At 45.6% G+C, this 65,964-nt stretch overlaps 3 protein-coding genes across 3 annotated transcripts in view; all 3 read left to right on the top strand.

Moving 5' to 3' along the window:
* Window positions 1–5,441: 5,441 nt before the first annotated feature.
* On the top strand, window positions 5,442–11,655 carry dusp5 (dual specificity phosphatase 5). Its single transcript, XM_056586801.1, has 4 exons — window positions 5,442–5,963; window positions 6,774–6,913; window positions 7,425–7,644; window positions 10,556–11,655. Exons 1-4 carry the CDS (start codon window positions 5,600–5,602, stop codon window positions 10,978–10,980), a joined length of 1,149 nt encoding a protein of 382 aa, XP_056442776.1. The 5' UTR covers window positions 5,442–5,599; the 3' UTR covers window positions 10,981–11,655.
* A 615-nt stretch (window positions 11,656–12,270) lies between these two features.
* Window positions 12,271–44,008, top strand: smc3 (structural maintenance of chromosomes 3). Its single transcript, XM_056586790.1, has 29 exons — window positions 12,271–12,468; window positions 13,233–13,308; window positions 13,559–13,597; window positions 13,700–13,767; window positions 14,131–14,202; window positions 14,896–14,975; window positions 15,082–15,160; window positions 17,606–17,723; window positions 17,927–18,102; window positions 18,661–18,741; window positions 19,161–19,325; window positions 21,097–21,218; window positions 21,761–21,974; window positions 22,443–22,546; window positions 23,263–23,362; window positions 24,616–24,776; window positions 27,538–27,679; window positions 28,231–28,381; window positions 30,302–30,454; window positions 33,425–33,576; window positions 34,022–34,180; window positions 35,589–35,696; window positions 36,022–36,130; window positions 38,270–38,517; window positions 40,013–40,225; window positions 41,143–41,334; window positions 41,795–41,972; window positions 43,103–43,209; window positions 43,886–44,008. Exons 1-29 carry the CDS (start codon window positions 12,454–12,456, stop codon window positions 43,955–43,957), a joined length of 3,654 nt encoding a protein of 1,217 aa, XP_056442765.1. The 5' UTR covers window positions 12,271–12,453; the 3' UTR covers window positions 43,958–44,008.
* Window positions 44,009–52,320: 8,312 nt separating this feature from the next.
* Window positions 52,321–65,964, top strand: part of rbm20 (RNA binding motif protein 20) — a 42,768-nt gene continuing 29,124 nt past the window's right edge. The window contains exon 1 of the mRNA XM_056587292.1: window positions 52,321–52,462. Coding sequence (XP_056443267.1) covers window positions 52,383–52,462 — 80 coding nt within the window. The 5' untranslated portion in view covers window positions 52,321–52,382. The remainder of the gene's footprint in view (window positions 52,463–65,964) is intronic.

Here is a 65,964-nt window from a genome sequence, read left to right as displayed (position 1 = left end):
TGCAACGTCACTTTGGAAACATAGCTGTCTGTCTTAACTTTTAGCTCTTGACAATAGTTACTAAGCCTTTACTTCTATTCCTTCTTGATCTGAACTTGCTTCACTCACTAAATCCCCACAGAAGATAATCCAGAGGTTTACTCACCACGAGGCTCAGAATGATATTTATTACCTCCTCAGAGCAAAGAACTTAAAGAGGCAAAAGTCTGTTTATACTCGGGGAAGTGCTTGATTCTTCCACCGAATTTGTAGTCAACACTAACTTTCCTTTCCCCGTAACAAGCTGTGAACCATCCGTCTGAACGGAAGGAGGTATGAGTCCCAGGGAAAGCACGGCACATACACAATCACTGGAGGGGAGCAGCACAGAACACTACGGGGGCGCATCTCCGTTTTATTTGCAGGACATGGTGTTATTATAAGAGAATAAGGTTTCGCCTGTGCCTGACCGGTCAACACCTCAAGCTTTCCACATTTCTGGACGTTTATATTTGCTTGCAGTGGACGGGGATGTGTGGTGTGCCTAACATCCGATCGAATGTTGTTTGAATAAAGGCATCACCTGTTTCACAGAAAGGCAGTGGAAGTGAAAATGCGGAGACACACGAAGGGAATTACCAAGTCCGCCTCACAAAGGCGGTGTTTAATTCCTCTTTGCTTGTTGAATATGAGGCCCTTGACTCATTCGTCTTTCATAGCTTCCTTTTAAAAGGAAAGTAATCTCCCTTCACATTGTAATCCTGGACGGAAGCCTATTGTGTGCTTTAATTATTCATAATGTTTTGTCGCAAATGGGGGAAACCAAAATGGGAGTAAGTGAGAGTAAATAAAAGAGGCTCTCTCCTTTACACTGATGTACCGCTCGTGTGCTGTGGAGCTAAGCCCATTATTTGAGTTTGGTCTCAGTGGAGCTATACAGTGGCTGAAAAGAAAAGCACCATATGTTCTCAACCAACCTTCGCTAATGTCCTCCAAGGGTTTAATTAGCTTAACAATGTCTTCAATGTCACGATAGAGATGTTTTATTCCTTTAACTAGACCGCCATAGTGTTTGTCCAACTGAGCAAAATGTATTGCTGTCTAGGAGAGGCTTGAGTGGGTCTGCTGTCTGGTACCTCAAGGTATGAATAGTACTCAAGGTTCTTTATGTCCTCGATGCTGTGCTGTTGCAAATATTGGAGGAGAAAACACATTCTGCATTTGAAATCGAAGGGAAGGGATTCTGGTATTTGTACAGATTAAGCACACTCAAATCTCGGACCCAGCAGTCCTTCTATGTTATGGCAGAACAGGGGCGAGGGGGGTGAACAGAGCCAGAGATAAACACCTTCGAGGGGTGGTAATACGCCTTGTTTCCTCTTTCTTTAAAAAATGAATCCATGTGGCCAGTCTATATGGTGTATAACTCCCAGTTCACCGAGATCTGAGCTTGTCTGCCACACTTTCGATATTATTTTTGATTTGTTAGACTCAGGCCAGCCAGGCACTACCCTGCCACTCCACAAACGTGCGCACGCGCACACGCAAACACACACATACACAAGCAAGCGTACACACACACATACAGCTGCATCCACACCTTAACCAAATATTGAGAAGCTCCTCACTCGTGATCAGTAGCTATTTATCTTACGTAATCGGTATTCTGTGCAACTTTTTTCCAAAATTGTAAGAAATACAGTTCTCTGAGTGTACAAAGCTACATGCAGATTAAAGGTATATGTGCTGCCTGTAGCTTTTTTTTTTTTTTTACGATGAATTCGATTGGAAGCTTTATTTGTTCTTCATAGTGTTAGGGTCTGTCCAGGTCTCTCTCTCTCTCTCTCTCTCTCTCTCTCTCTCGCTCTCTCTCTCTCTCTCTCTCTCTCTCTCTCTCTCTCTCTCTCTCTCTCTCTCTCTCTCTCTCTCTCTCTCTCTCTCATTGGGTAATCTTAATGTCTCTCTATCTTGCTCTTTCTCTCTAAGTGTTGTTTTGCCTGGAAGCATTGGGACTCTTGGGCCTTGGGTGGAGGTGAGTCAGACCCCTGGAGCAGTGTGTGTGTGTGTGTGTGTGTGTGTGTGTGTGTGTGTGTGTGTGTGTGTGTGTGTGTGTGTGTGTGTGTGTGTGTGTGTGTGTGTGTGTGTGTGTGTGTGTGTGTGTGTGTTCATATGCGTTTGTGTGTGTGTGTGTGTGTTCATATGCGTGTGTGTGTGTGTGTGTTCATATGCGCGCGTGTGTGTGTGTGTGTGTGTTTGTGTGTGTCTCATCCTTGTTTGAACCCAGTGACACTAAAAGTTTCTGTTTCATAATGGTCTGCCTGTTCGAATAAATGTCATCATTTTCCAACACTTGGGCTATACGACAGGCAGTTACAGTGCCTCAGATAATATCATAACTGCAATAAGTGTCGGTTAGAATTATAACCTTTTTGGGAGGCTAAGCTAAGTCCCAGATTCAAATAGATGTTGGATAGTTCGTAAAAACAGTATTATTATAACTAAGAGACATGCAGAAAAAGGCTTTTTGGTTTATGAAAGGAGTAATGAAATGGGTTATAGGTTATAGATTATACCTATTCTAGCTAATTATTACACAAGATATAATAGGGTTACATATTAAAATGTAATGTCACAAACTCAAAAACAGATCTGTATAACCGTGTCCTTAGCGACTTATACATTTTCGTTCAAATTCCTTTTTCGCCTGTTTTCTGTGTTAACCATTAGCCAGCTTGTTCTCTGCCAGGGCAGCGAGCGTGACTCCGTATTGTCTTAATCTAGTGAGTCTTTACCTGGAAACAAATCACTCTTCCAAACAGTTTACAAAACAGAAAGGTGAACTCCAACAAATCGCCCTCAGCGGTCAAACCGAGTCGAGTGGTGAAGAAGAAGTGACGCAGTTTTGTTTTTCACACACTATTCTAAGGAACCAGCGTAATGCTGTGGGCATCTTGTCTCTCTGTCAGCACACCAGGAAGCACCTGTTTGGCGGTGCTACAGTGAGGGGGAGGGGGGGAGTGAGGGGTGAGAGAGAGGGGGGACGGAGGGGGAGAGAGAGGGGGGACGGAGGGGAGTGAGGGAGGGGGAGTGAGGGGTGAGAGAGAGGGGGGACGGAGGGGAGCGAGGGAGGGGGAGTGAGGGGGAGAGAGAGGGGGGACGGAGGGGAGCGAGGGAGGGGGAGTGAGGGGGAGAGAGAGAGGGGGGACGGAGGGGGAGAGAGAGGGGGGACGGAGGGGAGCGAGGGAGGGGGAGTGAGGGGGAGAGATGGAGAGGGAGTGGGAGATAGAGGGAGATAAGACGAGAGACGGAGTGGGAGTGAGGAAAAGAGACAGGGAGGGACGGAGGGGGAGAGATGCAAGGGGGAGAGAGGGGGGAAGTGACGGGGAGAGACGGAGGGGGAGTGAGGGGAAGAGACAGGGAGGGAGAAGGAGAGATGGGGAGAGACGGAGGGGAGTGAGGGGGAGGGAGATGTTTAGGCGAGGACGACGCATTGTTTCTGTTCTTTTTATAAATTCGGGTGAAAGGGGGACTTCTTCTGAGGATGGGCGGTTCCTGAATATTAGTTACGTGGCTTGTTTACCGAACTGATTTGAAAACCCGTTACGATGGTATAGCACTGCTGTGATTGCTACACCGAATATTATGCTCTTCATAAGATGTTTCACTGGAACGGCAGTGAATCTTGCAACCCATTAATAACATCCACCGCCTTGGTATGTGGACACCTGATAAGCAAATGACTTTAGGAGAGAGAGAGAGAGAGAGAGAGAGAGAGAGAGAGAGAGAGAGAGAGAGAGAGAGAGAGAGAGAGAGACCTGCTGACTGACTGACTGACTGACTGACTGACTGACTGACTGACTGACTGACTGACTGTGGTTGCTCCAGTGTTGTTGGGACTGGGAGGGGGGGGGGGGGGGTCTCCAATACAGCCAGAATGATGTCACAGCTCCAGATTAGACTAGCCCATATGGCATGCTGCCTTCTGCGTCTATAATCCCCAGCCCCTCCATTCATCTGCACTTCCTTGACCTGCTCAAAGAAAGCCCCCCCATGTTGTTTACCTTACCATTACCATCATATATCACATCAGCCATGTGGCTCACTCTAGCTATACATCCATGCCCTTACCGTAGCCATCCCTACAACGTATGTATGCAAGTAAATATGTTTGTATTTAATACGTACATATGTATGTATGTTTGTTTGCATGCACAGATGTATGCATGCCTTCGTTCAGAATTATGATTAAACAATGCAATCATATGATGAATGTAGCAGAGAAAAACCAATCCCCCATTCATAAGGTCCTCCTTTGTAGAGACACACACATTCATATGTGGAGACAGACAAATTCATACTGTCCTCTTCTAGAAATAGACACAGGAATAGAAACGTATTGTATCTTGTTTGTTGGTAAACCAACAGACACACCCTTCCCCTTTTTCCACACACTGGACCCCAAACATCACGCACAGCTGTACATGAGACCGCTCTCCTGTCTATCTACCTACCTACCTGCTGTCTTCCTAGCCATATATACAGAGATACCCACCCACACATGTACCTAAACACACACACACACACACACACACACACACACACACACACACACACACACACACACACACACACACACACACACACACACAAACGCGCACACACACACACACACACAGACACACGCTTGCAGGCAGTATCTGTGGAGATGGGAGTCTGTTGTTTATCCTTCCTGTCATCTGTGTGTCTCTATCTCTCCCTCTCGATCCCCTCCCTCCCCCCTCTCCCTCTCTCTCTAGACTAGTGCCCTCTCTTGCTCTATCTTATTCCTTTGAACAGAATGTCCTTATCACTGCTATTTACCATATTTTTCTTTCCTTCCTTAGTCCTCTTTTTTTTTGCATACCTGTTGAACTTGTTAGTCAAACGCTCGGCAGTGCAAAGATAGAGTGCAATATTGACACCTTCACACTCTTCAAACAACAAGTTATATTTACATAAACGACATGCCGAAAGCAGTTTATTATGGATAGATTCGTATTGATCTGTGTATTTGAATTGTGTCTGTGTGGGATTGCAGTGTGACCTTTACACCGATAGGGTCATTTGAGAGATTAGGTCCAACCGTCAACCGGTAGAATGTTGCTGCTCTGCATGGGACTGAGAGCTAATGTTGTTGTCATTTGCACACGTTTCCCCATTCGTGTTTTTGAAGAGATTGATGCCATTTGCTCCCCGATCACTATAATCTTCATTTTTATCGAAGAAGGAAACGTAAAACGAAAAAAGGTTATGAAGCGAAACGATAGCGGCATATGAGTAACAGTTGATTCAAACATGAACTATTTACCGAGACGAGGGAGGGAGGAGTCACACAGCGCAGCAACACCAGTGTGGGTCGGCGCGCTTGGCTGTCGTTTCACACCGGTGTCCGTATATGGTTCGTGACGTCACGCTCCGGAGGTCCCATTCACTTAAAACTCCTCGGACGGAATCCCCTCGGAGGAAATGTAGAAGCAGACAGGACGCAGGGCTCACACACAGCTCGGCCGCACCGCTCGGTTAGACTCTCAGTTAATTCTTCAGGCAATAATAACAAACCAACAACCACTCAGCGGTCAACATGAAAGTCTCAAGCATAGACTGCCGGCGTCTGAAAAAGATCCTAAGGAAGGAATCTGGAAGCTTTCTCGTCGTGGACTGCCGACCTTACTTTGAATTCACGAACTCTAACATCAAAGGTTCTTTGAACGTCAACTTGAATTCGGTAGTCGTCCGGAGGTGTAGAGGAGGGCATGCGCCCGTTCAGTTTGTCATCCCCGATGAGAGAGCTCTTCTACGGCTTCGGGAGGGGAGCATATCGGCGGTCATAGTACTGGATGAGCGGACACCTCATTGGCAAAAACTGAAGAAGGACAGCATTGCACAGATCGTCCTTAATACCCTTTCACATCTAGCCAGTGGAGCAAACATATGTTTCCTGAAAGGTAAGAACCTTTTAGGGTCAATTTTTTGTTATGTTCCGACTTTGTGAAGAACAAAAAACAAACGCTTCCAGGCTTCATATTTATTTTGGGTTTGGTACACACACTATAAGGCTGTAACCTAAAAATGTCAATCCAATGTCAATTATATCCGCCTAGAATTGTTTTGAATAGAATACAGTCCTATATGCTATATATTTAGAAGTAGCAAGTACCCAAAACAATCAAATTCATACCCATGTGAGAATGTTTTTTTTTTTTTATCCTTCATTGTTTTCCAATCAAATATCACAAACGTAGGCCTACACACACATACACAGTGTCTATTCCATGATAATATTTTAATTGACACATGGTTATTGTTATTTTTATCCATAAACGTCAGAGAAGGCATAGCCTGGGTCCCCGATGTGGACAGGGCGATATGGTGTCTGTAAGGGCTGAGTCAGAGGATTCAATGTGTGGTAGAATAATCTTATCTGAAAAAGCACCACCAATGGGTCGTTCACAACGACTCAGAAAGGAAAGGAGAACTGAATTATACATCCTTACCAAACCCCCTGCTCAAACCTCCACCAGACAATTATTTCCGTCTGTCACCTCCTCAGACATCAGGATATTGGCCTAAACGAATTAGTGGTCGACGCTAACCACGATTAATTACGCATTGATATGCGTAATTACAAACAATCCACCGTCTCTTTAATGGTTTCCCAATTTCATGTGTGAAAACGGAGGAATAGGCATACACACACGTATACAACTATAATCAGATTCACTGAAATTAATCACCGTTTTTTCCCCCTTTCACAGGTGGATACGAGAACTTCCAGTCTAATCATCCAGAACTTTGTAACGATGTGAAAACCGTCGTCCAGATCGACACTGAACCAGAGAAACGACCCCTCAGGCGCTGTGATCCGCTCTCCTTCCTCAAACCAGACTATGATCAGGTATGACACCAGATTGCACGAACGGATTGCTTTTTTTTTATTTGTTGGTTATTTTTTCTAATCATCACGACATTATTTAAATCTTTTAGCCTATAAATAATAACATGTATTCATTCCTTACATATGTTTGCGACCTCTCTTTTACAAATTTCCCACCCATACGTTATTGGCCAATTTGACTAGATTACGGAACTATCATCCATATTTTTTCTCTGTTTAGAAAATAAAGAGAGGTTCCTCTTATCTGGGCAGATAAGATCCAATGCTATGCAGATAAACCTCTGCTCTGACCTCTCTCCTGCCTTCACGGCCAAATAGTTTTGACTAGAATCGGCCGTAACGCAGTCAGGTGTATTGGCTGTTGGGATGGAGGGGAGGGGGGGTGCTTTGACTATCTGAAGGGAGGTCAGAGAATTAGCATTTGCGGCGTCTATTTCACCATGGAACCGTCAGACTCACCCGTCTCTCTCCCCCCCCCCCCCCCCCCTCCCTCCCTCTGTCTCATGCTCAGGGTAAACCCGCGGAGATCCTGCCTTTTCTCTACCTCGGCAGTGCCTACCACGCATCCAGGCAGGACTATCTCAGCGACCTTCGCATAACGGCCTTGCTCAACGTGTCCCGCCGGGAGCTACAGCCCACCAAGGAACACTTTGACTACAAGTGGATCCCCGTGGAAGACAATCACATGGCCGACATCAGCTCCCACTTCCAGGAGGCCATCGAATTCATTGGTGAGTCGAGGGCTCGAGCACACTCAACGCTCACACGTCGCTCCTCGATCGGGAAGGGGGTTCTGTCCTGAACCACTACTCTCAAGTCCTGGTTTCGGTCAAGCAACACCTTTTGGGGGAAGTAGGCCGCGCTCGGTGTGTGAGTCACACCACTGAGCCACGTAAGACGCCACATAAGAACCCTGCCAATTAAAAGTGCACAGAGGATCAACAGCTTTACACAGACTTACTGAGCAGGGTTATACAACGGTGCAAACAAACGGAGACACGCGTGTGTGTGTGTGTGTGTGTGTGTGTGTGTGTGTGTGTGTGTGTGTGTGTGTGTGTGTGTGTGTGTGTGTGTGTGTGTGTGTGTGTGTGTGTGTGTGTGTGTGTGTGTGTGTGTGTCTCCCCTTTGTAAACACCTACACCGTCTGAAAACGGCTTGTTCCAAAGTAGAGACAGAGGACGGACACACAGAGAGTCGGCATTAATCAGTCTACCTCTTCCCCCCCCCCGCCCTCAATCCTGCCGCCTCTCGACCCAGCAATCTGGTTCTTTTCAGAGGGAAGCCCCCCCCCTTCCCCCTGCCCTCACGCCCCCACCCCCCACCCCCCACATAACACATCTTCTTAGGTTTAAAAAATTAAGACGATGCTGTCATCGCCTCCCACGCCTAATCTCTGTGGCTTTACCCTGCTAGGGCGTGGCCTGCCAGCGTGACAAACACTAATGAGTAGTTAGTAATGGCTGGCTAATCCAACACACAAGCACACACACTCTTGTTGTTTACAAGAAAAAGGATAGGACAGGATGTCTTCAGAGGAAGCTGGGTGGCTGCTCCGGTGGCCCCAATGTGATTCGTACACGGATTTGAGGGAGAGAATCTGTCACACACATACAGAGAGACCACCAAAAAAGCGAGGGAGAGATAGCGAAAGAGAAAGAGAGAGAGAAGTGAGGTGTTGGGTAATGGTGGATTATTTTTTTCAATATATATATATACACACACAATGCTCTCGTGGCTATTTATAGACCGTTGCAGCGGTAGACGGCGCTCGCCCACGGGAGTGTTGGACTGACCTCCATTGGGTGGGCTGCTATTATTGGTTTGGTTTGTTTAGCCCACCTACATGCAGGGCACCTCGGTGTCAGCCAACATCATTACATAAGGCATTCAATAGGTTCTCGCAGCAGGTTTAGCCATCGCACAGGAAGGGCCTCTGAAAGCTGTTAATCGTGATTAGACCAAATCCATGCCAGCGCTGCTGGACGGATGGAAAATCAATCTATAATCAGGAAACTCTTACATCAGATATGTATGCGTGTGTGTGTGTGTGTAATGCGTGAGCTGGTATGAGTGCCTGTCAGTGTGAGTGCTGTGGGGTGGGGGGTCTGTTGTCGTTCGTCCACAAAGAGGAGTGACGACATTGACTTCATGACAATACGTCTCCAACCAATGAGGTTCCCTCGTTTCAAGGAAGGTCGTTAGGTCAGCCCACGTCCTTCATCATTCTCTCCTGGCCTCACTGCCCCCTCCCCTCCCCTCCCCTCCCCTCCCCTCCCCTCCTCTCCTCTCCAGATGCCACTGTCATGATTCATTCATGTGCTGTGTTTTCCTCCTCCGCTGTCAGAAGCCATTGCTGCCTATTATCATCACCCTCCAGCCCTGCAGGCCATTTAGAGGTTGTAGGTTCCCCTTGGTCAGCAGTCGCACATAATGAGCAGACCCGCGTGGGGTCGTTTAGAACCCCACAACGTTGAATAAATGGGTATATTCTTATTGCGTTAGTGCATCTCGAATGAACCTCTGCATTTAGACATCCCGGACACGTTTTCTTAATGTGTGTCTGGATGTCTTGTTGGATGCTCGATTTTGGTATTGGGTTTGAGAGCTGGCATGAAGGTGTAGTAGAACAGTTTGTACATTTTGGAGACTTAGGACAAACACATGTCGGCAAAGTGGGCGCATGAACAGGAGCCCGGCAGGAAAATAAAAGGACACAGACAGAGAGGAGTTGTGTAGGCACACGCGGTGACGGTGTAAGCAGGGCATCGTGATAGGTGTAGGAGGGCGGGTGGTGTTTGATATACAGACAGCATGCGTGAATCTTTTTCACACACACACACACACACACACACACACACACACACACACACACACACACACACACACACACACACACACACACACACACACACACACACACACACACACACACACACACACACACACACACACACACACACACACACACACACACACACACACACACACGCGCACACACACAGGGCTCTGTAACACAGTGTACCCAGCAGCACCCCCACTGAGGCGTGGCAGGAGAGTGGTCTCATGTACAGCTGTGGTGACTCATCCCAGCCCCCGAGGAGTGGAGCACAGTGTGTGTGTTTACCAACAAGCCAGATCCTATTACTTCATGTCCGTTCCTATATAGGATATGAGACATGAAGGGAATAATTGTACAACGATACGGAAGAACTGTTGCATTTGAAGCGTGTAAATGTATTTTCATATCTTGTGTGAGAGCCGTTTTGGTTGATAGCTCTCTGTCACCGGGTTTACCTTACACAACGGGTACAATTATAACCTCACAAATTCACACTCAGTCAGTACATACAGTCCGTGATATATTTTTACCACACTCTGTCCTCTGCTATAAATGCCAGTCACATGGACTGAAATATACTCAATTTTGTGATGAATCATCGTCATCCAACGCTGCAGTTTCCGTAACGTCATTGTTACGAGCGTTTTCGTTATCAGTTGATAGATTAGCTCTGCTGCTGATAGTGAAACCTCAGATCCTGTTACATCAGTGATGATGCATATGCTGAATCGTAACTCTGTGTCATCAACCAAAACCAATTTTTTATTGACGTGTCCCTTCTTTGTCCTCTTTTGTGGTTCCAGATCGTGTGAAGCAATCGGGCGGCAAGGTCCTGGTTCACTGTGAGGCAGGCATCTCTCGCTCGCCCACCATCTGCATGGCCTACATCATGAGGACCCAGCGGCTGCAGCTGGACGAAGCCTTCGACGTCATCAAACAGTGTCGGGCCCTCGTCTCGCCCAACTTCAGCTTCATGGGTCAGCTCCTGCAGTTCGAGTCGGAGGTCCTTTCCTCCGCCCCGGTCATCGTCGTGGCCACGCCGGAGCTGGCCACGCCCTGCGCGCTGGAGTCGGCGTCCTTCTTCACCAGCGAGTTCACCGTCCAGAACTTTGAGCCGTCCTCCGCGACGTTCAGCCTTCCTACCTCGTTCCTGGCCCCGCTGCCGCCGCCCCTTCAGACCCCGGGACACCGCCAGTTCAACCTGAGCCCGATAACAGCACTGCCTTAATAGTACACACAAACACGAGAACTGTGATTCTTGCTTATAGTCTTACTTGAAAAAACGACGGGACGAAAAACTAAAATACGCGTGTCGACGCTTTGTGTGTGTTTGTCTGCTGTTCGCACCAGCAAAGTCAGAGGACTGGATGATCACTGAAGGACACAGAAATGTCACGGTTATAGTATTTAAGTCTATGAAGTCTGTCGGCCACAGCCATGGATGCTGCTGGCTTGTCTTCTGTCGTTTTGAGTGAGAGAGCACAGCGTTGAACTGCAATATACATGCCTTAGGTTGATATTGTACTTGTTATTTGCTTATTGATACAGCCAGCCTGGTATTTGAACATAATTTATTTGATAATTATTGTCTGTCTGTCCTACTTTTCTCAACAAATGTGGTTGTCAATAAAAACAATGTACCACAGTTTAAAAGTTGTTTCTATCTGTTTTATAGCCTGCATTATATACAATTTGCAACATGCAACATGAAACGGATTTCCGTTATTCTTGGTTGTTTGGACCATGAGGCTACCCAACTGCCTACATTTCCTCTCTTCTAAAATACACTGTAGTGCCATAGTATGTTTTTCAGAAAACTTGGTTAAGACAGAGCCCGTCTACGGGCATATTAGACATTCTCTGGTTTAAATAAAAATGAAAAAGGTGAAGCAACAGTGACACCTGCAGTGACCTTGTAGCTTGACGGCTTAGTAACAAGTGGGTTTTGAGCATGGGAAAGTACAGGAAAGGGTCAGTAGTAGCAGTAGTAGTAGTATATAACATCAAATATTACGAATATGTCTGTTTGAAATGATCCTGATTGCAGATTTATACAACTATAGAGCAGGGTAGTTTTAGTTTTATTTTACCAAAGACTAACGTTAACAGAATACAATGGGGGTAGATCCTCACATTTTCGATTACACTTTCAAACTATTAGTTGTTGTTTTTTTAAACCTATATTAATCAAATGTATACATCCCAAATAAATGACCGAAAACTTTCATCAGAATTATTAAGTTCTCGAGGCCGGATGTCATTCTGAAGACCTGTTTTTTTTTTTTTCCTCGCCGGTCACTCTTGGCGCCCTGCGCTCTCCCTCACTGGGTCTGTACCAACTGGATTAAAAACCTAACCTAATATGCTTAAATGTATTACATCAAACAAATAGGTAAAAACATCCAAATGGAAATATAAAAACATGCATTAAGTTCTTTATGAATATGGTTCGCTAAGTCATCATATATTTTATAATATTATTTGATCCACGTACGATACAGAAAGTGGTATATTCCACCTCATCCCGCCCCCGACGCCATTTTCCATGTTATTCTGCCTGACCCAAATAATTCCGTATTTTTAGGACGGCTATTACTGTTAATTGCGATCAATTTTGGACAACTACGTTATCCCCCTTCTCCCTTTCGAGAAGAAGGGAGTTTATCTCCAAGTTGGAACAGGAGTTTCTACCTAGAGGACAATGTATATCAAACAGGTAAGCTAAAGCTAGCTGCAGACAGACTGTTAGCTCGGCTCATTGTATTGCTCTTTTTCTTGCAATGTTTATGTATGGTTAGACACACGTTTCTCCGTAACTGTTTATCGCTTTAGATCTACGATGTAAGTCCGCTCCCACATTGGTATACAAAAGTAGCATGCTTTTAGGGCTAAGCTAGGCTAACGGGCTAGCATCGCTTTGAACTGCCCGCCCCCTCTCGCGGGTTAGCTAGGTCCGATCGCGAGCGTTCAGAGTGGCCCTGGCAGTGCAAACAGGTGGATTGTTATGGTTATTTATCCACCGATACCATCACCACACCGATAATAAATGGAGATAAAGGGCACAATTGATGGCCTACATGATTGTGTACATGATAAAGAATGCATCAGACGTCTAGCTTTCAACATTGTCCAAGCGTTATCCTATGAACAAACCGACGTACTCAACGTGTGTGTGTGTGTGTGTGTGTGTGTGTGTGTGTGTGTGTGTGTGTGTGTGTGTGTGTGTGTGTGTGTGTGTGTGTGTGTGTTCTGTCCATTACAGTGACAGCACATTGCCTCCATAATCATCCCATAAATGACTTCTTAACCGTAGTAGATCCTTTGAGACACACCATGTCATGTCACGTTCAGACTCAAGTTAGACTTGAGTCTTACTCTGTCGTGTCTCAGGTGGAAACGGGGAGATATCTTGTCTGAGGGTCTCATTAAGCGTCCAGACTCCAAGCCTTGAACTTAATACCTCTGTGAATGGTTCTGCAGGTCATCATCCAGGGGTTCCGAAGTTACAGGGACCAAACGGTGGTAGATCCCTTCAGTCCCAAACATAATGTCATTGGTGAGTTGAACTGGTTGTAAACAATGTTGTAATCAAGCTTTAGGACTTCAATGACTCAAATCTCCATTGCAACGGTATTCGACACCGATGTATTGTTGCATTATTGTCTACCTCTTGGGGTTTTCCAATGTCTAAAACTGTATCATAGCCTCCAAAAAGTTGATTTCCAATATGGAAATGCAAAGCAATGTTCTAATCCTAATGTGAAATTATTCTGCTTTTCTGAATTGTCTCTTCTGTCTTTTAACAGTTGGGAGAAATGGATCCGGGAAAAGTAACTTCTTCTACGGTGTGTATTATGCCACACATCAATGCATGTATTTTTTGTGTAGTTGGCAATGTATCCATCATTAGCTAAATGTTGTCTCCAAATCCATTTTGTTTTCTATAGCAATTCAGTTTGTGCTCAGCGATGAATTCAGCCACCTTCGCCCAGAACAGCGATTGGCCCTACTCCACGTAAGTACACAGTATTAAGCGTTCAATAGATCTATTGTTCTGTTTATAGTACAATGTTACACATTTGTTGTGTTGGCCGATATTAAATAAGGCCTTTGTTGGCTTGCCTTCCATAATGTTTGTATAAACATGCCTAATGTTGTTTTGTTTTGGAGAGGAAGTAAGGGGATATTTGGCATTTTTAGCATTCAAAAACAATAAACAATACAATAAATAGAAAATATAAATTTTTAGACATTGTTGTTAACATTGTCTACAATGATCCATCTCTAGCTATATATCCATTTCATTACAGTTTCTAAGTTGTATTTGCAGCATTAATCACCATGTTAAAGAAAACAATGTATTTTCTCCAAACTCCAGGAGGGTACCGGTCCTCGCGTCATCTCTGCTTTTGTGGAGATCATTTTTGACAACTCGGACAATCGGCTACCGGTAAATATATCTTGCATTATTAAAACAATAGATATATCTGTAAATTAAAAAATGTCAAGCCCCTATACAGTTCTCAAAAGTGGTACATTGAAATGCATAGGGTTTCTTTTTATGTGGGGCTGTGTGGAGGTCAACAAAATGTCAAACTCGTGTTAGTGATTACATTTAATCTTGTTTTTTGCTGTGCTTATTATGTTATGTGGCGGGTCTTTATGTTTTGGGGGGGCTCTTATGTTGCGCAAGTGCCCTCTTTCCCTGCTGCCAGAAAATACGTCTGTCTGATCGGTAGCCGTATTCTGGTCCAAAATACTCAGCTGTAATTGAATGGATTGTTGATCATTTTTGTGTCCACAACATTGGTACAAAAGGTATGGTGTGTGGAATTGAGTGGCATCTAGTGAACAGACTTGGAAGAAATTGAATATAAAATATTTTTTGGGCAGTTACGTTTCACATCGATATGCTAGCACTTTACTATTTGCTGTAAAACGTTAAAAGCTCTATATTTTGTTTTTCAACAGGTGTTTGAGTCAGTAAACAGCTCTGTATTGTTCTTGCATAACGGTAGTGATGGCAGGATGTTTGTACCCTCCCTGGCTTACGTGACTGTAATCCCGCCGTCTACTGTGGGTCTGACGTAATCACCCCCCCCCCTCTCCTCCTGTTGATGATTGGTCCCTCTGCTCTGGACAGATTGACAAAGAAGAAGTATCCCTGCGCCGCGTCATCGGCGCCAAGAAGGACCAGTACTTTCTGGACAAAAAGATGGTCACGTAAGTTCTGCTCGCTGCCGGAAAAAACGCTGTATCTTTAATGACGGGCATTGAGCGGCCCTGGGAGTCCATGTGGTTAACCGTGTGACGTGTGTGGCCGTTGCAGTAAGAATGACGTCATGAACCTCCTGGAGAGTGCCGGCTTCTCCCGCAGTAACCCCTACTACATCGTCAAGCAAGGAAAGGTGAGAGCGGCAAAAAAGCACCCCTGCTGCTAAATCTCTTATAATAGGGCCCCTATTTTATCCCCAGGTGCATGTGTGATTAGCAATTACAAGCTTTTTTGAAAATCTGCCTTCGCTGGGCCTTGGTGACTGCACAAATGGGAGAGGGAGTGTCCTCCGTCTTAGATGTGTTCTAGAAAGATCGATCTACCATCCTACCCAGTGGACTGTAGCAAAAGTTGCTTATCTATCCAGCATACACCTAGCTTAGTGACATCACTATTGATGTCGGAACATTTTCAAATGACTTGTAATGGCTTATCACACTCACTTTTCTTATTGGCTAATAACTTTGGGACCCTACTTCCACCAATATTAACCTAGAGCAGGGGTTGACACTAACGGTTGCCCGCTTGCCCGGGGCAAGTAAAAAAAATGTTTGGGCAGGTTGAGATTTTTTCTGGTTGCCCGAACGGGCAAGTGGATTTTGGGTGGATGTTAACATAAAAGCTATTTATTCAAATGTTTTTAGAAACTGCAGAACAACCTTTTGTTCCGGTAAACCACACAAATATAAGTATTTGCAATTGATCAGCGCGCTGTCTTCTCTTCTCTCGGAAAGCGAGTTAACAGACACGCATCGCTTCAGTGCGAATATAGCCCCGCCTTCTGTCACTCACTCGCAGTGCGGTCTCTGGCAGTGATTCGCTAAAGGTTAGCCAACGCAGCTAGCATCTCAAGTGCAGCACCTCCGCGAACGGTTTAGGTAGAAGTTAAATGGAGTAGTGATGGAGGAGTGCAGTTTGGAAGTACTTTGGATTGAGGCAAATTATCAAGGAAAGTCAAGAACACGGTTTTGGGTTTCATAACTGTGCACATGCACACAGCAATAGCGATCTTTTTCACGAAATTGGACCCTCACAAACTACTGTATATATAACATGAAAGCTGAGCCTCCACTTATTCCAACAGTCCAAACCATATCATTCTGTGACTAAAACTCGCAAATAACAACTTAAGAAGAAACGTCCCCTTTTCTTTTAACAACCAAAAATGAAGTATTACCTTTGTGATCGTTGTCCACAAAGTTGATTCTGATCGAATAAAACCACCATAAACAGATTATCCAGTATCTGGGCCAAATTTTGCAACTTTACATGGTGTTTTCAATCAATGAATAAGAGAAGGTTTCTTAGGAAATAGGTAAATTGCCTTCAATCATAAAACATATTCTTCAGCGCAATCTAGTGGCCATATATTTATTTGCGAGTGTTTGGCTTGGTGCATTCGATTGCCCTGAACTTTAAATAGAGGTGTCAAGTGTCAAAATTGTAAGATATCTACCTTTATTTGTGTCTCATAGTAAGACAGCGCTCCCAACTGATAACGACCAACTGATACTGATAATTATTTCAGGTGGAAATGTTATCTTCCACTTATGCTGTGTTCCATGGCTTTATTCACTTTAACCAAGTATTATCCTCATTAAATATTTCACATGCACAACAATCTTTCTTTTGGCCCAAAGATGACATTATGGCCCTTGCAGTTGTGGAGATATAATCTATTTACTTTGGTCTTTCCTGAAAAAAACTTTTCCCCTGATATCGAAAATGGTATAGAATATCGATGATTTTCCAGGAATAGTGTTGAAGTTAGAAAATCCAGTATCGTGACTGACAACCCAACTAGAAACGCGATTGTGATAGTTGGAGCTACAAGAAACTTGAAAGTTAAAAAAGACATATCTTTGCTACTACCTCTGACATTTAGTTAAGTACATTTGCATCAAATCATGCAGGTCTACATATAACTTGGCGATAGCTTTAATAGGTTGCAACGGTGGACTGAAATCACTTCATGGCACGATGTGACGGCTCGATAAATAAGTAAACAAAGAGAAGTTTGTTATTTTTTAAACACAACATGTGTGGAAGCCAACATTCAGCTTCAGTCTCTGAGCTAGGATGATTTTTCTGAGCCCCCCCCAAAACCAGGCCGGGGTGCCTGGCAAAAAGAGGCCCGTTCACGATTCTGATTATAATTTGGGCAAGTGAACATTACATTCGGGCAAGTTGAACCTGACCTGTACTTGCCCGATGGGCAAGTGCTTTTGAAACCTTAGTGTCAACCCCTGCCTAGAGGCTTTTCAAATGTGTGAAATAGTTTAAACTTTAAGATCGCTTCAACCATTTCAAACTTTTATCTGCATGTTTACATTGTTTACTCCATCTAGACTTTTAAACACTGTTCAAATCTTTTCACTTGATTTAAGCCATTCAACATTTCTATACGTCTTAAGCTGTGGCTTCATTAAAACATATTTTCAACCTCGCTTTGTATTACAACACACACCATATATTACATATTCTTCAGGAAATGCATTTTCTAGTTCTCTCTGTCGATGGACAGAAATGACGGTGGCCATTATTATGGGTAAATCTATTATCTGTGTGCTGCACGTAGATCAACCAAATGGCCACAGCTCCTGACTCTCAGCGCCTGAAGCTGCTCCGAGAGGTAGCTGGGACCAGAGTTTACGATGAACGCAAAGAGGAGAGCATCTCGCTCATGAAAGAGACGGGTAGGACCAATTCACCACCACCGACCACACCCCCAGCCACATTTTTCCTTTTGACATGAATGCATTTTGCATGGAAATGTATGGAGCTCAAAGTTAATACAGGAAGGAAGGAAGTTAAACAAGCAATGATGGCTCCTTCTAATGTACAGCTGGTACTAGCCATGTAGATCTACTATAATGAGTCTGTGTGGGTGTGTGTTCAGAGGGAAAGCGAGAGAAGATTAATGAGTTGCTGAAGTACATCGAGGAGCGCCTGCACACCCTGGAGGACGAGAAGGAGGAGCTGGCTCAGTACCAGAAGTGGGACAAGATGAGGAGAGCCCTGGAGTACACCATCTACAACCAAGAGCTCAACGAGACTCGGGCCAAACTAGACGAGGTAAAGATGGGTGAATGTGCTCTCAGAAGTGGGCAGGGTGTTTTTAGTCAGTCGGGATGTAACGATGCCTTCTGACAAGGATCATCGCAATGTCACGATATTTCACAATGTCGCAACATTTTATGATTTTCATCATGAAAAGTCACTATACGCAACGTTAATTTTCCCTTTTTAAAATATTTTTTTATTTAGTTTTACAAGAAGGCACAATGAACTCAACCCACTCGGTTAGGTTTTTGCCATTGATTGGAAATAAATCGCATAAAATACATTGCATCTAAATCAAGACTGAAGGTCAACATGCACAGCTCTTTCAAATCATCCTACTTTCATAAAACTATTATTGCATGTTATGTATACAGGATTGTTGGAAGTTAACCTTATTCGTTTTTTTTGTGCTAGGCTGCAATATCGGCTGCAGTGACCAGTCTAGTGATAATCAAGTCATTTGATTGTATTATGATTCAGTCATCTTTTTGCCGCCTAGCTAGACATGACACAATGACACAGATAGTCAGTGTGATTTCTTTGTGTTCATCTCCTCTTGTGTTCCTTCAGTTGTCCAGCAAGAGGGAGACGTGTGGAGACAAATCTAGACAACTGCGGGACGCCCAGCAAGACGCACGGGACAAAGTGGAGGTAAGGAACGATTCACCCTCTCCCCACTTCCTTCAATAGGAATCATATTGGGTTTAGAAAAAAGTACGATTCGATAATGGGGCGAATCAAATGTATATTTATTCACTGCTACTCTTATTTCTGACATTTTCTTTGCAGAGTTCTTTTTTCTTTTTGCCCTTATTTGATGAAGTTTTTCTAAGTTTTTGCTGCCCTGTCCCAAGAATTTCCTTGTTCAGAATGACCCGTGGTTACACTGAGCACAATATAAACGGCCTTCTTCCCTTCAGGCACTTCAAGTGTTCCCTTTAGCTCTTCGGCCCAAACCTCCTTATGCCCAAGCATTCCACGTCTGCATCCACTGAGCACCAGAACCGGATGACCCGACCTCACCGCCCCGTCGCCTGACCATCGGCCTTCTGTTGCTCTTCTAACCCTAGGAGACGGAGCGCGTGGTGCGCGAGCTCAAGTCCAAGATCTCCGCCATGAGGGAGGAGCGGGAGCAGCTGGGGGCCGAGCGCCAGGAGCAGATCAAGCAGAGGACCAAGCTGGAGCTGAAGACCAAGGACCTGCAGGACGAGGCAGCAGGCAACAGCGAGCAGAGGGTACGGAGCCTCCGTCTGCGTCACTAGGGCCCACGTGACGTCGCACTGGCGACGCCCCAGCCACTCTTCTTTCACTGCCTCGTTACCTTCGCTTCGATCTCCCTTTTGGAGAGGGTTTTGTTCTTGTGCCCTCGGCCTTGTTGAGCTGAAGTTAGATAATGTTCCCTCAAATCTTGTATAATAACATAATTAATGAGACCGACCCTGAGACATATTTGCAACTCGTTTACACCAAATTACAGGTTGAACGCTCATGTGCAAATGTGCTCTCCTCCATGCATCATGCTGGCGGATTTCAGAGTTGGCATGGCGCTTCCTCCATATGGTGTGTGTGTGTGTGTGTGTGTGTGTGTGTGTGTGTGTGTGTGAGAGCATGGGTGTGTGTGTGTGTGAGTGTGTGTGTGTGTGTGTGAGCATTGGTGTGTGTGTGTGTGTGCATCGGTGTGAGCATGTTTGTGTGGGTGTGTGCGTGTGAACATGGGTGTGTTGGTGTGTTTGGAAGCAGGATGAATCGTACATCATTATGGTGTACTGGCTCTGCCTGCATGTGGACTGTGAGGAGCGGCCTGCCTGCTGCCTGTTGAGCTGGGGTCCACCTGGGCCGTGCTGACGTGGGCAGCTAGGGTCTCTAAGAGCAGGGCAACGGACGGTGAGGGTAGACGCGTGTCATAGTGTTTCCACCAAAGCTCATATCATGGTGGACGGTGAATGAGGTTGAACAGTGCTTATTAAGGGTAAACTTAAGGTTGCCGCCGCCTCCTTTTTATGACTCAGCTCTACCAGCATCTTAAAACTCAGCCTGCTGGGATAATGTGTGCAAATTCAGAAGGAGAACGGCTTACTGTGAAATGTACTTGTAGAGCAAAATGACAGGGCTGACTTTGACCTTGTGTTTGGAGATGTATCAAAATGCCGATATTAGTGAGTAAAGAATTACAGATTTAGATATTTCGGCCGATAATCAAAATATAGATATATCCGCCTTTATTCTTGATCTATATTTATGTATCATGTTATCCTGGGGTTGGTGCAGCTCCTTGGGGGTTACTGCGCACACTGCAGCAATGCTTCGGGCCACAGCAACTTCCTAATAAAACCCAGAGCTAAAGGAACCAATTATCTGAGTGGGGAGGAGCTACGAACCTTCACACAGACCATGATGAAAAACTGTTAGTGTTGGGAGTGTTTACCAATGTGTGCTCTGTTTAGAGGTTCAACCACCGCAGTAGAGGATTCATAAAGAGGTGATCATGTAAATAAATCGTCAGCATTTCCAAAGTTTTCATATCGGCAAACTCATACTGCGATATATCTGTGATCAAATCGGCCAACCGATATATAACTGTCGGGCTCTATTCCGTATTGTCGGTAGCTCGTTGAGTGATTATTTTTTGTGAATATTTGATTGGACCTGCGCCTTATTATTATGGAGAAACATGTTTTGGTATATTTTGCTAATTTACCAAAATTTCTCCTATTCCTTTTTTCCTCTCGAATTATCCCACACCCCAATTCTCCACCATTTGTTTATTGATATATCATAGTTTAGTGTTAAATCGTACAACAAAGCTCATTGGAACCAACAGTAACTATTTATGTGAGGTATTTAATGCATGCTACAATATTAACCTTTCAGTTCCATAAATCAATAGCTTCTTCAGAAAGCGAAATCATTTTCCATGCCTGGTGAAAACCTTGCATGAGTTTCCCTGAAACACTTCCAGAAAACCATCCTCTGACCAACCATCCTTGGCTCATCTCTCCCCTCCAGAAACGTCTGCTGAAGGAGCGCCAGAAGCTGCTGGAGAAGATCGAGGAGAAGCAGAAGGAGCTGCAGGAGACGGAGCCCAAGTTCAACATGGTGAAGGAGAAGGAAGAGCGGGGCATTGCCAGGTAGGGATGACTCACCCACGCCCCTGAGCGCCTAGTGCCAGATGACTCATTCGCAGCCCACTTGGAATGAATAACCTTGGGAGTGAGTGAGACTGGAGAGATGTCAACAGGACTGCAGTGTTGTGCTGCACAGCAGTCCTACTGCAGGGACATAAATGGTTGCAAAACAGTGTCCACGCCTCAAATACATTGCAATAAATCAAATACACCTAATGGCGGTCCGGATTTCTGTCAATACAACATTATGGGTAAACATTGTTACCGGACCTGATGTCCACAAGAGAAAAGGTCTCTTTAAACATTGGCAAATGGATCTGTAATTGGATCTGCAAAGATTGGCACAGCGGCACGCTATTAAACAGTAAATGGCCTTGGATTTATATAGTGCTTTTATCTAACCTCTCACTGCTTATTTCAGTAAATGACTGGACCACACACGCACAGGCCTAACACATGGACAATAGACACGTCGTCATTAAAAAGGTCTTTGCACCCAAGCTTCTCTCAGCCTCCATTGACATTGTCCCCTTCCCCCCCCCCAGACTGGCCCAGGCAACCCAAGAGAGGACAGACCTGTACGCCAAGCAGGGCCGCGGGAGCCAGTTCACCTCCAAGGAGGAGAGGGACAAGTGGATCAAGAAGGAGCTCAAATCCCTGGACCAGGCGATCAACGACAAGAAGAGGCAGATCACGGCCATCCACAAAGACCTGGAGGACACGGAGACCAACAAGGAGAAGAATCTGGAGCAGTACAACGTCAGTAGTGATTCATATCAACAACACAACTCTTCCTACTCAGTCTCCCCTCCTCTTCACTCTGAAATAGATCAAAGATTAAAAGGTTTTGAATATGACTGAAAAGCACTCCATGTTTTGGATGTGCGAGTCTCTCCAATTTGAAGAATAAACAACCCAAAGAAAACGCAGCCCATCCCATTTCTCCGCCAATTGAAAAGGGTTGCTCTCAAGCACCCGTGTTCGAGTGGCGTTCAAATTATAGCTATTACATCTTAAACATGGCCCATTCAAGGATAACACGACTATTTGTCGTCACATTTACCATGATATCCTAGTAAAAGCAAATGTTTTTACTAGGATATTTGAATTAAAACCGATTTTGAAAATGTACCGCAACAAATTTGTTTCACTGTTAAAATGGGTTCCCCCTTAGAAGCAGAAGAAGCAGCAGAATCAAATTGTGCATGTCTGATCTTGCGTCTGCAGAAACTTGATCAAGATCTCAACGAGGTGAAGACCCGTGTGGAGGAACTGGACAAGAAGTACTACGAAGTGAAGAACAAGAAGGATGAACTGCAGAGCGAAAGAAAGTAAGCCAAGCCTTTTCCTTCGTACCCATCCTCCTCCACACAGTCAGAATAACGTCGGTGCCATATATCAACCATCCCTTTCCCTCAATGTACGTCAGTCCATTCAGATGAGGCAGCCAGCCCCATAGGATTACGATGAAAGGTTCCTCTGTTCATTTTCTTAAAGTCATGTACTCTCCAGGCCTGGTAACCTTTTGTCCTATTGTGGAGCACAGACTTTAATGTGCATGTCCCCATTCCTTCCTTCAGAGGCTTGAGCACATTGCCTGAAGCTAGGATGCGTTTTAGAGTTTCTGTGTTCTGTAAGGTCCGTGTACAGTGGTATGGTTGAAGAGGATTTAGTTGTAAAGGATAAAGCATTGTTGGACACTTTTGAAGATGGCTACACAAATCATTCAAACTTGTTGTTTAGGGTGCTAATAAAGTACTGTAGCAGATAAGGTCAGATGCTTGCAAAACCTGCAAATATATATATATTTAAAAAATACAAGCGCGGCACTGGTGCACACAGTCATTTGTGTGCAGTAGCACGTAATTTAAATTCATACCAACAATATTAATTCAAAATAAAAATCCAATATTCAGCAATCTCGTTTCCTTTGCACGTGCATTTGCTGCGGTGATGCATGTTCCCGGGGCTCCCCAGTGGTAGTGCTACGGTGGCTTGTGCTGACATACGTTTAACAGTGTGTGACCGTGTGCTCTGTTCCCTCCAGCTACCTGTGGCGCGAGGAGAACGCGGAGCAGCAGGCCCTGGCGGCAAAGCGTGAGGATCTGGAGAAGAAGCAGCAGCTCCTCAGAGCCGCTACTGGCAAGGTCTGTCTGCGTCTGGGGGCTCCGTTACATAACGTCTGCTTTCATAGCCCGTCTACATGCATAGCCGCTGTTTCCAAAAAGCACGTCATTCTTCTGGGTAATCGTACCGTGGCTACAACGGCAGTGAGGGTGGAAAGATTCATAATATCAGAAGACTGAATTCCCCGATCGCATTTCATTGCTCAGGTTGACAGGAAAACTTGACAGGATTTTCACGTGCTCTCATTTCCCTGGGCGGTATTACTCGTTTTAGGCATTTGCATAAATAGAACTGTGGTCTATCTTGAGGACATGTTACTGAGATGAATTGAGCCCCGGGGAAAAGTGCGCCGGAGCGCTGGCTAGGTAGAATCACCTCGGTTTGTGACTCGATGAGTGTACACGGCCAACGGTCTGAAGAGGAATATCAAATGGAGTCACTCGTCTGTCTCCACCACTCCACCTCCTCTAGCTCGTCAGATTTACATATCCGTTGACGGATGAGTCACCCTTCTCTGCGCCGCGTCGTCCAGCCACCGTTCTTCCTGGGGAGACATCAATCAAATATCACTTCTGAATTACGCTGGGGAGAGATGAAAGGACGCAGTTTGGAGCTTACCGGACATTGATGTTCAGCATTTCGTTTCACTCTGTGACGGGTCCTATCTGAGTCATACTCTGTTCTAGCGAGAGTCCACTGGGGCCTATGCTGGCACGACACGATAAGAATAGGGTTGCTCGGAAATGTCTGCCCAGCCATGGTCATTTGTGTGCCCTGAATCATTGTATAAGAAAGGTTCTTCCAGGGGCTACTCTGTTCGGCCCCTCCATATAGAAAACGCATATTAGCAGGCGCCAAGATATGGCGCAACATGATCAGCAGTACATAACGCTGTGCAATTGATAAAATTTAGAACGTAATTTCGATTTTTGGGTCAAACGATCTCCAAACTAATATAATCCACTTGAACCAAAAAAATAAGTGTTTTTTTCATTAAAATGATTCATAGAAACATTTGTGTATTTTGTATAGTGTTATTTTGGAGAGAGGCTTGAATTAATGCATCATGTTTTTAAACTCAAAGCTAATCGTGATTTCAATATTGTCCAAAGTAATCGTGATTATGCTTTTTCTTTTCCATAATCGAGCAGCCCTAGTGGTACGTCCGGTTAATGCAATACAAAGTACACCTTAAAACCAGGTAGAGACTTTGTATTGATGAGCTCCATTCTCTGTGGTTCCCCCCCCCCCCCCCCCCCCCCATCCTCTCCAGGCCATCCTGAACGGCATCGACAGCATCAATAAGGTCCTTGAGCACTTCCGTCGCAAGGGCATCAACCAGCACGTCATCACCGGTTACCATGGCATCGTCATGAACAACTTTGAGTGTGAGCCGGCCTTCTACACCTGTGTTGAGGTCACCGCGGGTACCAGGCAAGTTTTTTTGTTATTGTCTGCACCTAAACTGGAACATTCACTCCCACTGGCCCTAGCTTCAACGCTGTCCTGTTGCTGGGGACTGATTTAAATAATATATATATTAGTGCTGTCAATTTAACACGTTATTAACGGCGTTAACGCAAACCAATTTTAACGGCGTTAACTTTTTTTAGCGCGCGATTAACGTTCTTTTGGCTTGGCAAACATTGTAGTTCTTTCACCTGCTGTCTAGCAACAACTAGGCAAGTTCGAAAAACCACAACACCATACCGGATCTAGCTACACCGGAAACCAAACAACAAGCACGCCGCACAAACTTGTCGGGGCAAGCAAGGATACGGAGCGGGTGAAAAACTCCTTTAAAAGTGTGTGTGTGTGTGTGTGTGTGTGTGTGTGTGTTTGTGGGTCACTCTGTTCGAGCCTGCACGAGAGTTCAATGTTGTCATTAGCTGTTACGTCTTTCTGACCAATCGCAGTTCAAGGCCCACCTGGGCTGTACCACTTCGGGAGGGGGCGCTCAGTTACTCCCCTCTAGACAAAATCGACTTGGTTGCGACGTTGACAGTTTGTGGGTGTTGCGTCTGCTGAATGAGTGAGGTTGGGGGCGCACAGCTCAGGCTGCCGGACGGCGCTGCAAGGAACTTTTCTAAACGCAATATTGTTATTCCGCAGTAATCAGCCCGACAGCCCCGAAACGTTAACGGCCCATCGGGAATTCTCCCGACTCTCGCGATTACCACTCCGCCACTGTGTGTGTGTCAGTGTTAATTTCGTTAACGGAAAATATGACGAAAAATGTTCGTCAACGACCTTTTTTTCGTGACTAAGACGAGACGTTGACGAGCTAAAAATAGATCTTTGATAATAAAAACTATGACGAAATGTACGTTTTGTTTTCGTTGACGAGACGAGACAGGACTAAAATGTTAGTGGTGTGCTATTTGGACATTCAAAATGCACGATATTTTCCAATCATTACCCTCCCGTAAGGTTGTTATGCAACTGTTTACTCTTCCAGTAAATAGGACGGACCTTAGCTACGACTTGGCAACGGGAGGTATAGTCCACTCAGCTATGAGCTAACGTTATGCATTGTACATATTTATAATTCGAAATTCTTCCATGATTTTATTCCGCAGATACTCTATGGTCTATAGCATATAACCGCGTTGTCTGATTACAGTTTAATTCATTTTTCACAATTTACCGGCTCTCGTTTTGAAGAAAATAACCGCGCCATTCGTTTCAATGGGAATCGCCACGGTCTGTACTTTCAAAATAAGGTGGACTTTGAAATTCGTCCCAGCCTTTATACCCAAGATACTATAGGGTCTATAGCATATAACCGCGTTTTCTGATTACAGTTTAATGCATTTTCCACAATTTACCAGCTATCGTTTTGAAGGCTGAACAGACGAGAGTACTAAAGTGTGACGTCACGTTTCCATAGCAACCAATTTTCGGTTCTACACAAACCAAATTAACAAGGGGAAATCCTATGCCACACAAACCTTTTATAGAAAAGGAACACTTTTTTTGCGAATTGATTTGTGAGTTTGCTTTACCAATGATGTAAGTAATATTGAGGATAGATTGTCTTCATATAAGAAGAAAACTAAACTAAACTAACGTTTACAAACTATCCTTTTAATACCCCAGGGGAATGCATGAACGCCTCGACATGTTTCGATTGGTAGTGATTTTCACCTCTTGAAATTGATTTACTTTAATTTATAAAGAAACGACACATGGAAGCAATGGAGAACGCCATCTCTCGTTCGGTTGTTTAGAACTGAAAATCCGGTTGCCAGGACAACGTAACGTTTTCACTTTAGTACTCTATTTGGGTGGAACAACTTAGCAGGTGACAGGTGTCCATATATATAGGGTTAGCCTAATTTAACTAGTTTAAAAAGAAAACATTTTGACTAAAAGTAATGACTTAAAGTTGACTAAAATGTAAGGACTTTTCGTCCACTAAAACTACAAAGGAAAACAATGACTAAAATGTGACTAAATCGAATAAGCATTTTCGTCAAAAGACTAAGACTAAATCTAAAATAGCTGACAAAATTAACACGTGTGTGTGTTGGCGTTGTTCGATAGCCTGGTAATGTGTATAGGCCTACGTACGGTAGGAATATTCATACTGATTTAAAAAATATATGTTATAGTATTTGCCATCTTTGCTGAGCAAGAGTTTTGTTCGAAAGTTCAGTGATTGAAACTAATAAAAGTTTTACGGTAGGCCTACCACTGTCATGCACCTACCCGATGTCAAGTGGACCGGGTTGAATTCACTGCGGGTCTCTCTTATATCCGTCTTACCAAATATATTTTATTATTGTCCTTCTCAACTCTCTGATCTCACTAAAAGGCTAGCAGCACGAAATAAAGGGATATTTAGAATAGAAAAAAAATTGCGATTAAATATTTGAATCGCTTGACAGCACTAATTAATATATATATATATATATATATATATATATATATATTTATTTATTTCGCTCTTCAATCTGTCTCTCAAATCATCTTTTATCTTTCATATATTATCCTCAGTATTCATTCATAATAAATCATCAAATTGGAACAACAGAAACACATCATTCAAAGCCGCCTGCGTACGTTCGCCTTTTCATTCTTTATCAATGGTGCGGTTTCAGACGATCTTGAATGTCAAAGGTCCCTGACTCGACCTCTATAGCAGTTGGGGACTCTGGCTAATCCAAGCATCCGCCATCCCCATGTCTTCCAGGTTGTTCTACCACATTGTGGAGACGGACGAGGTCAGCACCAAGATCCTGATGGAGTTCAACAAGATGAACCTGCCCGGAGAGGTGACCTTCCTGCCCCTCACCAAGCTGGACGTCAGGGACACCGCCTATCCTGAGACCAACGTAAGGAGCGCCAGTCGTCTCCATGGGAATGCCTTCAGATGTAGTGCATCTAGGAGGCTCAACTTGGAAAGAGGCTTGTCAAAAACCTGGGAGCTGGAAATCGTTTCAGCTAAATGAAAACAAACAATGTGACACAATAATAATTGGTGTATATATATATATACACACACACACACACACACACACACACACACACACACACACACACACACACACACACACACACACACACACACACACACACACACACACAGAGATATCGTTTTTTTTTCTATTTATTTTATTTAAAATATAGATATATTATGTGCTTTCATGCCTTTATGGAAGATGCTCAATGGAGACCGGAAATGGGTTGATGACATGTCACATCGGACCACAGGTTGGAATCTAACCTGGGTCGCACTCGCTACAAGGTGTACCGACCTGGTTAGCACCAACCTGGTTATTACCGACCACTAGCCACTAGTGAGCTGTCTGAAGTGTGAATGTGGATATCGAGGAGATATCGCCCCTGAGAACGAGTTCATAACTGTCCTTTGGTCCGTTACTAGGATGCCATCCCTATGATCAGCAAGCTGCGCTACAGCACCCCTTATGACAAGGCCTTCAAGCACGTGTTTGGAAAGACCCTGATCTGCCGCAGCATGGAGGTGTCCACCCAGCTGGCCAGGGCCTTCACCATGGACTGCATCACTCTGGAGGGTAAGCAGCGGGGCTCCATGGCGGAAAGACATTCAGATTGACACTGACGTTCAGTGCATTTAGCAGACGCTTTTATCCAAAGCGACTTGCGATAAGTTGCTTTGGCAGAAGAAAGAGAAACGGGTGGGGGGTAAAGGGATAGTTGGGTTAAACAATTAAAATGTATCAGGCAAGCTGTTGTATTGTCTGTTACTTGACGATGTTGCAATAAAAAAGAATGAGAAAAGAAAGAACAACCATGTATCCCGGTCGGTACAGTAAGGTAGTGCCAAGAACCAACAATTGCTAGGTTAACCCATTCCTTGTATGCAACATAGATGGCTAGGTTAAGATGCTATTTTTAAGTGCAAGGACGTACAACATGCAATAGGTGCTTAAAGAGGGGTGGAAGGAGAAGGGTCCAGCTGCAGGCTTGGGCGTTTCCGTCATGACACAAGAACGACCCTTTAGGCGTTCCTGGTAATGTTTCATCGACCAATCACGAGGTGTTTCGAAAGGCATGCTGGGTTTCGCAAGGCTGCGAAGCACAGTCGCAACTCGCAAGGCATACTATACTTTCCTTCCTTAATGGCAATTTTACCTCTCATTAGATTAAGCAATCATGGAGCCCCCACTTGGCTAACGTTAGTTCTATGCTACCCGTACTTACTACTAGATCTTGTTTTGACCTTCTGTTTGAGAAAATCGAACTAACGAATGTTCCGGATGTTGACAGCCATGCGAAGAAGAAGGGGTTCGGTGTTGACGGTGAAAGTTAGGCCTGTTAATAGCAGAGTTTCCGTTGTCTGGTTATTACCGGTCATTGACCGGAAAAAAATGAGGAGGACCGAAAATTCTAAATGTCCCCGGTCAGAATGACCAATGGAAATAATTCTCTGCACAATTTGAATTGTGTTTGAATATGCTACAGTGGTTGTTTTAACCAATTCATGTTAAACAATGAGGGTTTTGACTGACCCGACCCGGCCCGCCGATATTTCCCACCACTATCCTTGAGCCGGGTCGGGCCGGGCCTTTGATTGAGTGTTTGCGTTTTTTTTGTTTTTCTTCTCATTGCTTTATTGGCCTAATCTGAGGAGAAATCTATGCCATAAACAGATATATTATTGGCCTTTATTACACGGATCTTCTCAATGCCGTGGATTGCTCCGTTCACTTGCATGGGTAGTAGTCCAGTAACTTGTCAACCCCAGCGTCTTCGGTTGCTAAGTGACGTCAACGTCTTTGGCGGACTATTTCACTGCTGATCAACACTACGATTGCTGGTAACGAATAAATTGTAAAAAGACACACCATGTGAAGTAATTCTCCAAATAAGATTTGAAAAGCTTTGGAAGTTTATTTACAACACTATTTACATGGTTTCAGAGTAGTACACTTTGACATTTAATACAGTTCAGCGAGAAAGGCGACGAAGAATAAGAAGGGGGCGTTCCAGTCTGCGTAAACGGGAACCCCCACCACACGAGAACGCCCATTTGTGTCTGCAGTGGGATGATATTGGGTGGAAGGGGGTGGCTATACAGAGTCTAGGGGAAATCTGCACGAGGGAGTATTGAGTCTCTTGCGGAAGCTGGTGAGCGCAGGAAGCTCGTTCAGAAAAAAAACAATGGGTTTATTCTCTTGTTCTTCATCACCACTTCAGTTAATCGTTTAGCCATAAGCTTCTCTGAAAAAGTGCCAATGCTCGTCACATCACCCGCGCCCAAGTTAATTTTTCCACTGCTGAGAGAAGCGAGGACATTATAAGCAGGAATTCACGCAGCAGTAGCCACAACCCTTTCCCTAATCGAATCCACTAATGGAATCAATGTTTTGGCATTCGTTCGGACCACCTTTCACTTTATTTGGCTCCTAATCTCCAATCCATGGAAAACTCCCCCGCCGTCTCTTAACGAGTGCTTCATGTTCCTCTCCCAGGCGACCAGGTGAGCCATCGCGGGGCTCTGACAGGCGGATACTACGACACCAGGAAGTCCCGCCTGGAGCTGCAGAAGGACATGAGGAAGGCGGAGGAGGAGCTGGGCGAGCTGGAGGCCAAGCTGAACGAGAACTTGCGCAGGAACATCGAACATATCCTTTCACTGGCCTTCTCCAGACTTATAGTAAATATGCATCGTTCCGTTGCTCAGTTTCTCGTCCCACAAATCTGACTTTAGATTATTAATGGTAAATGGACGGCATTTATACAGCAGTTTTCTAGCCAGTGGCCACTCCAAGCGCTGTACCGTATTGCCTAAAGTTCCCCTATTCATACACTCATTCACACACCGACAGCGGAGTCAGCCAAGCAGGGCGACAGCCAGCTCGTCGGGAGCAGTTAGGATAAGGTGTCTTGTTCAGGGACACCTCGACACTCAGCTATGATGAGCAGGGGATCAAACTAGCAACCTTCAGGTTACCAGCCAACCCGCTCTACCTCCTAAACCACATTACCTAAAGTCTGATGGCGGACTACTTCAAATGCGGGTCAACAGGGCATTTTAGTATTTCGATTCGTATTTGTTTTCAACCTCTCGTGTTGCTGGACTTTGGGTCTGTGAGCGTGTCATTAATTAACAACGAGCACAAACTCTGCCAGCGCGAGAACTTTTACCACTGGGAAGGCGAGCTTAAGTATCCTGTCCATTGCAGAAATACACGTTTTCAAATCCCCTTCTGAAATCGTCCTCCACTCGTGCAAATTAATAAATCCCTGTTGAATATCTCTGAAGAGAGTCGGGGAAACAAGGTGTACCTGTGCTCTTTCAATTTATGCACTCTTTAACATCGGTAGTTCCACCTGGTAGTGAAGCTGGGCTTTGATGAGATCATATTGTCATGGTAACAAGAAGAAGAAAGTAAACGAACAACAAAAACCCGACCACTCAAACCCCACGGGATTTCTCTTTGACGCAAACAACGATGCCGTGTCTAAAGATGAGAAGCCAACGAAACCCGTCTTGTTTATACTGCGTCCTCCCCCCCCCCCCCCCCGGCCAGTGTGCAGCGCTGATATCATTGAGGCTGGTGAACGGGGGCCGGCGCAGGATGATTACTAGTACTACGTGATGCTTCGCAAAAGGTCACCGCCGTGACTCAGCGGTTGAGGCACCGGCCGCGGGCGGGCTGCGGTCGGGGAGCGGCATACGCAGGATTGTATATGGAGACCGCCTCCGTTCTTATCAAATGTTTCGCACACCTGTTGGTGTGCTGGGGCTCGCAGCCGTCGTGACAGGTGGTTGGCTGGCCAGTAGGCGCACCTGGTGATGACTGGATGTTGTCTGTGAGTGGGCAGGATGAGAACTGACAGCTGGCTCCCTGTGACAAAGGTCCTTCAGTGATTTAGCCGGTGAGTCAGAGCACAGATCCGTCGGAAAATGAAGCGAGTTTGTGTGTATGTGCCTCACCTTTCGGCTTTAGATAACGCTGTTGGGGAGACCGATGCACCAGTTGCTTGCTGGTTACCATGAGGCTGGAAAAATGGGCACCAGGTGCTTTTGTTTCGGATCCCGATTAGTCTTATCTGTATCCAAAACGATGGCCAACTGTTCCATATATTCATGGGTTGTTGAAACGGTACCTAGAGAAACACAGGGAAAGTCTGTTGCATTTGTATGGATTTTTTCACAATGCTCGCAATGCTCTTTTTGTGCAATTGCTCAATTACATTTTGATTTGTTTGAATTGGATTCATCCTTGTTTACCTTTCTCATCAAGTAGTGGTCAGAGAAATATAGATTCTTAAAGATATATGATTTGTTTAATCCAGGGAATTCAGCCAACAGCCTTTTCATCTCCCCTGGCTGCTCTACCCCATCAAGGCCATTCCTGTCACCACTTGCATCATCAAATCAATACAACCACTGATTAATTGATTGAATAGTGTATCTTGAGACCTGCTAAATCTCAAAAGCTCGCCGGAGCAGTCCACTCCAGCTTCTCATTTGTCCCAAGGAATCAATAAGCCTGCATGTGAGATCCGCTTAATCTGTGCGTGCAGCTCTCCCTAATGTCTTAATGTCATAACGTTGACAGAGGGAGTCAAATCGCATTATCCCCGCGCTGATTTACTATTGATTCTTCCTGTAAACAACCATTAATCATCATTAATCCCAATTGCCTGGCTGCCGAGAATTCCCCTCGTAGTTCACTGCCATAATACGCTGACATGCTGCCACTTCAGGTTCCCTTGCCACTGGTGATGTCTCAGTTAAATGGAAATACCAGGCTCCCATAGACGGCATGTAAAGGTGCTGTAGTCAAGATTAAGAGCTATTCTCTGAATGTAATTAGCGAGAAATGGCAAAGCCATCCGTCAGCCATTAGTGTCTGAAATTGGCTCTGAATTCCAGTAACATGTGCCTTACACTGTATGAGCAAATTTAGATTTCAGAACAGCTCTCTGACCCACCTCATTACTGACCAATCAGAGCAACTTCTCTCTGATTGGTTCGAGGAATCCACCTGGCCTGTTAATCACAGGTGAGTTTCAAGGCTACCCTTCTCAATGATTGACAAATTTAGTGAGGGGGGGAGCAGATAGGGAGGGGACATTTTTTGGGTTGTTTACTTTCCACATCTTGCTCTTTTCTGCTCACTCTCCCTTCAAAACTTTAAAATCTTGCCCATAACTGCTTTAATTCAAAATTAGCATGACATGTCTTAAAGAGATTAGTAAAAAGTCAGAGACTATGCATGGATGATAATTGTGAAAATGGATAGGTGGGTAAAGTTATTGTTGCATCTTCTGGAAAGGTTAGTAATGGCGACAATGTTAGTAATGGATTTTATATCAAGTTGAGTTCAGGCAGAGTTTGCACCAAGTGATCAATGGCAACCGAAACTCAACAGGGCTAATGGTGTGCAATGATTCATACTGCAGTTGTTTTCAAGTTCAACACGCACTACCAGGTATTAAGCTCATAGTGAACAAGGGGTTTCATGAGCAGCATCAGCACTGCTATTGGCATACAAGGCACTTCATCAACCCAGTGGGCCGTGAGCAAGTAGATCCTCCAGCTCATCCCTCAGCCATCTAGCTTCCTTAACGTCCCCCTGCACGTATCAACAACGAGATCGACCAGCTGATGAACCAGATGCAGCAGATCGAGACCCAGCAGAGAAAGTTCAAGGCGTCCCGGGACAGCATCCTGTCAGAGATGAAAATGCTCAAGGAGAAGAGGCAACAGTCCGAGAAGACCTACATGCCCAAGGTAATGCGACACGTTGCTTCGCTGGCGGTCACGGTGGGGAGCGTAGCGATCAGAAGATCAATACTCAGTGGTGTGTTGACCGTACTAAATGCGTAGCTAATTATTAAATTAAGGTTTTTGCAAAATTTTGTATGAAAGTTTTCGCACTATTGCATGGCTTTCGGTCACAACACTCAAAATGCTGATGTTTGTGTTGATTGTTAAATGTTCTATTCTACGTGCCACCGAAAATCCCCCTTGGGTACGAATAAAAAATATCAAAATAAGTGTTTTAAATCTATATCATCACATTTTCACAAAACAAATACTGTTAAACTATGATTAAAGTTACTTCTCTTAATATTTGTTAAACATGTATTATGCGCCTCAAAAGTCATCCATGGTTGAAATCCCACCCTGTAAGCTGCTCTCTAACCCTCTCCCCCCTGGCGATGTCCCCTGGCAGCAACGCAGTCTCCAGAGTCTGGAGGCCAGCCTGCACGCCATGGAGTCCACCCGGGAGTCCCTGAAGGCCGAGCTGGGGACAGACCTGCTCTCCCAGCTCACCCTGGAGGACCAGCGGCGTGTGGACGACCTGAACGACGAGATCCGACAGCTTCAGCAGGTAGGCATGGGGGGAGAAGATAGCCGTGACTGACTCCAGCCCGTTCTTGTCTGTCTTGTCCCTGCACATATTTACTCCACACATCCATCTGCACAGTGCTACCACCAAACGTCATGTGCCGTACAAATTATATTAATAAGCAGAGTCCCAATTGAACGCAGAGTCCCCTTTTGTGGGTCGTTAATTACCGCATTCTGAGTAGCAGAAAGCGTTCACGTCACCCTCTCAGTTCAATTTTTGAGTTTGAGCCAATACTGAAAGCAAGTTTCCTTTGTTTCTTCAGCCGACGTTTATGTCACCTTGCACATTTATCAGCGGAATTACAGTATCCGGCTTACTTAGGAAGAATGAATCCTCCAAAGCCTTTTATATTATTCTATGACAAATTTACTTTGAAATGGAGTCACCGGCCTAGTTTTTCCACTTGGCGTTTGGCCAGAGCTTTCTGAGACAGGAGTTAAAGGCATGTCCCAACTTGAAGCCGGCCGGGTGTTGATCAAACCAAAAAAATGAAGTTTAACGGTATTTTTATATTATTTTAGGTTTGAACATTTTCTTTTTGACCATTTTGTGTATTCTTTTAAGGCGAAATTTCAAAGTTCTCAGTTACTAAGTGTTTTTGGGAGAGACATGCTGAATAAAATGCATCATGTTCTCAAACTGAAAAATAATAATCGTGATTTCAATATTGACCAAAAATAATCGTGATTATGATTTTTTCCATCATCGAGCAGCCCTAATTTGGAGCAACCGATGCAAAACAAGCAGGGCCGTAGTTCTAGCGCTGTGCATCAGCTTTGCGATGGCGTCTGCTTCCCCCTGTAGGTGTCATCGGGGTACTGCAGGGCAGCTGCTCTCCTCCTACACTGTCAAATGCTCTTTTCCTACACGACGGCCCCTCTCCCTATGATATGCTGTTTACGTCTTCCAACAGACCCTCCTGCCCACTCTATCGCTCCAAACCCTCTGGGCTTCTTTATGTGTATTTATTTGCGGCGCTCTAAAATGCCTACAAGACCATCTCCTCATGTACACAGAGGAGTAAAGGGCAGACTAAAGATAGAGCCATGGCTGGTGGCCTGGTCTGTGCGTGGGATCTCCACCGTACAGCTCTCCTCCGACCCCCTCTCTCTCTCTCTCTCTCTCGCTTCTCCTCTGTTCGCTTGCTCCTCCGCAAGTCCTCAACAAGCAAACCTTATGTAACTGTCCTCCTTTGACACAGTGCTTCTGATGCCTCGTGCTGCAGTATTGGTAAACACAGGGCCTTCTACACTGCTTACACACGGCCCTATGCGTGTGTGTATGCGTGTGTGTTCAACAAGGGCAGAACGAACGCTTTAGTGAGCCACATTGAACTACTGGTTTCCCCAGCCCGTTGAAACAAAGTGCTGTGTGTTTGTGACTACAGGACAACAGGCAGCTGCTCAATGAGAGGATTAAGCTGGAGGGAATCATGACCCGGGTGGAGACCTACCTCAACGAGAACTTGAGGAAACGTCTGGACCAAGTGGAGCAGGTATGGAGGGGATACACATCTTCGTGTGTCCTTCAAATATCACACTTGTAACCCACACCCTGGTATAAGTAAATATCATTCAGATATAATTGGAATAATTAGACATTTTTTAATTCAAGACTGTTCATTCTTTTGTAAAAATATCCATAAAAAAAAAAATGTGACGCCTCAAATCGAACTCCAATAAAGATTCTTCCAAAGCTTGGACGGATCCTTCTCTAGCTATGTGTGACTCTGACGCCTGCACCGTGGGACTGCACACTGCTGTCCTCTTAAGCCTGTACCTTCTGCCTCTCTTAATGTCGCCTCTTGTGTCTCGCCACAGGAGCTGAACGAGCTGCGTGAAACCGAGGGAGGGACGGTCCTCACGGCCACCACCTCTGAGCTTGACGGCATCAACAAACGCGTCAAAGACACCCTGGCCCGGTCCGAAGGTAGGGGGGGGGGCACGCACGCCACTCACACACCCACCGTGCAGTCATGCGGGAGAGGCTTTTGTTCGTCCACAGTGACTCAGAAGAGCGCAGGGACAGGAAGCGACGGAATAGCTCAGGTTCAAGGATAGCTCAGGATCGACGCACATCTGGGTTAAGCGTTCTGAGACCAGGGGCCGTATTCACAAAGCATTTTATCTTACCGCTAGGAGTGCTCCTAACTCGCGCTAAAACATTTTACGTAGGAGTTTTTTCTTAAAAGTTATTCACAAAGCCGCTGAGACCTACTCTTACTAAGGATAAATCACAAAGAGTGAACTAAGAGTGACGCGCCGTTGCTATGGATTACGTCAATTCTCGTGCACGAGTTTAGAAGCTGTCAGTTCGGTGATTGGTTGTTCAGACAAGCCCACTGAATCACCGAAAAACAAGGAAATAGCCTAGGCTAGAAATGAATTCCTATTAAGTAGTTATAGTGCAGTTAGCAGAATACACGCATGATGACAATTTTGTGCAGACCACGATAATGACGTTGTAGCCTGCACGTTCAAGAGAGAGAGAAAGCAAACAATAAAATCTAAAAGAAAATAAATGTTACGAACTACCCAAGTGTTGACTGATTTGTGCCAAGGTGTTTACCTAAAATGTGTTTTCAAAGTGATCCCTAAATGCCTGTCCACTCGGTTCCACACGGCCAAATTCCTTGTAATGTTGATCGCCATCATCATCATCATCATCATCGTCTGGCTGTGGAATGTTCCTCCGCTTGCAAAGGTTGTGTAGAATGGCACATACAGTGATTACTGTGCTTGCCCTCTCTGGGGTGAGGCGTATTTCGCCGTGGAGGACATGAAACCGACGTTTCATCTGCCCAATTCCTCTCCACAACATTTCTTGTATGTTTGTGTGCTCGCAAAGAGCCAATACGATGTGTTTTACGCTTAGGACTAAGCGTAATCTGCGTAATCACTTACATGTTACACTTTAACTGTGCTCCCGGTTGTGGATTAAGGTAGGGTGTCTAGAGCCACGTCTTGCATGGATAGTCACTGTCACCCAGCAAGTGACACCCAACTCCTACATCTCAAAAAGCTGCCTCAGACCGCTCACCATAAAAATGCGCGAATCATGGGTAGCTGAAGATCCAGGCCACTTTGCAACAACATCCAGTAGGCTATGTTAAAATTTGCATCAAAAACAACCTGCGTGTTGATGGAATGCACTTTCTTTCCCACTATTGACGAACACGTCCTCGTCTTTTGATGGCGCAATTATTTTTATTTTTTATAAGTTATATATATTTTTTATAACTTATAATTTTTATAACATTTTATTTCGGGACTAATCGGATTATTCCTGTTAGTCGGGGATGTTATTGCATCGCGCATTAACTCCACAATAAGTTGAATACCCTAACATTTCGTCTCGCAGGCATTTTAAGATTCTTTGTGAATAGGTCCTACTGAGTTAGGAGTCCTCTTGAGGACTTTTAAGCTCTCCTAGACTTAGGTGCTACTTTTAGTCCTAAAATACTTTGTGAATTGCTCTTAGTGAAAAAAGTTAGGAGTCCGAAATGTAAGAGTGACACGCCCATTATTTTTAGGAGTTACTCCTAAATTCGCCAGTTAGGACCTACTTTTAGCCCTAAGATCCTTTGTGAATACAGCCCCAGATCTATCATCTGCGTCAGCATCTACGCCGAGAGCAGCGCACTTGGATCACACACGCACACGCACCTTCTTTTGAAACCGAAATAGACGGGCGTTTTTCTTTTCATCCTGCTTTTTTTTTTTTGCCTCACACCCAGGAATAAAGCCAAAGGAATCAAACTGATATTGGTACAGATTGGCTTTTAATTAAATGGCAGAAATGACTAGCAAAATCAAACTCAAAAATTTGTGACTAGCCAGACTTAGTGTTGATTATCAGAAGCACTGAAAGTTCATGTCTCAATGTCTGCATTCATCCTCCTGATGCTCTATTAACAAGATTGTCTCATAGTTAATAATCATGTTAGTTTCAGCTTTTCAACGCTTTATTTGCAATGTCAAGTAAAACGTTCCTCCACTTCCATGATGCAGACCTTTCTTCATATATACCGGCCTCTTGCTAACCCAATCCCATCCGACTCCAACTCAGATCTGGATGTTTTGGTGGACAAGAATGAGGTGGAGATCAAGGACCACCTGAAGAACATGGACCGCTGGAAGAGCGTCGAGAAGGAGCAGAACGACGCCATCAACCACGACACCAAGGAGCTGGAGAAGATGACCAATCGACAGGGCATGCTGCTGAAGAAGAAGGAGGAGTGCATGAAGAAGATCCGCGAGCTGGGATCACTGCCCCAGGAGGCCTTCGAGAAATACCAGACCCTCACACTGAAACAGGTACTCACTCACTCACTCACTCACTCACTCACTCACTCACTCACTCACTCACTCACTCACTCACTCACTCACTCACTCACTCACTCACTCACTCACTCACTCACTCACTCACTCACTCACTCACTCACTCACTCACTCACTCACTCACTCACTCACTCTCAAACAGACGCTCACTCACTCAGACTCAATCACCCACAGAATCACTCACTCACAGACTCGCTCAACACTCAAACAGGTGCTCACTCACTCACAGAATCACTCTCACTCTAGACCCCTATTCTAATCGAGGGGACTAGAGTGAGAGAGGTGCTTTTCTCTTTTTTTCAAGCGCATACTGAAAACGGCAAATTGCGTAATTAGTTTTTAGGTGATGAAACATTTCTGGGGATAATCACATTCGTGTCTTGGCTGGCTGATTTTGATTTCACGCCGCGATAAATGAACACAATATTCATAGTCCAAAGGAGGGGTTGTTATTTACATAACGCCTCGCACCGTATCCATCCAGACTCAGTCGGATATAGTGCACTGTCTCTGATCTCCTCAGCAAGGTACCGCCAGTAGACGGAGGCGGGGTGGACAAAGTGTGGCCCTTTTTGTGTCTGCGAACGTGTGGGCGCACTCACACTCGTGTCTGTCTCCGTCTGTGAAGTGTGAAAGTTTGGCCCTGAATCTCCCGTCTCCTGTCGTCTCCATCCTTCAGCAGGGCTAAAAATAGCCCGGCGGTTTCCAATAAACACTCCAAACTCAGTCGAGTCTTTCTCCGCACGACAATGGCTCCGCCAGGCGTGGGCAGTGGCGGGGGGGAGGGGGGGGGGGGGTTGGCGGTGATTGCAAAGTGGATCCGGGGTGGAAACATAATCAACACCACTTGTAACGGCTCAGCCAACGCCATTCACCGCGGCGAAACGGTGCTTCGCATTTTGAGTGCCTTTTTAAAAAGTGTCGGTCCTAGGCCAAACTCGGCCCGTTTTAGCAGGTTACTCAATCTCCAGATATGAATAGAACAATAAATGGCTCTTCTGAAATGGGGTTTGATATTTATAACGGGGCATTATGATGCATAGATGGCGTTCACAGTGTGATGTCCATGTCACTGCCGTCATCGTTGTCTGGTCCTGCGGGGGCGAATGGGAGAGCTAGGTGGGGTGCAGGCTATTGTTGTTGCCGGGTCTGCATTGAAGCAAGCAGTTTTCAACCCATAGAGCGCGGTCAAACCCTTACATTTCTACTGCTTTTAGATAGGATCTGGACAATTGACAAATGCAGTTTAGTTTAATAGATGCAAATACTTGCCCATACTAGAGGATTATCTCTGACTGAATTAGATTTTTTTGTTTTTTGCTGATACTAGTAAAAGATTTTTTTACATGCGGAAAAAACATGCATAGATAATCTATGAATTTCTGCCGCTGCGTCACCGGTCGACCGCCTTTTCCCCCCAGTCCAACACGTGTTACTAAACCCAGCCATCATCCTCCCTCTCCCTCTGCAGCTGTTCCGGAAGCTGGAGCAGTGCAACACGGAGCTGAAGAAGTACAGCCACGTCAACAAGAAGGCCCTGGACCAGTTCGTCAACTTCTCGGAGCAGAAGGAGAAGCTGATCAAGCGGCAGGAGGAGCTCGACCGGGGCCACAAGTCCATCATGGAGCTCATGAACGTGCTGGAGCTGCGCAAATACGAGGCCATCCAGCTCACCTTCAAGCAGGTAGGCCGAAGATAGCTAGGATAAGATGCTACATAACTTAGTACTATTACTAAATACGACATGCAATAAGTGTGGAAGTGAAGTGCCAGCACAGACAACATACAACAAGTAGGAGGGGACGGACACAGGGTAGGCTATGCACAGTCTAAGTATCAAAGATGGTGTCAAACCGGACTGGCAGACTGTCTCCCCCTCTCCCCCTGATCACCACCGCCAAGGCCTCCGTCCAACACATCATTATCCACCCGGGCCCCTTCCCTTTGCTTCCAGTTGGGAGACAGCCTGCTTCCTTTGTAGGCCTTCCTCGTCGTTCATGGTTGAGTCATTTTGCAAAATGCTTTTTTTACTCTGAACAGAATATAAAAGTGAGGCTGTCAAATACGCAATCCACGATGTGAAGTGCTTCACTGAATTCCATGCGGTTTCTCCGAAATCAAAAGACGAGGTTAGAGGTGCGTCGGAGGCACGTCACAAAAATAGGTGCACTGAAGGAACAACGGTAGTGCGCATTTAGTGTGTTAGTACTGCTGTCCGACCTCAGAGAAGCGCTAGGACTAGGTATAGTCCTGGTCCCTGACCGCAGGGCAAAACGGTAGAAGATCGACGGACACAAAAATGGATGGCAAATGGACTGCATTTATATAGTGCTCTTTTGTGACCAGTGGCCGACCAAAGCGCTTTAGAATATTGCCTAACAATCACCCCATCATGAACACACTCACACACCGCCGGCGGCGTCAGCCATGCACGGCGACAGCCAGCTCGTCGGGAGCAGTCAGGGTGAAGTGTCTCGCTCCCTGTAACGACGTTAACACGCCCTCCTCCTGTCCCCCGACGCCTCCTTCCTCCCTCCTCCCCCCCCCTCCTCCTCCCTCCTCCCCCCCCCTCCTCCCTCCCCCCCTCCCCCTCCCCCCCAGGTGTCCAAGAACTTCAGCGAGGTGTTCCAGAGGCTGGTGCCGGGGGGCAAGGCCACCCTGGTGATGAAGAAGGGCGACGCCGAGGGCAGCCAGTCGCAGGACGAGAGCGAGGGCGGGGCCGACGGCGAGAAGGGCTCCGGCTCCCAGAGCAGCGTGCCCTCCGTCGACCACTTCACCGGCGTCGGCATCAGGGTAGGGCCCGGCTAACTCGTCTTCAGTTGCCACGGCAACCCATCCTTTTATTAATTTTTTTTATCATCTTTTTTTATTTGGGATGGGTACACAGCAGTCAACACACTGCACACAGAACGTCCGTAAACCCCTTTCCTACCATCGACATAAAAACATGCATGCATACAATGCATATCTGCAACCATAGGTCTCCATGCATGCGCATATACAACACACACTCAGTATATACCAAAAAACAACAACAACAACATCCTAACAATACTATTATTAATAGTAGAAATAATAATAAGACAAAACCAAAAACCAAACATCCTTCTGATGTTGTGGCGTCTGTCGACGCCGCTGCCACCCTGAATGTTCCTCCGTGGGGCACCGAGGTGACGGACGGCGGCGTCACAGACCAGGTGACCTCCGCCCGGCCCTCTCTCCGCGTCTGACCGTGTGTGCCGGCGGCGTGCAGGTGTCCTTCACAGGGAAGCAGGGGGAGATGAGGGAGATGCAGCAGCTGTCCGGAGGTCAGAAGTCCCTGGTGGCCCTGGCCCTCATCTTCGCCATCCAGAAGTGTGACCCCGCCCCCTTCTACCTGTTCGACGAGATCGACCAGGCACTGGACGCCCAGCACAGGAAGGCCGTCTCAGGTGAGCAGGGCTCGATGCTCCTGGGGAGAACCACCCACACGTGACGTCCCCGTGTAACGTACAGGCATACTGATGTGTTCACTGAATTCCGAACACCTGGGACACCGTGCAAGTAGGGCTGGCCCCAATTATCCGAATATTCGAATACTCGTTCGGAAAATCAGTATTCGAAGCTTAAATCAGTTTTTTCACGTAGCTGTATGCCACGTGACGTTACCAGTGCGAGGGAGGCAAACTATAAGCGACACCAAGCAGAGAAGCGAGAGAGGTGGAGGAAGAATAGATATCTTGTTTCCCTTAACATTATAACACAACAATTAGCGGGATCTCGGGAGGAAAAGTAATGCTTAGCGAAATGCTAACCTTAGCTTAGCTGTATGTTTACGTTCGCTGTACAGCGCCGCGCCAATCAACTGTGTCTGGCTTGCTGCAGAGCGTGAGCGTCTTGCGAATACCCGTTCAATATAATGGATATAATATGGACACATAAGACAATCAATATTCTGTATTTGTTATGGATTTACTGTACAAATTCCCTGAAAAGATCCACGTTCCAGGATGAATTGAAGAGCTCCCGTAAGGGCTGAGATGGCAGAGGACAGCTGATTTGGAACGGAGCAACAGCTGTTCGCTTTCACGGGGAAAAACGAAGGAACTTCAACCTACTTAGGCCTACTAATTAACGTTCAAAAGCTATTCAATATTCAACAAAATATTCAGATACTGTCAAAATCGGTTCCAGAGAGTATATAGGGATTATTAATGTTGTTTTTGATGGTGTGTTTTTCTGGAACGAGTATTCGAATACTCGCTCGGAAAAACCAACTAGTATTGGAAGCCTGAAAGATGGCATTCGGGCCAGCCCTACTTGCAAGTAGCCTGACAAAGACCTGGACTCACACCCACGACCGTGTAGTCACATACAGGCATAACTACGTGTACACTAAATTACAAACACAGACGACATCATGCGAGTAGCACGACTAGGACCAGGCTCTGTGATGAAACACCCAGCACCCACACACTCGGCCTCCTTATTCTCCACACGGAGAGAGTGAATCGTTTAATGTTGTGTTGAGTGGATGTGTGTTTACGGACGTTAACCGATGACGTGGTTGTTCGGCGTTCAGACATGATCGTGACACTGGCCGGCCACGCCCAGTTCATCACCACCACCTTCAGACCGGAGCTGCTGGAGTCGGCAGACAAGTTCTATGGTGTCAAGTTCAGGAACAAGGTGAGATATCCCCCCCATCAAACCCCACCGGCACCACCTCCGGTCACACGCGGAAGATCCTCCGCGTGAAGATCCTCCGCGTGTCATATTTATTCAGCGTTTCATTTCACAGCATTAAATGTGTTATTTCTATACAATACATTTGTTAAAAAATAGCCTAAACGCTATAACAAGAACACGTTCAAATGAACGGATTTTTTTCGAATAGTAAATAAAAATGTGTATATTTGAAATCGTGAAACGTAACCAAGAAAGGAGAAGGTGGAGAAGGTTGTGTTGTGTTCATCCCCTCGAGGGAGGCAGTGGGTCAGGAAGTAGACCGGGAGGTGTCCGTGAGCAAGGCACCTCACCCTAACTGCTCCCGACCAGCTGGGTGTCGCCTTGCATGGCCGACGCCGCTGTAGTGTGTGTGTGTGTGAATGAATCGGTGAATGGTGGGCGATATTGTAAAGCGCTTTCAGTTGCCAGAGGAAAAGTACTGTTTAAATGCAGTGCGTTTACATTTGGCGTCATTTAGTACATTTTTCAGAAGGAGGAGAAACGACAATATTTCGCTGTCGTCACAGTAAGGAAGTGCATAGATACAAGTGGTAGGCACCACTTGAGGAAGGTCTCTGGCCTTCCTCGTTTCTCCCTGTGTGTGTGCGTGTGTGTTCACTGCGCGTGTCTTCTCCAGGTGAGTCACATCGACGTCATCTCGGCGGAGCAGGCCAAAGACTTTGTGGAGGACGACACCACCCACGGCTAACCGGACCACCTTATCCTGGACCTGTGTTACCTGGCAACAAACCCCCCCCCCCCCCCCCCCAAACCCTCAACCCCCTCAGCCTCTCCCCGGGGAGTCCGTACGACACGGCATGTACCTCCCAGAATCCCAGTACAAAGCACCCCCTCAGCCCATTAGATACACTCCAGGGCGCCTCGCCATTGGTCACCACAGGACATCGGGGGCTCCGGGGGCGGGGCTTTGTGGGGGGGGGGGGGGGGGGGGGGGACTTCTAATTGGCTAAATGCAGTATTGACGGACATTCTCCAGACCACCGAGAAGGGGCGCGTTTGAGATTGGAGAAAATAACATGCTTTTCTTTATACACACACACACACACACACACACACACACACACACACACACACACACACACACACACACACACACACACACACACACACACACACACACACACACACACACACACACACACACACTAGTAAAGTGTATCTATCCGCTCGTGGTGGACGTCTGTCCATGTGTAGAGTTGTACAAAATATTTAGCACAAGAACCGTCAGAGCTGTACGCCGCAACCATTCCCTCGTCTTTTCTAACCGCCCGGTTGAACCTCCTCTCGCAGTCCCACTTTTATAGCAGACTTTTGGTATGCCCGTGTTTAAAGAGAGAGTGCCAGAGTAGAGTCCCCTCTTGGCTTGTTTTTTAGATTCCATTTTTTAAATCCCTGGCTGTTCATACGCGTCATCGTTCCCCCTCTGGATCAGAATGTATTGGTGTGGCTTCCGATCGGCTCTGATACACGTTGGGACATTTTTAAGAGCATCGGTGAAGGTGGTCGTTTTCAAAAGCAGAACCACCCTGTTAACTACTTTGTTTTTTGTTCCCTCGAGGTTCCTGATATGTATAAGGTTTTTATATTTTGTAATGCTATGTTAATGTGTGTGTGTGTCATTACCTGCCATATAGTAGATATGTTAAGCTGTTTTCTTCTTATTTTTGTTTGTGTCGTGGTGGATCCCATTCAAGGTCACGTCGGTTAAAGAGTTTCAAAGCACTATCCAGTTTGGCTTGTTTGTTAAACGCTCATCGAATTGAATATTAATCTGTACATTATCGGATTGTGAAGCGGAAGCTAAGATCTGTAATTTTTCTGCAATTCTGAGATCGTATTGACGTTGGATTGGTTAACTGGATATAAAAATGAAAAGTATTTTGTAATCAGGTTTTAGTTTTCACAATGCTTTTGTTCAACTTTGCAATTGGTTCTTGTTACAAAATTAGAGAAAAATAAAACGAACTAAAAAGTTAATAATCCACAAATAAAAAGAACGTTGTTTTTTTAAGAGAATGGAACACTATTCATTTCGACCACGTGGTGGTGCTGTAGCACTCATAGCAAAATACGATGCTCAAAAACACGGACAGATGGTGTTTTACTGTTTGTGGTTGAACAGCCAATGTATGAAATGTTATTCAGAATGAAAACATCCTTGTAGCTCTAATAACTCTTTAAATATGGTTTATAGTATCTGACATTTTCTCAAGGCAGTATATGAGAGCAGGATCTAACAGACTCCTCGCTGTCTTCATGCCTAGGGTACATTTTCCTTTTTATATTTATGATGCGATTAAATTCTGTTCGCTGGGCCGATGCATGCGCTGCTTTATCATCCCTTCCGGCAGAGCCGCCATTTTAGCCTGACGTCGCCACACGGTGACGGCAAATGGGAAAGGTCACGACCTCCTGTCGGATACCTGGGACAGTGAGTCATGCTCCATAATTCTGTGGAGCTCAGGAACAGAAAATCTCCCTAGCATTAGAGGGAGGAGGGTTACGTCCTGTTTGAACCTGGCATGTAAGGAGGGCAGTTGATAGTATCCAGGTAAGCTTACCAGCTATTGTCAAAGCCATGTGTTTTTCATATAATTGCACTTTAAGGTTTAAGAGCCGCCCATATCTATGTCATTTTTGACATCGTATTACACGATTCAAGACGAGTAATGCCCCCCGATGAGTCTCATCCAAATGTGTACCGATCTAGAGTTACCGCCGAGCGTTCTGACTGGCGACGCGGGCCCTATCTGTCACCTTGTCCGATGACCGAAGCTTTAGTATCAAAGATGGTGTCAAACCGCCAGACTCTCCTCTCCTCACCCCCCCCACCCCCAACGGTCCCCCCTGACTGCCCCCACCACCACCACCACCACCACCCCGGACCCCGTCCAACCCCCAGTATCACTATCCACCCTTCCCCCTTGCCCTCACTACCGCCCCCCCCACCCCAGGACCCCGTCCAACCCCCAGTATCACTATCCACCCTTCCCCATGCATCCTTCAACACTCGCTCAGCCTTTAGCTCTCTCAGGGCCTGGCGCACACCGCCGCCCCCCGCACAATAAACACCCCGGCCTCCCCACCGCCTGCCACCGTTTTGGCCGCCGTAGGCCGGGGGGTCCGGAGAATGGAGATCCTCCTCGGAAACAAAACGGCCCCCTGGACATAAGGCTGCACCGGCCCCAAGCGGCCGACCAGCTCCTCTGTGGGGCGACAGGTGCCCTGTGGGACAGGGGGGGGGGGGCGGCTGGCTTCCGTTATCACAGGCCCCCTCTGTCCGTGCGCTCCCTGGGGGTCCGTCTGCTGGGACTCGGTGGGTCATGTCTGGATGTCGTTTGGTCTCGTCGTCTTAGTCTGTCCGACATGGCCATTTGTCAGGGCTTTTCTTCAGCGCTTTTCTTTTCTGGTCTAATCGGTTCTGTCTTTGCTCGGGTATTTTGCCGGTCATTTTATTCATTCTATCCCTGACTAAATGTCTGTTAGGATTTTATATATATATATATATATATATATATATATACGTAGCTCGCTGTGTCTCTGTGTCTGTCTGTCTCTGTCTCTCTATCGGTCTGTGTTTCTCTCAGTCTCTCTCTCTGTCAGTTTGTCTGTCTGTGGTGCTCTGTCAGTGTCGCTCTCTGTCTGTCTGTCTCTCTCTCTTTCTGTCTCTGTCTGTCTGTGTCTCTCTCTCTCTCTCTCTCTCTCTCTCTCTCTCTCTCTCTCTCTCTCTCTCTCTCTCTCTCTCTCTCTCTCTCTCTCTCTCTCTCTCTGAGCTCCATCCTCCATGCGAGAGGGTTTCGGGGGCGTCCTTGCCTCTCACTAAACGTTTGCACGTGCTGCTGCAGGGGGCGGTGCCAGTAGTGGCCCCGAGAAGACAGGTGCTCACGGGGCCCCGGCCGGGGCGTTACCCTCCCCCATCTCACTGGTGGCCCCGGGGGGGGGGGGGCTTGGTGTGACGCAGACCCCATGGAGCTCAGGGGCCAGAGGTCACAGACTCCTGGGCTCCCAACATGCGGCCCCCGTCCTGCCTACACGGCCCAGTCACGGGCTCACGCTGGTTCCCAACGTGTGTATGAAGACGATGAAGAAGTCGTCGTAAAGTTCACGGGCGCGGTTCACCTTCACATTGACCTGGAGCCTCTGTAAGACCGTGAGGTGTAGTGTCTGCCTGGGGGGGCTGGGGTTTGGATGATGTACTGAAGCAGAAGAAAGTCGTAATGAGTTCAGACTCAGAAGTCCGAACGTTACCAAATATGATAAAGGTATTTTAGAAATACTTAAAATAAATATGTTAAATGTGTGTTGGAAGAAACAAAGAAAATCGGTATTTACCCTTCACAACGTGATGTCATAGTACCCAAAAAAAAACATTGGTTTTACACACAGGATGTAATGTTGCTGGGTAATTACCGTGGGAAGATATGTATGGATGTAGCAAGTCAATATGAACCGTACAATATATGTTGTGTTCAGATTCCCACAGAGACGTTTTGATGGTTATAAGTAAAAACCAAAAAAAAAATTGCTTATTAACCTTTAAACCAATACATGCAAAAGTGTTTTAGACAAATCACATGGGAATTGAACATAGAACTGTCTTAATATTACGGCCTATATCTAAAGAATTGCTTCTCAAGATCATCATGCCGATATAGATTTTTTCATATCTAACTTTTCCACCTTTTCTCTTTCTCCTCTACATTTATTCCTCCCTTCTTCCATCCCTCTCACCAACGCAGTACGACGGCGCCTGTCTCCCGTGGTTCAAGGGGCCAGAGTCCAGGGTCAAACTCAAGTCTGTGAAACGTTGTGGTGTTCATAAACTCTTCACTCAGGCAGGCCCCTCCACCGACTCCTCCTCATGTTGTTGTTGTTCCATCTGCCCTAACCGAGAGTAGTAAACTCCCGCTGCGATCGCGTGTGTTTTGTGTCACTGTGTAAATTTAGCCGCACGTATAAAAATGCAACTGCCGCCCCCCTCCCCCCCCTGTTGGAACAATGGCATTTACAGGGCGTCCTGAGCGGGCCGGTGGCCCATTCCTTTTTTAAGCCACTTTTATGAGGTCATACACCCTTTGAAACCCCCTGCCAAATGCTGTCCTGGGGCTCTGAAGTAGGGGTTAGCCACGGAGCCAGAGAACAGACCAATATCCTGCAGTCCGACGCGAATGCCTGTCCTTAAAAAAACATTGGAGGAGATTGCGCTTCTGTGGATGGGCTGGTTTTAATGCATATGTGTGTGTGTGTGCGTGCGTGGGAGGTTTTGCATGTGCGTGCGTAAGTGGGCTTCGCCGTCTATTTAAAATGGATTCCTACTATCCCACGCTGCGGCTATTACCACGGCTGACCTTGCGTGTGTGCGTCTGTGTGTAAACGGTTGTGCGTGCGGCATGTGGCCATGTGTGTGTGTGTGTGTGTCGTGACCTGCTGCATAGCGTGACGTGGTCGGATGGCAACACGTGGATACCGGGCCTAATGAGGCTAAAGGTTACCGCCATTAGAGGGGTCTTGATTAGGCTCTGAGCCCCCGGCTAAATAAGTCTGTCCATGTAATGTTAAATCCGCCATGGATAAAAAGCATTCCCGTCTTTATCACGGGAATTCCCAATTCGGGGAATGGCATCGCCAGCTGCATCGTGCCATCTTCTGGAAGACCCTGTCGTGCGAAATGGAGTGGCAGATTCATCGCTCAATGGATTGTGTTTGTTGCCTCTGGATTTTGATTATTGTGGCCCCTAAGCATGGCAGTGATACATATATACCCTTTGCCATTTATTTTGTATAAATTATAGATTTATGTGGATGACAAAGCTCTTGTATTCGGCCCAAAACCACCAGTTAATCTCAGGTCACATTCTCTTGACGCCTCCTTAAGTGGACCACATGGCCATAGCAGTGCATCACTCATTTCTCACAAATCAACTTCCACTGATGCAGTCAGACGGGCCTATACAGTATATTCCCTCTTTTTCAGATTATGATACATAGTCTATAGTGTTACCCATTGCCCGGGAAAGATACCACACAGCATAAAGCCATAAGAGCAGTAGATTGCCCACACTGAAAGCGCCATTCGCCCCAATGACTGTAGAGTCCGTCTGCTGGTGTTTAGGGGAGTTTGAAGTCAAGGACACCTCAGAGAGAGAGAGGAGGGCCCCAGAGGAACGGCGCTCTGACCTCAGAGAGAGAGGGGAGGGCCCCAGAGGAACGGCGCTCTGACCTCAGAGAGAGAGAGGAGGGCCCCAGAGGAACGGCGCTCTCTGACCTCCAGGCCGTCAGCGATGCAGGATCAAGGGCGATCTCAGCGCACAGACCCTAACTGTTTTTGTAATTAGGCACCCCTTTACCCCGCCGTGCTTAACGCGATCCTGCGGGCTGGCCTTCTAGAACACCCTACATACTACAGTGGTATCTGGTGTCTTACAGGGCCTAAAAATACGCCTAGTGGATGTATGTATGGCGGAGGGGGGGTTGTATTGTTAGTTTGCTTCTCTCCCTATCTCTCTCTGCCTCTCGCTCTCTCTCTGTCCCTCTCTCTCTCTCTCTGTCCCTCTCTCTCTCTCTCTGTCCCTCTCTCTCGCTCTCTTTCCCCAGAGGAATTTGTCAGGTGTTGGTGTGACTTTGCCGTCCGTCACTGCGGTACAAGGTGTAGATTGAGGAAATGTCTTTCTCTCCGAGTGAGTGGTTGCGAACCATCTTTAGACTTATCTGTCCGTCTGTCCATCCGCCTGTGTTTCTGTACATTCCCTCTGTTCAGTATTCAAGGCGGAGGCAAAGTAACCACATGGTTTGTACTGTATATTTGAACAATTCTGAAAACATACACACGCTAGCGTTCGCGAATACACAGACACACACATAATCATATACACACACTTACTCATACATTCATGTATACACACTCATACACACACACACACACTCATTCATCCATGCACACACACTCATACATTCATGCACACACACTCTTACATTCATAGACACACTCACATATTCATACACACATTGACACACATACATAGACATATACAGACACACATGCATTGACATACACAGACACATACATTGACAAACACACACACTCCCTCTATTGCGCAACGGCCATAACCCCACCCCGATAGTGATTTATTACAAAGGAGCCCGGCTTGGGGCCAACAGATGTGAAACCCCAGACAAGCGGGCTGCAACCACAAAATGTGAATCATCTGACACGCTGTCCGTAGCCCTGTGCTCCAATCACACCGCAGATCACACCTTCCTGACACCCAGCAACTGACTGATGGCATTCCGCCCGAACCGACGCTCTCACTGGCCAGCCGCGCCAGGGTGGGGGGGGGAGGGGGGGGAGTGCATGAGAGAGTGTGTGTGTGTGTGTGTGTGTGTGTGTGTGTGTGTGTGTGCATTGATGGATTTGTGTGTGTTTATGAGAAAGATTGTGAACGAGAGTGAATGTGTCTGTGTGTATCTATGTATGCCTGTGTGAGGGTGTGTTTATTAATGTGCATGAGTGTGTGTCTATTAATGTGTATGAGTGTGTGCCAATGAATGTGTGTGTGCCTACGTATGTGTGTCTGAGAGTGTGTGCACCTAAATATGTCTGCATTAGAGTGTGTGTGTGTGTGTGTGTGTGTGTGCACCTAAATATGTCTGTTTTAGAATGTGTGTGTGTGTGTGTGTGTGTGTGTGTGTTTATGTGTGTCTGAGAGTGTGTGCACCTAAATATGTCTGTATTAGAGTGTGTGTGTGTGTGTGTGTGTGTATGAGAATGTGTGTGTGTGTGTGTGTGTGTGCACCTAAATATGTCTGTATTAGAGTGTGTGTGTGTGTGTGTGTGTGTGTGTGTGTGTGTGTGTGTGTGTATGAGAATGTGTGTGTGTGTGTGTGTGCACCTAAATATGTCTGTATTAGAGTGTGTGTGTGTGTGTGTGTGTGTGTGTGTATGAGAATGTGTGTGTGTGTGTGTGTTTATGTGTGTCTGAGAGTGTTTGCACCTAAATATGTCTGTATTAGAGTGTGTGTGTGTGTGTGTGTGTGTGTGTGTGTGTGTGTATGAGAATGTGTGTGTGTGTGTGCACCTAAATATGTCTGTATTAGAGTGTGTGTGTATGAGAATGTGTGTGTGTGTGTGTGTGTGTGTGTGTTTATGTGTGTCTGAGAGTGTGTGCACCTAAATATGTCTGTATTATAGTGTGTGTGTGTGTGTGTGTGTGTGTGTGTGTGTGTGTGTGTGTGTGTGTGTGTGTGTATGAGAATGTGTGTGTGCCGGTCCGGAGGTGATAATCAGCAGTGGCTGGGGCAGGACAAGGGGGGTAGCGTCACACTCCGCTCTCTGTTGTCGTGCTGCACGGAGCTGTCCCAAGCAGGGGTGTCCCAATTGGTCGCTCAGGGGCCTTGCCTTCAACTCAGCCCCCTCCTGCCGTCCGGGCCCCCCCACACGCACGCCTCCCCTCTGTGGTTCCCTCTCTCACTCACGCCTCTGCTCCCCTTCGGTACCAGTCCTGCTTGCCTTCACCTCCACCTTCTCTTTCTGTGTGTGTGTGTGTGTGTGTGACGGTGTGTGGCAGGGCCTTGCGGTGTGCGACAGCGCTGGGAGAGAGAGAGACGGGAGCTGGAGGTGTGGGAGGGGGGGGGGGGCAGACTGCGACCACTGCTGCTGTCCATCAGGGGGGTGGGAGGCAGAGACAGAGCCCCTCTACTCCAGCTGGCCGGCTTTTACTGACGGACGCCAGCGCCACAGCAGGAGGGAAGGGAAGGGAGAGAGACAGATAGGGTGAGAGAGAGACAGAGAGAGTGAGACGGAGAGAGAGAGAGCCAGAGAGACATAGGGAGTGATTAGAGAGAGAGGCCTCACCTGGATCCATTGCTTTAGCTTTTTGTATTTCTGTGGAGGGAGTTGAGGTGATTGTTTAGTTAGCTGTTGTGGTGGTGGTGGTGCTGTCGTTGGAGGTGTTGGTGGTGGTTTGGGGGCGTACAGCAGGTTGATTTAGGGGTGCAGGGGTGTGGTAGAACCCCAGGGGGGTACGGGGGCAGTTTGCTTTGCCATGCATCAGAACTGGGATTGGAGTGGGGACATACAGAGGCACGTTGAGACTCTGAAGGACAGCCAGGCCAAGATGTTGGGAAAAGGATTCGCCGGTGGTAGTGGAGGTGGAGGATACCCGGCGGCCAACTCTTCCGGAGAACCCCTGCAGAGGTGAGTACCAAACCCCCTTAAGTCGGGCTTCCGCACAGTTGTCACGGAGCTTTGGAGAACTGGAGCTGGTGGAATGATGCATCGGTTCGAGTGGGGATACAACACAGCTGAGAACACAGCTTTCCATTGAGAGTTTGTGGTTTGACGGAAAGATGTTTGGAGAGAAGTTGGAATTTTAATCACTGGGTGAAAGTCGCTGGGATATCTTGGAGTATGTATGAAGCATGTGGGAGCATGGTCCAGGAATGGTTCTGCATCGAAACTTGCACCTGCAGGTCAATTCCTGAATGCAGTTCTGTACTTCTTTATTCCCTGTTAAGCACTGTATAACTGTAGTGCATGCTTTGAGCAAACTGCTTGATGAAAAACCGCAATTCAAGGAAAATCTGTGAATCTATTGTATATTTTGGTTTTAATGATTACTTCAAATGCATGTGAACACTAAAGAAGGATTTGGTTATATCTTTGAACTGTTAACGTTCACAACAGCATCTACATCATCAGATACAATTTGGCAAGTCATAAATTACTATTGTGGTTTAATAAGAAGTAAATCCATGGTAGCATAGAACATTATCATTTAATTTTCATGGTAGTGTATTCAAATATTTTTTTTTCTATTGTATGTCAGTCAACCCTTACACATCAGCACAAGGCTGAATTTCAGAAATAAACGATAATAAAATATAGTTATAAGAAAGAATAAAAGACTGATGCAATATTCTAATTTACCTTTTGACCCTGCTTAAAAAGTACTAGAGACGAATAAAAAGTGTCTCCCTGGGTTAAAAGTCTTTGTCAGATCATATATTTTGACTTCTTCTGGTGTATCAATATGAAAAGGTACGGAACCAAGTCACATTTAGTGATATTTACAGAATTTCGAAAGAATCCAGTTTACTGAAATAATTCAACAATATTTCAACATTTACTTAACGTCGAAAATATCGACGTTTTGTTGATTGATATGACCTGACCTGATCAAATAGGTACTTTAGGCAATAATCATGCATTTAATTAATCGTATACCTTTCATGGATACCCTCAAATTATAACGTTAGTATTTGGTTTGTTTAGATTTAACCAAGATGATAGCACATATAACAATTGAACATTAATCCAGCGTATATCCAATACCTTGACACAGACTAAGATAATAGTTGAAGACATATCACAATTGAACAGTAGGCCTTATTGCATTAAAATAGAAGCTGTTGTGAATTTTCCAGTTGTACAGCGCCAGTTTACTGTAATTTGATTGCGGTAGTATTCTTGAATAATGCCCTATTTCTTTGGATTGAAAATTAACTTGTCATTCTGTAATACGGTAAGTACATAAAACTTCACCTTGACTTGCGCCCTGAAAGAGTGTTGATTGAGGCCTGACTTTCCCCAAACGGTTTGGTTTAGTGATACTGAGCAACAGATTTAATATTGGTATTTTTTGTCACAATAGAAAAGAGTGAAAGTAACCATGGTCAATTTGTGACTTTTTGTTGGTCCTTTAGTGGCTGTGCGCGTAAGGCGCCCTGTTTGTTGCTTGCTGTGCGGAAAAGTGAAAGGTTAGAGGGCCCATGTATGGCTTTGCACGGTGCTGCTTCTATTTTAAAACATCCACAATTTATGTGTTAGTGATGCTCAAGCAGGCATCAATCATGTTTTACAAGATTTGGTCGTCTTTGAAGTCAGTGAACGAAGGTTTTGAAGGTAATTTTTCGAAGCAACTGGAAGGTTCACTTTTGATTAACAACTTGCTAAACATTTTGTAAAACACCTTGTTTTTGTATGCTGTCTTTCTGGTGTTTTAAAAATATTTTAGTACGTGCTCATTATCAACCTTGCCATTCTAATCCTAAAGTTTTCAATACCGACACATGACTTGTCAATATATCGCGGCAGTACACAGTATCGTCTCTGTCTAAATAGAAGCCTGCACAAGTTGCTGAACACAATTCAGAAACAGAAAAAAATATGTTTTTGTTCCTTTTTAACTGATTAATTGTAAAAAAGGAAAAAAAGTTTATGAACAAGCAATTCCCTATTGTCTTCACTAGCGTAATCTGGCAATCAATGATCTATACTCCATAGCAGCTGCTTTGGTTTTTAATTGTTTACTTGGCAAAAAACATGTGACATGTGAGTCTTTATGTCTAAAGTAACGTGAGTTAGGGACCTGTCGTTGGCAGGGTCAGTGGTCTGATCGAACCCTGACTGGTGTCTCAGCACCTGTTACAGGACCCAAGCTGTGCCTTTACACATTTAAACATTTAAAACGTTGTCTTCACTAATGTGAAAAACAGCCCTGCATCCGGTGAATTTACCACAGCTGACAACAGTAAGCCTGGTTGCGTGTATTTTGTATCAACAAGTTTGACAGCCGTTTTGACCCACTTGACTTGCAGACAGTTTCCTCTCGGTTAGTGACGGAAAATAAAGTGTTAGACTGTGAATTACGTTATAGGCTACTCTATTATGCCAAAGAGCCTCACACTTCAACATCTGGCTACTATTTCGAAGTTTGTTGGCATAGTGTGTGAAAAACATAAAAGGAACGATTTTTTCTGTATCCCTCTTTGTACAGATTTAACAAGGGATAGTATCTCTATCCCGGTCTCTTTGTACAGATTTAACAAGGAAAGTTTGGTCTGTCTTTGTACTGTATCTAGCGGTCCAGACGGTCTGTTCATCCATCTTGCTGTCTGCAGCCATCTTCACACCTTACAGTGTCGTGTAGCTGTTGCTGTGCCAATTGATGATCAGCCTCTAAACCCTGTTGTCTATTTCAATGACCCAATAAAAACAAATTACACGCTTCGTGTTTCGTGACACACAGCTAGGTGTTTTCAAAAACCTAGTCTTCTGTGTCTCCAAATGGCAATTTAGAATGTGTACCATGTGGTATCCACTCGGTCTTGTCTAACCGAGTACTTTCTCAGCAAAGATATAAGGAGCCAGCCTGTGTGATTAGCATGACGGGGCTAGCCAGCTCCTGGGACAACCCCCGCTTTTCTAGGAAACTTTCGGTCACAACTGATAGCACTCGCTGTTACATTCCTTCTTCCAAATGGCTAGCCCTCATCTCTATCCTGTGAGTATGACAATGTGTACATTATTGTCACATACTGTACACATTCACATGCACGACATATGGCTACAATGGCTTGGAACCTGCCTGTGTGCTAAGTGCAATGGGCCTGTTGACGCGTAGCAGCACATGCGGCTAACCTTAACGTTAAATTGCTGACCGGTGGCATGGCGCACAGTGGGGGCCCTAGGGGCTAGCCATCGGCCCTTATTTCTACCGCTGCGGCTGTCCCAGTCACGGCCCCTTAATGTCCTCACATATAGCCACAAATATTTCACACTGTGTGCTTTGTCCGTCCGAAACGGTTAACGTCGATGGATGGATTTCAGGCATCACCGCAGAAAGATACATTCTGGGTTTGAAGCAAAGATAAATTACACAAATTTAGAATCGAAAACGTGCGATGACAAACCCTTCACACATTTCAAGCGGAGACATTCACAGCTCGGCACATTTGTCTGACAGATTCGGTCTGGGTTATTGACAGATACAATATCTGCCGATGACAAAATTGTTAGGGACAGTGATTTATTTGTTGCCATGTTGGTACATTTAGAAAAGGATATCGTTTTTTTTATAAATTGCTGCACATACAAGACTGATGCAGCTTTTCCGGTCTCAGCTAAAACTGACCTGGCCGCTATTCCTGGATGAAATCCCCAGGGGCAGGCCTAGATATCGTGGATGAAACGTATTCTCCCAGCATGGCGTGAAGGCATGGTGTGCGAGCTAGGGTGACCACACGTCACTGTTTTACGGGGACTCTGTTCCTGTCTCTGGGGTCCGATCCTCGCCTGAAGGTGTCCCCGGAAATGCCCTTGATTAAAATAGATAGAAGTTCTAAATTTATGAATCAATTTTTTTAAAGTGCAAAAGATTCTAGCGTGCTCATGAGTATTCATTTTAGGAGGGTTAAAGGTGTCAATCTTAAAGACTGTGGTGCGACCTCGCTAGGCCAGGTCTAACTATCGGACTAATATCATAAGCAGGTGTGGTCTTAAACTGTACAATATGGAACGATTCCTTATAACAGCTACTTGTTTTGCCTAGATTGTAAGGTTAAAACCAATTATTGTCAACAATGGGCATGAAATTACAGATCTTTTACCACACTACTACATTGACCCTGATAAGAATAGGCAAATGCACCGTTTTTTTTATTTCGGAAATAATAACATCAGATATTCTGTTGATATATTAATCGCCAAACTACAAATGTCCCTGTTTTTCATTTCAGAAATCTGGTCGGCGTAGTGCAAGCACACTTATTGCGCCCAATCCAACTATGATAGATTCCAAAACTAAAATACTCAGCATACTTCATAATCAGCTAATACATTTTTTGCATGTAGGCTTAGAGGCTTATTTTACAATTGATTGTGATGTGTAGCACTTCATTCCCTATGCTATTTATTTTTCATTAACTGCCTGACATAAGAAATCATCTGAGTTTAACCTCAAGAATTTGGCACTATTGAAGCAAGTAAACTAAAACCTACATCTTTGTAAGAATAAAAATGTTGTATAGTCAACGCTTACAAAAGCAGTATAGATAAACAATATCATTACAACAATTTAAGAATTAATCATGGGTAACTATTCCCTGGCTGGCTATGTATCATGTTATCAAGAGGCTTAGATATCGACCAAATTATGCCCTTGGCTATGTTCCCATTTTGCGAGCAGAGATTATGTGATATTTTATACCTCGATAGTATTAAATGACGTCGTATCTTCATACCAGGCTATCACTGGCATAACACTTGTAAAATGCGAGTGTATAATATTGCCCATGTCTCATATAGGCTGACCCGTGGAAAGCTACTCCACGATTCTAAATTGGAGAAAGAGAAGAGGTTTATTTTATTCTGAGACCTGTTTTTTCAATTTAAGACTGTGGTCAAATCCTGTAACAACGACCAGAGTTCTATTGGATTAACTCTTCAACACTGCCTCCGGTTTCTTAACGCTACAGTAAATGCACTGGCACAGTGTAAAGGTCTTGACATAAACGCAAGCTAAAATTAAAGGTGCTGGTCATAACTAATGAAGTGCCTTGAGGAATATGAGGGACGCAGGCTGTGAACACAACCTTCAAACCAATACTGGGCTTTTATTGGTAGTTAAAATAAAAAAACAAGGCATAAATTGGACACAGGACAAGGGAGATTGTTTGACCTTTTATCTTGGTAGTTGTATATAAATTCAGTTCCAATAAATTGTTTGTACTGTGAATAATATGCTTATTATACAGTCGTAGTGGGTCCTAGTTTGCGTTTTTTGCATTTTGGTGATTTATTAAACTTTAATTAGTGTCCATGGCTCTGAGATGACGGCCCTTGATTTATGGTTTGTGATTAACCACTCAACGGGCTGGACTCCTGATGGTGGCTAACTAAGCTAACACTAGCTACATGAAATCTTCACAACACAGCCTCATGTCGTGTTAAGCTGACATGTTTCTGAAATGAAGTCACTGGCAGTTGGGCAGTTGATAGTCAATACATCAACAGTATTTGATGTTATAATTCTGAAAAAAAAGGGAACATGTTCCCATTTGACCATTCTTATCATGTTAAATGTAGTAGGCTTTTATAGTACATAATTGGAGAATTACTGTTATGCCTGCTACATGCCCGATAGTGTGATGTGTTTTACATTTACGTCTTTATAAACCAGCCCAAAACAATCTGAAGCCGGCTACTGGATTAGGGAATCCTTCTACATTGTACTGATATTGTCTATGATCGTTCAGGCCTGCTGTAAAGCCCATATAGGTTTGCTGTGTATCGGGACTATCAGAGACACAGGTGTAATCAACAACTGCCTTTTCCCATTCAAAAAATGTACAAAATATTGTAAAAATCCCCATGCTTATTGATCGGGGACCTTTCCCTGAACGAGGGTCTGGTCACACTACCCTTGGGCAAGGCTGCACTCTAGCCTCAGGCGCTCTCAATGCACCATCCAATGAATGTACTGAATGTACAGAGCACTGGGTGTATGTAGTAGCTGGCTACCCCCGGGCTGAACGGCAGAGGGCTGCATCGGTGGTTGATAAGCCTTGTCGCGGTCCAATCTACCGCAGGCAGGGTAGCGCCCAGCCACGGTCCGCGTCTGAAGGCGGGCTCCGACAGCTGAGCGCCCGCTGCTGTGTGTGTAGCATGTGTGTGTGCGCTTATCCCAAAGGCATGCCGCTTTCATCTCTGCTACCCCACGAGAGTGGTGGACGCACGCACACGGATACGTTTACGCGCGTGGTCGTGGACTGGTACCACGAGCACGCACTGCTTGTGCAAATAACGCTACAATATATTAAACACTAAAGATGACGGATGTTAATCTAACCTATTTGCACCGGATTAGACAGTGTGTGTGTGTGTGTGTGTGTGTGTGTGTGTGTGTGTGTGTGTGTGTGTGTGTGTGTGTGTGTGTGTGTGTGTGTGTGTGTGTGTGTGTGTGTGTGTGTGTGTGTGTGTGTGCCCGCACACTTTATTTTCTTATGGACTTTAAAGAGCGTCTCCCCAGCTATAACTTAAAGCCTCGCAAATGAATGCTATTATGTGGTGATAATCTCGCTGCTAAGACGCCCAACTTTAAATGTAGACAGCACAGGGCCCTCACAATGATCCACCTTTGAAAGGGACAGATAGAGAAAGAACGGCAGCAGGGGATACACAGACTGAAAGGAATGTCTGGCTCTCAACCCCTCCCTCAGAGACGCTAGACATGGCTGATAAGAGTGTTGTGTGTCTTTTGTTTGACGTAAATATAACTACCTATAATACAACCTATCAGGCCCATAATCATCCCTAATCATCTGAGCACTCTGCTCCTAATAGAGCACCCAGACAGACCCAGCCGGTCAACACCATGCCAGAGAACTGCTTCTATATCCAGTTCACTAATTGATCATATCAGAGGGCCCATTTATGTGAGGACGACCTCGTGTTTCATTAGTCTCTGGTGAGCAACCAGTGGTGCCTTAAGACCCTGCTAATGTCAAATAGGGTTGCAATCGTTTAACTGTCTAGACTGTAAAGTGTTGATGATGTTGGAATCAGGACAGAATAGGGCCTGCTGGCAAGCCTTTTGCAAGGAGGTACTAGAACGATTATTGCTGTTTGTGAATGCACCCACGTCAAAAGAACCGTGCGTCATCAGGGGGTGAAAACAGAGAACTAAACAGAGAATAAGCTTTGTACTGCTTTGTTTTAGAGCAATGCTCGTTCCCCATTCACCTCTCCTCAGTTCTATGGCTTAACACCTGATGTATTTTCAGCCCTATCCATATGATTTTAGGGATTCACAAGTCATAAAATGGATCCCTGAGATTTCAACTGGCCAAAGCATTTCCTGTTTAGCCCAACCACCGGTAAGAAATAAAGGGAAACTGGAAAATAGATTAGAAGAGAGTTTATCTCAAAGGGGTTTCAAAACCTCCTGTGTAGAATACCATCATTTTATTCTTCTTTGTTGTAATTATTGTCATAGATTTGTCTTCCTTGGAAATGCCTGGTGTATTTGTTGTTTTATGTTGTGTGAGAAATTGTACTTTATGTTCTCCATCTGTGGTCACATGCTTTCTGTTGTAGTTGTAAGGGAACAATATGCATTGCACTGGTGGAGATGATTTAACATAGGCTGCTTGAGGTAAAGGAAATACCGTGAGGTCACAACCTTTTCAGCATTACTGCAGAGCGCAATACAGATAAATAGCCACCAAGAATGAGGTTTCAGCACATCTTTAGGAATCAGAATCAGCTTAATTCGCCAAGTTGTATGTTCACACACAGGGTTTTGACATTTTTTTCCCTTGCTCTTAAAGTACACACACAGACTTGACACACAGATGAACAAAGACAATGAGCTAAACATAAACATGCATGTTGGGCTAGGTCACAGTTGGCACAGGCATGGCACATGAGCAGCAATGGATCAGGAGGTAGAGTGGGTCGACTGGATTGCTAGTTCAAACCCTGGCTCCTCCTAGTGGAGTGTTGAGGTGTCCCTGAGCAAGACACCTAACCCTTACTACTCCCGACAAGCTGGCTGTCACCTTGCATGGCTGACACTGTGGCCGGAGTGTGAATATGTGTATGAATGGGTGAATGTCAGGCAATAACTTTAAAGTGCTTTCTGTGGCCAATGGGTCGAGAAGCCAGTTAAAAGTATGCTAGTCAAACTACTGTAAGAAAGTCCTCCGCTAACCAAAGCAAAGCAAGCTGTCTCAAATTAATTGGTTAGTCTGTCGTCACTCGTGCAGGTTCTAAACCCAACTAGGAGGCGTCTTCCCTCCTGTCTCGGTGGTCCAGATTTATGGCCATGCAGTGGGCAGCTGCCACCAGTGTTAAGATGGTTTCCATCAATGCAAGTCTGTTTCCTCACATTCCTTCCTCCACCTCCCCTCTCTTCTCCAAACCCCACGCCTTACGATGCACGATCTTGGTCGTCTCACTAGTGGTAACCCTCCATGCAGAGACATTAACACCTGTGGTACCAGACGGCCTTCGGTGATCTTATTCCGACCGCCCCGCATGCTCTCTCAAAGCACTCCGACTATGACTCTCTGCAGGCGGCCATAACTGGAGCTCCCTTAAGGCCAGAGTGTTGAAATCCAGTTGGACACGCTAGAAGTTTGTCCAATTGTCAAGTGATCACTCACCTGATCGTTCACCTCTCGCAGCATGAGGGACATTCCCTCCTCCATGCCCCCCCACACCACAACCCACTGGGCAGCAGCTGGCCAGTTTAGAAATGATCAGCCATGCCGAAACCCCCTTCCACCAAACCCTCCCACGGCTCAGTTTTGCCCGGCAGGAGGTGGGGTCTCCGTGGCTGGGTGGCGGTTGTCTCCGGGCTGGTAAGAGTTGGGCATTGATGTAGGATTTTGCATATCAACAATCGTAATTTTAGCCGCAACCTCCGCTGATGTTAATGCTGGGCAATGCCTGATATCCAATGCGGCACCCCACCAGAATGTTTGGTCCCTGGTCATGTGACACCGCCCCTGCCAATGGGGTGAGCCGATGATAGAGGCCGCAGACATTTTGTTGATTCGTTGACAGTTCAAAATGGGTCACCTTTCGCTCATGCCATCCATTATGCGGGCAGTTGCTGCCTCGAGGGCAGCTTCGGGTTACATTAATCATTAGTCGATCTTTGTCGACACTTGCTTACTGTTTTGTTTGACTCTATTACAGGTTTTAATAGATTTATTGACAATAATATCTATAGTCTGTGTGCAGACTACACTGTCCCTACCCTGTATTTTACTTGATTGGAATAACATTGTTATTTGAGGTTCATCAAAAACTTCTCCAGGCATTTCTGACAATGCCGTTCCCATGATAACCAATGAAGCTATCCCATGTTCCACTACTTACTCAGGAGGAAGCCAGCATAACTTTTGGAATGGATCCACCCAATTTGATAGAGTCTGCAGGGATTAGGACAGAATGCTCCAAGCAAGGTGTCAACCAAACCGCTCCGGTGAGGGCATTCTCAAGAGACGCTGCCTGAGCACTAAAAACCCAGTCTGCCTGTCACTAAGGCTCTTTTGGACCGTCGGAGATGAAATCAAATACCCGGGCCCCTTGCCAACCTCTCTGAGGCTTCTTAATAGACTCTATGTATTAAAATTTAAGGATTCACATGTCACTCCTATTACATGGAAGTGTTAATGCCAGCGTTCTCTTGAGTTATCGTCGCTGTTTACTAGTACTAATATGTGTACTAGTCCGAGGCCCTGTGTACTACTGGTACTTGCGGAGTAATCAGTCACTGTCCGGTTATACTATTTAAGATGTTGGTCACTCGCACAGCGCCTTGGCCATATCAGAGACACATGCATACCGTGATACGGCCCTGTTATAATGCCCTGTTAAATATGGAGGCATTTTCCCCTTCGAAAAACGATGCGGTGTTAATTCAGCCCTTTATAAATGCTATTATTTGTAATGCAAGCATGAAATCGTGTCTTCCACCTGTTCCAACCATTTTCCACACCAGACCTTTGGCTGCGTCTCAATTGGCACATCTCCTGTTTTCCTTTTCTTAAAAGAAACATCAGGCAACTGTTAAGGTCTTTCTTAACCAAGTGTTAACTCTATCTAAATAAATGACTGTGAATGTCTATGAATAGGAAAACCCACCCATCATTGCTGTCAAGACGCATTTAATTCGGTGGAATGTCCTACGAGAAGTGATATCTTGAGCACACAAGTAGAGCGAGCTTCACCAGATAAGCGCACTAATGCACACTATGCGTTTATACTGGCCAAGTTATTTGTAATGCGATAGTGTGAATGTTTTGTTATATCAGGGGAGGCGGAAACGAATGCTTTCTGTACTGCAGTGAAACCATACTATTGGCATACTATTGATCTCAGTAACAAACTGTCAGATAGATAGACAGATAAACCGTTATTGCCCCAAGGGGAATTTGTCTTGGGAATACTACTACCTGAAAAACCAAACCTCTCATCAAACCTCCTCTTCAAAGGGGGTTCTTGAACCAACCTGGTCTGTTGCATTTATCCAACCCTTTCCTGGTGCTTGCATTTCTGAGCATAGATGGCCCTAGGAGTGGGAATCGCACCCCTCACCCCTAACCCAAGCTCCAACTGTTGGGCTAGTCCATGGGCCACACAGATTTCACTTCTTCTCGAGGAGTGTGTTTTGACATTGATGGAGGTCGCAGTCGTCTCTCTTGACAGTAGCGCTTGTATGTGCGTGTTTGTTTTTGTGAGTGAGTCATGATAGTGATGTCAGTGTCTGGGCTGAGTCAGACTTCAGGTTTAGGAAGCGGAAAAGAGGGGTCTTTTTAAAGGAACGCCTGGCGTCACAGGTGATGGTTTCCAGGCAACGGTGACACAATGCCGGGTTGCAACTCAAAGTAAAGAAAAGTGAAAGTTTGTCACCAAGCAAATACAAAATATTTATTCAAACACTTTTTTATAGTTTTATAAATGTAAATGTGAAGGCAAACCTCACCATGGAGCATTCTTCTTGTCTCAAGGTGACTGCAGCTGATCTGTCTGACGAGCTGTTGGCATTGTAGGAAGCACAAACATCCCGGTTCAGAGCCCTGGGCGGTGGCTTTTGATAGTCCGATAGTCATTTGTCTTCAGTAACTATTTTAGGTGGTGAGCTCCAGAGTTGGCCTGAGCCTGCAGTGTCTACCCTCCACATAACACACTGTCCAGGGATATAAGCCTCTATCAAATCCATCGCTCGCCTCTCTGACTCAGCCTATGAACACACAAACATACACACACACACAAACACACAAGCATATGCACACACGCACGCACGCACGCACAAACACACACACACACACACACACACAGACACTCAAACACACACACACAAATACACCCACGCACACATGCAGAGGCACACACATACGCATGAACGCACTCACACACACAGACACACACATGCATGCACTTGTTTGTGTATGCAAGAAAGACATTGGAGGAAAGTTGTGAGAAAAGTTTGAAAAACTGAGTATTAAAGCATGAGAAACGAGTGCTGAAATTAGGACAGAAAACGCTACAGAAAAAAACGATACAGGAGAGAATAGACAGGCAGATGAAGAGCCAAGGACACAGATAGAGAAGATGACAGAGTGTTCTGGCGTGTCTGCCAGCCAGAGGGACACACATTTAAAATCAGGTATGTTAATGGCCCACCAAAAAGGCCTGAGGGGACCAGGGGAGCATGATAGGGCAGCGGGTGCTCTCTGTTTGTCAGCGCAAGGGGGCAGCCCACACGCCGGAGTGCTTCCTGTCCATTAACCCCTGGGGTGATCAATGGGTCTCCTGGGAGGGGAGAGAGGGCACATGGTGTGGGCCCATTACAACGTGATGAGAGCTGGTATTAAAATGTTCCTACTTGTGCTACTTCATTGCTAAGGGTTAGCGTTGGCCCAAATGGGCTTTTAGTACAGAAGTTGTTTGGCTTTTTTTTTTTTTTTTGTGCAACTGTTTGTCTAGGTGTTAGCGTGTGTGTTTATGTGTAAGAAGTGTGTTTGTGTGCGGATTTTTGTGAGCGTGTGTGTATGAAGTGGATCAGTGTGTGAGCGTGTGGGTTGGTTCAGATGTCAGAGTCTTCCCGGCTGAGGAAGAGAGACAGTAACCGTCGTGGCTCCCTGCTGATAGTGGCCAGTTGGCCCTACCTGTTAGCACATTACAGATGTATACACCAAGCAACAAACAAAATCCTCTGTCCATAGGATTCCTGTTCCTCTTAAAGCACAACGCAACAAGCCACATCCAGGGTTAACCTGTTGTAAGGCAGATATTATAAATGAGGCATCCAAGATGAAATGAAGATCAGCATCTGAAGTGAAACATTGTTCTATGTGATTAATTGATAAAATGTTGTCAAATCCAAATTTCATATATTTCTTTGATCCTTGCGTGTCAAATCTCTTTCAGATTAGCATGTCTTTGGGTTGAGGCCGATCCTCGAGTTAAAACAAGATATCTTCTGACGGGTCAAGAAAAAACGGAGTTATTAATTATTCTTATTAAATGTTTGTATTCACGCAAATATTTTGTTTACATTTCGTACAATTTCAGTCAGTTCTCTCAAACATTTCAACACTTCCAATTTCACACAATTTCAACTCCAACAACAGAAACCATAACCTGACCACCAATGAATCAACTGAAGGCATCACGCTGAAGGACAAGCAGAGAGAGAGAGAGAGCATGACTCAGCACAATGTCCGCAGGCCAGCGCGCTGGCAGCTCGTCACGGCATGGCCAACGCATTCTGTCCACTGGCTTTGAGGGGGATTTGGTGCTCCGCTGCGGGGTGTGTGTGTGTGTGTGTGTGTGTGTGTGTGTGTGTGTGTGTGTGTGTATGTGTGTCTGTGTGTGTGTGCTCACCCACTTTCTCCCCCTAACACTCTCCTGGGTCTCTCCTTGCGCCGTTTGTCATTGCGTGTCTCCGTCCTCGGGGCAGCTGCTGCTGCAATCGTTCGCTTCCCCCTCTGTCGTCCTTGGGATTCGCACCCGCAGCTTTTCCAGAGTCCGGCTGCTGCACGTCGGTTCCCTGAAGGCAAGGCGTGACCACACCCTCACCTGCTTGTCCGGTGTGTGTTGGTGTTTGTCAAGCATGTTACGCCTCAACGTACTGCTGTAGCCTTAAACCTACGCCATATTACTAATACAATTGAGTAATATGGGATATATATATATATATATATATATTTTTTTTTTTTTTCAAGGAGGTTTATGGGAAGATATGTATAGGTGTGATGGGTATGCATGCAGGGAATAAGATGGTCATCCTTAAATGTCAAAGTTTGCATTGCTCCCTTCAATGTGTATTAATGGTTTATGGGTAGGGGGTTGTGCAACGGTTTGCATATGAAACGTTATATCAAATGAAAATCCGGTAAGCG

The sequence above is a fragment of the Gadus chalcogrammus genome, chromosome 3 (assembly GCF_026213295.1).
Source record: "Gadus chalcogrammus isolate NIFS_2021 chromosome 3, NIFS_Gcha_1.0, whole genome shotgun sequence".
Classification (NCBI taxonomy): domain Eukaryota; kingdom Metazoa; phylum Chordata; class Actinopteri; order Gadiformes; family Gadidae; genus Gadus; species Gadus chalcogrammus.
Note: the sequence above shows the minus strand (reverse complement) of the source record. Positions and strands in the feature narration are given on the sequence as shown.

What these genes read in the sequence shown, in the direction of transcription:
- dusp5 (XM_056586801.1), top strand. Translation starts at nt 5,600, where the DNA reads ATGAAAGTCTCAAGCATAGACTGCCGGCGTCTGAAAAAGATCCTAAGG. An exon ending in TCAAACCAGACTATGATCAG is followed by an intron (nt 6,914 to 7,424) that starts GTATGACACCAG and finishes TCTCATGCTCAG; the next exon opens with GGTAAACCCGCGGAGATCCT. An exon ending in GGAGGCCATCGAATTCATTG is followed by an intron (nt 7,645 to 10,555) that starts GTGAGTCGAGGG and finishes TTGTGGTTCCAG; the next exon opens with ATCGTGTGAAGCAATCGGGC.
- smc3 (XM_056586790.1), top strand. An exon ending in TCAGAGCCGCTACTGGCAAG is followed by an intron (nt 23,363 to 24,615) that starts GTCTGTCTGCGT and finishes CATCCTCTCCAG; the next exon opens with GCCATCCTGAACGGCATCGA. An exon ending in AGACCCTCACACTGAAACAG is followed by an intron (nt 38,518 to 40,012) that starts GTACTCACTCAC and finishes CTCCCTCTGCAG; the next exon opens with CTGTTCCGGAAGCTGGAGCA.